This window comes from Salmo salar, chromosome 19 (assembly GCF_965601325.2).
Source record: "Salmo salar chromosome 19, fSalSal1, whole genome shotgun sequence".
In the NCBI taxonomy this organism is placed as follows: Eukaryota; Metazoa; Chordata; class Actinopteri; order Salmoniformes; family Salmonidae; genus Salmo; species Salmo salar.
Genome location: NC_138309.1, coordinates 26,060,594 through 26,132,682, shown reverse-complemented (window position 1 = coordinate 26,132,682; position 72,089 = coordinate 26,060,594). Strand labels below are relative to the sequence as shown.

The following is a 72,089-nucleotide window of genomic DNA, read 5'->3' as shown; positions in this document are numbered from 1 at the left end:
TTAATCCGGCATAGCCAAAGACACGACAACTGCTACAGTAAGTGTACTTTTTTATTGGAAGGATTCTTTCTCGGTGATAAGAGCCATTTGTTTTGAAAGCTGTATCACAAGTGAAAATTTGACATTTTGAAAGTTAAAATACAGCATTGGGATTGGAGTTCACTTGAGGTAGTCGTGGGCAAAGCTAATGGCAGAAAACTGTAGGGAGAAGGCCGGATGCCGCCTAGGGCATTTTGAGAGCTTGGATAGGGACGTCCCAAGGATCCCAGATAGCGCTGACCGTAGTTGGAAGCACGGGCATGTTTGCTATACGTTGTGTTCTTGCCTGTTTTATCTTTTAATCCTTGTTTTATCCTTTTAGCTCTGTACCTGATTTTAACCTGTCATTGTATTTATCTATTTATTGACAAATTCTCAATTTTCGGTGTATTTTTTTTAAAAACGTGTTCAAAGTAGAAAAAGAATAAATGGTCATAAAACCTATTATTTGTTCATTTGATTAGTGCTCTTCTGCAATCATTTATTCTGTAATCTTTATGTAAGGCAAGGTTACATTTAACACTTTACACAGTAAACTTGGAAAAACTTTTCAGACCCTAAATAATCCAAGTATTTTTTTAATCTACGAAACGGACATGAATATGCATAGTTAGATCGCTTTCTTCACTAATCCCTACTCAGAAACCATTCTCTCTATGTATTCTAGTGAGTCTGAGAAAATATACATTAAAAGTGCACCATATTTAAAGGGATTGCTTTAGATAAATGTACTAAAATGTACTGAAACCCTTATCGAATGAAAACTCCATGAGAAAATCTGTTGGCCAACAAGTAGGAGGGTTCGGTGGATGAATAAAATGTATTCAGTGCACACAAGGGAGCTACACCCAAAGAGTACAATGTGTGCCTACATACGGTAATTCTGAACACCAAATACTGGTAAGTGCTTAAATCAAAATGTGTATAAAAGGCATAGATTTCCGAAGTCTGAATTGGCCCCCATTTGAACATTCTCTCTGCGTGGTGTTTTGGTAAATTCATGTTACGTATTCGGCCGTTGTATGAACGATGCATCTTTAAAACACTTGTAATGTATTGCTATCAGGAAACCGGGCCCTGGGTGGGAAAGGTACAGAAGCAGAACTAAGGGCAGGGGTCAGGGGTCAGGGGACACCAAACCGAGCAGGTAGGGGTTGACTTCAGACAGCCTGATGCTAGATAGAGGGGATCAAGACTCCTCATGCAGTGGGGATGAAGCAGAAAAAAAGAAAGATGGAGTTATTAATGGCAGCAGGGCTAAAAATCAAGTACATATTACACATCATACCTAGCACATACGCTATGACAGCACAGCTCACAGGAACAAAGGCAGAACAGTAACTCAACTAAAATGACAATGTAGTAGAGTAAATGCTGTTGAGGGAGCCAATGGTTCTTCCTAGAACCCTCTATGAATGGTTCCACCAGCCTTATTAGCCTTTAAAATGTTATTATTTATGACAATATATTACATATATCATAAGGCCTTTCTTGGAAGGCATAGTTATACCCTAACACAGTGGTGTTGGGAATCTCCTGGTTTACAGGGCTTGTAAATTACATTATGCTGGCTTGCAAAGTTAGGATATCCAAAAAGTGGAATTGTTAATCACCCGCAACCTGCATTCAGAATGACTGTCAGGGTAGGGAAGATTGAATACTGAGACTACCTGAATCTAAACTGGAACAACCATCTCAGCAACAGGTGCAATAAATCCAACAGATTGGATTAGTTTAGAAAACGGTATGTTATTTATCTTTGTGTAGCTTAAAATGTATTAATCAATCAATGTACATACAAAAACACAAATATTACAAAATAACCCTTTCTTCCAAAAACAGTTCTTACGATGTTAAAGATTTTAAGTAGAACCATTAGCCCTTGAAAGAACCCACCTTCCAAAAAGGGTTCTTATGATCAAAATGGTTCTTGGTAGAACCCTACCCCTCTGCAAAGAACCCTTTTGGTGTGTGTCCTTCTTCCTACCTTCGCAAGCCTTCTCCTTCTTACCTGTGTGAAGCCAACGCAGCCTCTAAAGGCACAAGTAGCTCACTACAGTACATATCAACACAGGAAAATAAGTCTTCAAGATGCTCTTCCTTCCTCCCTGGCTTCTTTCTTCCTCTTCGTGTGCCTTTCGTCTTTCCTACCTGCATGTCCTTAGTGAAGCCGATGCAGGGAACAAGTAGCTCACTACACAGGGAAGAAAGGTTTGAAGATGCTCTAGATGGCCCCGAGGCCATCTCAGCTGTTACTTTAATTAACGTGTTATCCCCTGAGTTTTACCCAGTGCATCTTTTCCTCTATTAATGAATTAAATCACTCCTCCTTTCTCCCTGCGCGGCCGTCCTCCTGCCTAACCTGAGAGACACCAATGCAGTTGCTAAGGCTGCAATTAGCTTATTATACATCAACACAGGGAGGGAGGTCTCCAATATATGCTTCCTTCCTCCCTGCGCATGCGTCCTTCTTCTTACATGCGTGTGCTTCTTCTTTCCTAACTGTGTGACCTGAGTGAAGCCAATGTATTTGCTAAAGCCGCAATTAGCTCACTACGCATCAACAAATATGCTCCCTGCGTGTGTCCTCCTTCCTCTCAGAGGATTCCTCATGAAACAAGTACCAGGACATTTTAGCCAAAAACCTGGTTGCCTCTGGCAGGAGGCTGACACTTGGCTGCAAGTGGATCTTCCAGCAAGACAATAACCCCAAGTACTAGTCAAAGGGTTAATTGACCACAGACTTGAACCCCAAACCTGTGGTTTGAATTGAAGAGAGCAGTCCATAAGCGCAAATGAAGGATATCACAGATCTGGAAAGATTCTGTATGGAAGAATGGTCATTTTTATAATTTTTTACCTTTACCTTTTTAGAGATATTTTAAATGACTTGTTAAACAAAATATCTGTCTCTGAGCAATTGCATTAGTATAAAATAATTTCCCAATTTTGGGGAGCACACAATATAGCTCAATATTTGTATTATATATTTTATACTGTATTTTTTTATCATCTTTATCAAGGTAACAAATAATTATGGACCTGACTGTATTTGACTGTAGGTAGTAAGGAATCAAGTTATTATTGAGATTACATTTCCACTGCAACATTTTGTTCTAAAATGCACACAATGCGACCTGTAATGGATATGGAGAGTGTGTGATTTTTCTTTTGGACATGACACACACATTCTCAAACAACAAAGCAGATATGTCACATACAATAGGCCTACAATACATTACATTACTACAGCATAAGAGGAAAGATATTAAACCATACAATGTTAAAAGGGCTGAGTCACACATTTTCTAGATATTGCACAGAAGGCCTATGCCTACGCAATAGATCGAGGCACAAATAATAGTCTCAGCAGACATTCCTGTCTGGGGCCGAGGTTACATAAATAACAAACAGAGTCGAATTGCTGCAAAGAAACCACTACTAAAGGACACCAATAATAAGAAGAGACTTGCTTGGGCCAAGAAACACGAGCAATGGACATTAGACCGGTGGAAATCTGTCATTTGCTCCGATGAGTCTAAATATAAGATTTTTGGTTCTAACCGCCGGGCCTTTGTGAGACGGATGATCACCACCTGTGTGGTTCACACCGTGAAGCATGGAGGAGGTGTGATGGTGGTTTGCTGGTGACACTTAACCAGCATGGCTACCACAGCATTCTGCAGCGATACGCCATCCCATCTGGTTTGCTCTTAGTGGGACTATCATTTATTTTTCAACAGGACAATGACCCAAAACACACCTCCAGGCTGTATAAGGCTATTTGACCAGAAGTATTCCATACGTGTTATTTCATAGTTTTGATGTCTTCACTATTATTCTACCATGTAGAAATTGTACAAATAAAAGTAAACCCTTGAATGAGTAGGTGTGTCCAAACTTTTGACTAGTACTGTGTGTGTGTGTGTGTGTGTGTGTGTGTGTGTGTGTGTGTGTGTGTGTGTGTGTGTGTGTGTGTGTGTGTGTGTGTGTGTGTGTGTGTGTGTGTGTGTGTGTGTGTGTGTGTGTGTGTGTGTGTGTGTGTGTGTGTGTGTGTATATGTATATATAACATTGGTTGGAAGATTTTTGTATAATAGTTTAAAGTGGAACATTCTAAGTTCTGAATCAGCTCATAAACCATGTTCCATGGAATCGGGAAAATCAAAAATCTAATCTAACTATTTTGCAATCTTTATGGCACAGCTGTCAATGTTTTGGTCCTGAAATGAAACTGGTACACATTTTTATTTATCACAAATATTTTCTTTAACCAATTTTGGTGTCACAACTTCCGCCGAAGTCGGCTCCTCTCCTTGTTCGGGCAGCGTTCGGCGGTCGACGTCACCGGCTTTCTAGCCATCGCCACTGTTCCTCTGTTCCCCCCCCCCCCCATGTCTTTGTGTGAAATTGTTTTTGTTACATGTTCCTGTGTACGTGCCAGGCTGGGTTTTTCCCGTTATTTCGTGGCTTTTCACGAGGGATGTTTATTGTACAACATTTGCTAATTTTTTTGTGACTGTTTCGCACTTTTACCTTTGGCTGGAGGTTTTGACGCAGTGGCGTCTGTCTATTTTATTGCCTCTGCCTTAATAAAGTGTGCGCCTGTTCACAACTCTCTGCTCTCCTGCACCTGACTTCTCCACCAGTAGCGCACACCTTGACATTTGGTCTTTAATGCAGAACGAACAGACAAGTTCTTACTTTTCCCCCTTCCACTTGCCTCTTCCATTTTTTGCAGTATTGCTGCAATTAGATGGTTGTAATTTTGGGTAGAGCAGACATTTCCATATATTTTTGTTAGCTGCATGTGTGACATAGTGTAACTTCACCAGTCCTATTTATGTTATAATTTACAAAGATTATGCCGTTTTTTTTTATATATCCTAAATGAATGTGTTTTTTTTTATCAATTAGTATAGTTGAGCTTAACCATGTTATTTGTTTTGTCTTTTCTGGTGGATTAAACTAAAATTGCAACCAACCTTCTATGGCTTGTTTTAAAAATAGCGATATTTGGGAAATTATTTCATTTTCAAATAACCAAAAGTGAGAGGTTGTAATCTGAATAAAGGAAAAAGGCCAGTATTGAACAAGGGGTCAGACATTCTTACTAACCTGCTGGAGAACCAGTTAACATTTAAGTATAACTTTTGTATGACTTTAGTGAGAGATCTAATGCTTTAATATTTAATTTCTGCCCTCCGAATTCATATTCATTATAGAAGCTGGCCCGTTTAATTTTGTCTGTCTTACCATTCCAAATAAAATTGAATATTTTTGGCTCATTTAATTTAAAAAACAAGTCACTAGGTGTAGGCAAGGCCATAAGAAAATAGGTCAACTGGGATATGACTAAAGAGTTAATAAGGGTGATTTTACCACAAATACACAGGTAATTCGCTTTCTATGGTAGCAAGATCTTATCTATTTTTGTTAACTTTCTATTAAAATGTATTGTAGTGAGATAATTTCTTTATTTTGATACATGAATACCGAGTATGTCCACTTCACCGTCGGACCACTTTATTGGTAAACTAGACGGTAATGTAAAAGTTGTATTCTTTTGTGATCCAGTCTGAGGTCCTGAGCTCTCTGTAGCAGGTTTTCATCAAGGATTTCTAAAAACCTGTTTTCACTTTGTCATTATGGGGTATTGTGTGTAGATTGCTGAGGATACAGTTTTTCATCCATTTTAGAATAAGGCTGTAACGTGACAAAAAGTGGAAAAAGTCAAGGGCTCGGAAGACTTTCCGAAGGCACTGTACATATAAATTCCAATTGTACTTTATCAAAAGCCGTTGACATGCCTACTCATGCTTTCCCACTCCAGCGCTTGACTTTGCCGGTTTACTAACCACTAGTTACTACTCCAGTGCACCCTGTATTTCACCCATCAGATGGGATTCCCCACCACCAAGAGGACCAAGGTTGCAAAGGTTATTTCCCTGCTGACCGGCTGGGCATTGGAGTGGGCTACGGCTGTCTGGGAGAGAGGATAGGAGGAGCTGGGTTCCTATGAGAGGCTCATGGCTCTGTTCAGGGTGGTCTTCGATCATCCAACGGAAAGCAGAGAGGGGGGTGAACGCCTACTCCAACTACGTCAGGAAGGCCAGACCGCTGCGGAGTATGCCCTCACTTTTCAGACAGTGGCAGCATCCAGCTGATGGAATGAGCCGGCACTCCGCACCCTATTCAGAAGAGGACTGCGCAAAGAGATCCAGATGGAGTTGGCACGCAGAGACGACACCCTCTCCTCGCGATAACCTTATTCGGGAGTGTTGGCACTCCAATTGCCTCTCTCCCTCCTCCTTTGACTGTTCTGAGACAGAGCCTGAACCCATGGAATTAGGGAACACATGCCTCTGTGGCTCTGTCCCTAATGCGGTCAGGAGGGGCACCAGCTTCAACGGTGTTCGGTACATTCCAACCCGGGGTCCACGAGAGCAGGGGGACGGCCACTTTATCATCCTGAGGGGTAGAGGCACGGTCGCTCCTTCTTCACGACTGTGCGTTTGTGTTTGGACCATTTTAAGTCATTAATGATTTGGACACCGAGGAACTTGAAGCTGTCTACCTGGTCCACTGCTGCCCCGTCGATGTGGATGGGCACGTACTCGCCCCCCATTTCCTGTAGTCCACGATCAGCTTCTCGGTCTTGCTGACGCTGAGGGAGAGGTTGTTGCTTCGGCACCACACTGTCAGGTCACAGACCTCCTCCCTGTAGGCTGTCTCATCATTGCCGGTGATCAGGCCTACCACCGCCCTGTTGTCAGCGACCTTGATAATGGATTCTTGCGTGGTTACACAGTCATGGGTGAACAGGGAGTCCAGGAGGGGACTAAGCACACACCCCTGTGGGGCCCCTGTGTTAAGGGTAAGCGTGGTGGAGGGGATGTTGCTTACCCTCACCACCTGGGGTTGGCCCGTCAGAAAGTCCGAGATCCAGTTGGAGAGGGAGGTGTTCAGACCCAGAGTCCTAAACTTGGCGATGAGCTTGGAGGGGATAATGGTGTTGAACGCTGAGTTCTAGTCAATGAACAGCATTCTCAAATAGGTATTCCTCTTATCTAGGTGGTTAAGGGCAGTGTGGAGAGCAATTGAGATTGCGTCATCTATGGATCTGTTGGAGCGGTATGCAAACTGGAGTGTGTCTAGGGTGGCTGGGATGGTGGAGTTAATGTGTGCCATAACCAGCCTCTCAAATCACTTCATGATTACAGAAGTGAGTGCTACAGGGCGGTAATCATAGTGGCCTGAAGCCTTAGAGTTCTTAGGAAAAGGGATGATTGTGATCATCTTAAAACATGTGGGGATTACAGACTGGGGCAAGGAGACGTTGAAAATTACCGTGCATATGCCTGCCAGCTGTTCTGCGCATGCTCTGAGAATGCGTCCATGAATACCGTCGGGCCTGCGGCCTTGCGGGTGTTGACTTCATTAAAGACCCTTCTCACGTTGGCCTCAGTGTGTGAGATCACCCAGTCCTCTGGGTCAGTGACGGCCCTCACACTTGGCTCGCTGTTCTTGTTGTCAAAGCGTGCATAAAATGCATTGCAACCAAGTTCTATTTTAGCGCCTGGCAACTCAGATGCTCATTGACGCGCATGAGCAGATTGGATGAAATAATTGAATAACATGTATGTGTACAGTTATTTTGCAAAGCTTGCGTAAATAACGTGGACGGAGTGGTCAGCATGTGAGAGTGTAGTGGGGAGGGGATGCGCCTTATTATCACTATCCACTTCCATATGGTGCTGAATGTTGGAACTACGAAATTCCGCTCTCGCAGGTGTCCATGGTTCTGAAATCTCCACTATTAGCTTAATTTGTGTGTGTGTGCGTGTGTGTGTGTGTGTGTGTGTGTGTGTGTGTGTGTGTGTGTGTGTGTGTGTGTGTGTGTGTGTGTGTGTGTGTGTGTGTGTGTGTGTGTGAGATTATGACCATTCTAACTGTAGAAACAAGCATCCACCACCAGAGGGCGACTAAATATCAGTTTATCAATGGAAAAAAGGAATACACCCGATGATGACGTCTACTAGGCTACCACTGTAGTTGATGATCTTAAGATGATCATACTAGAACAAGGATTGCAACAAAAGACACTGAAGACCCTTATAGCTCATCAGACTACACTGATATTCCTATGCATCCATTTGCTTATGATATTTTGCATAATGAAGGATCCATTGGAAGTTAGGCTAGTGAGTGCCTGGTGAGTGCCCCCGGGTCTGGCACGAAAAAAGTTAAACTCATTGGCTCTCTAAAAATTCTGCTGACGTCAGCAAGGGAGAGAGAATTATTTTATTCTCCCTACTTTTTTCATTATGCAAACAATTTGTATGACTTCCTCACACACATGCATACATACACACGCAAACACACACACAGAGCTTTCCATGACACCTTCAAGTGAATCTGAAATGACTAGCTACCTACCTACACACACGTACACACCTACAAACAGTGTGCCCACGCATACACACACTACAGCTTATTGTGTGATACTCTACCTCAAGCGAGCAAAACCTCGAGACTTCCTTAGATATCGTGCACCAGCTGTTGTTTACATAAATGCATAGGCCCCCGCCCCATTTCTTACCAGTCTGCTGTTCTGTCCTGCCCATAGAGTGTATAACCCGCCAGCCGTATGTTCTTAATGTCGTCGTTCCGCCACGACTCTGTGAAACATAAGATATTACAGTTTTTAACCTGTTATGGCTAAGGGGCAGTATTTTCACGGCTTGTTAAAAAACGTACCCGATTTAATCTGGTTACTACTCCTGCCCAGTAACTAGAATATGCATATAATTATTGTCTTTGGATAGAAAACACTCCAAAGTTTCTAAAACTGTTTGAATGGTGTCTGTGAGTATAACAGAACTCAAATGGCAGGTCAAAACCTGAGAGATTCCTTTACAGGAAGTGGCCTGTCTGACCATTTCTTGAACTTCTTTGCCATCTCTATCTTTTACAAAGGATCTCTGCTCTAACGTGACACTTCCTACGTCTTCCATGGGCGCTCAGAGCCCGGGAAAAACCTGAATGTCATCATCCCAGCCCCAGGCTGAAACACATTATCGCCTTTCTCAAGTGGCCGATCAAGGGACTGTGGGCTTAGGCGCGTGCCCTGGCCGCCCCCGTCTTTGTGATTTTTCCTCTGTTTGCCGAAAAGGAGATTCCCGGTCAGAATATTATCGCTTTTTTACGAGATAAATTGCATAAAAATTTATTTTAAACAGCGGTTGACATGCTTCGAAGTACGGTAATGGAATATTTAGACATTTTTTGTCACGAATTGCGCCATGCGCACGACCCTGATTTACCATTTCGGATAGTTTCTGGAACGCACGAACAAAACGCCGCTATTCGGATATAACGATGGATTATTTGGGACCAAACCAACATTTGTTATTGAAGTAGCAGTCCTGGGAGTGCATTCTGACGAAGACAACAAAGGTAATAACATTTTTGTTATAGTAAATCTGATTTTGGTGAAGGCTAAACTTGCCGGGTGTCTAAATAGCTAGCCCGTGATGGCTGGGCTATGTACTTAGAATATTGCAAAATGTGCTTTCACCAAAAAGCTATTTTAAAATCGGACATATCGAGTGCATAGAGGAGATCTGTATCTATAATTCTTAAAATAATTGTTATGCTTTTTGTGAACGTTTATCGTGAGTAATTTAGTAAATTGTTAGTAAATTCCCCGGAAGTTTGCGGGGGGGTATGCTAGTTCTGAACGTCACATGCTAATGTAAAAAGCTGTTTTTTGATATAAATATGAACTTGATTGAACAAAACATGCATGTATTGTATAACATAATGTCCTAGGTGTGTCATCTGATGAAGATCATCAAAGGTTAGTGCTGCATTTAGCTGTCTTCTGGGTTTTTGTGACATTATATGCTAGCTTGAAAAATGGGTGTCTGATTATTTATGGCTGGGTACTCTGCTGACATAATCTAATGTTTTGCTTTCGCTGTAAAGCCTTTTTGAAATCGGACAGTGTGGTTAGATAAAGGAGAGTCTTGTCTTTAAAATGCTGTGAAATACTCATATGTTTGAAAAATTGAAGTTTTTGTATTTTTGAGGAATTTGTAATTCGCGCCACGCCTATCATTGGATATTGGAGCAGGTGTTCCGCTAGCGGAACGTCTAGATGTAAGAGGTTAATGTCTCGTTGGTAGGATAAACGTGCTTTCAGTTCGTTCCATTTATTTTCCAGCGATTGAACATTAACTAGCAGGACGGAAGGCAAGGTCAGATTAGCCACTCATCACCTGATCCTTACAAGGCACCCTGATCTCTTTCCATGAAATCTCCATTTCCTTCTCGAGCGAATAACGGGATCTGGGCCTGGTCGAGTGTCTCTATTACATCCCTCCCGTCTGACTCATTGAAGAAGAACTCTTTGTCCAGTTTGAGGTGAGCAATCGCAGTTCTGATGTCCAGAAGCTCTTTTCGGTCATAAGAGACGGTAGCAGCAACATTATGTACAACACAAGTTACGAACAACACGAAAAAACAAACAAAACAAAACAAAAACAAACACAAAAGCATTGTTGGTTAAGAGCCGATAAGACGGCAGGCTTCCCCTCCGGCGCCATTCTTCTCCCTCATGATTCAAGTTGAGAAAATGCCAAGAGTGTGCAAAGCTGCCATCAAGGCAAAGGGTGGCTACAATGAAGAATCTCAAATATAAAATATATTTCTGTTTGTTTAACACTTTTTTTGGTTACTACATGATTCCACATGTGTTATTTCATAGTTTTGACATCTTCACTATTATTCTACAATGTAGAAAATATTCAAAGTAAAGAAAAATCCTGTGTGTCCAAACTTTCGCTGGTAATGTACATATAATTAGCTTAATGTTTTTTTAGATATAGGCCTATTGTAAAGCTGGCGCTATCAAGGAGCGGGATTCTAACCAGGAAGCTTATAAGAAATCCCGCTATGCCATCTGACGAACCATCAAACAGGAAAAGCATCAATACCGGACTAAGATCGAGTTGTTCACCTAATACCTTTTTTACACTATTGGTTAGGGCCTGTAAGTAAACATTTCACTGTTGTATTCAGCGCACGTGACATTCACAAGGCCGCAGGGCCAGACGTATTACCAGGATGTGTACAGCGAGCATGTGCCGACCAACTGGCAAGTGTCTTCTCTGACATTTTCAACCTCTCCCTGTCCGAGTCTGTAATACCAACATGTTGTGCCAAAGAACACTAAGGTAACCTAAATGACTACCGACCCGTAGCACTCACGTCTGTAGCCATGAAGTGCTTTGAAAGGCTGGTCATGGCTCACATCAACACCATCATCCCAGAAACCCTAGACCCACTCCAATTTTCCTACCACCTCAACAGATCCACAGATGAAGCAATCTCTATTGCACTCCACACTGCCCTTTCCCACCTGGACAAAAGGAACATCTATGTGAGAATGCTATTCACTGACTACAGCTCAGTGTTCAACACCATAGTGCCCTCAAAGCTCATCAATAAGCTAAGGACCCTGGGACTAAACACCTCCCTCTGCAACTGGATCCTGGACTTCCTGACGAGCCACCCCCAGGTGGTAAGTGTAGGTAACAACACATCCGCCATTCTGTTCCTCAACACATGGGACCCTCAGGGGTGATTGCTCAGTCCCCTCCTGTACTCCCTGTTCACTCATGACTGCACAGCTAGGCACGACTCCAACACCATCATTAAATTTGCCAAGGAAACAACAGTGGTAGGCCTGATCATCGACAACGATGAAACAGCCTATAGGGAGGAGGTCAGAGACCTGGCCATGTGGTGCCAGGACAACAACCTCTCTCTCAACGTGATCAAGACAAAGGAGATGATTGTGGACTACAGGAAAAAGAAGACGGAGCACGCCCCCATTATCATCGACAGGGCTGCAGTGGAGCAGGTTGACAGCTTCAAGTTCACCAACAAACTAACATGGTCCAATCACACCAAGACAGTCATCTTGTCAAAGACTCCAGCCACCCTAGTCATAGACTGTTCTCTCTGCTACCGCATGTTAAGCGGTACCGGAGCGCCAAGTCTAGGTCCAAGAGGCTTCTAAACAGCTTCTACCCCCAAGCCATAAGACTACTGAACATCTAGTCAAATGGCTACCCAGACTATTTGCAGTGCCCCCCCCCCCCCCCCCCCCCCCGCCTCTTTACACCATTGCTACTCTCTGTTGTCATCTATGCATCGTCATTTTAATAACTCTACCTACATGTACATACTACCTCAACTAATCGGTGCCCCCGCACATTGACTCTGTATTGGTACCCCCCTGTTTATAGTCTCGCTATTGTTATTTTACTTAGGCTCTTTAATTACTTGTTACTTTTATCCCTTGTTCTTATCTGCATTTTTTTTTAACTGCACTGTTGGTTAGGGGCTCGTAAGTAAGCATTTCACTGTAACCTGTTGTATACAGCGCATGTGACTTATACAATTTGAATTGATTTGATCACCATCTTTATTGCAAAACCAAATACAGGTACAAACATAACTTTAAGCTACATATTATTTTGACAGAGGTAATGAACTGTCCATTGATCAGCACAGCAATTGATAAAATAGCACCATGTTTGAAACGCAAGTGGTTCTGAGTTTACGTCAATATTACACAGGGAGGCTAACAGTTTCTGAATTCAGGAATGCAGACAGGTTCTAGCTATCTGAGCTCCTGTGTCCAACACACCACCACCTGTTGGGCACCTGCAGTACTGACCAAAAAAGGATGTTATTTTGTTGCTGTTTTTTTCAATGACATGTATTGCTAAAATAAAGGTTTAAGGAAATACAAGCATGCACCACATTACTACAAGACAAACCACTCAATCAAGCCTAATGGTCTTGTAAGTATAAAAGCAAAGCTTGCGTCCATTAAAAAAAAACATGAAAATGTAGTGCAATGGGATAATGTCTTACTGTGGTGTGTGAAAAATCCAATACTTTATGTGGTACAAATCACATTATTGTGGAAGAATGTCCTCTAAGAGTATGAATTAGGCTGTTTGAGAAGGTTTGAATCATAAGCAACCCGCCTACAGTACAATACAAACATACACTCTTCGAAAAAAAAATGGTTCCAAAAGGGTTCTTCAGCTGTCCCCATAGGAGAACCCTTTTTGGTTCCAGGTATAGCCTTTTTTGGTTCCACAGAACCCTCTCTGGAAACGGTTCTACTTGAACCCAAAAGGTTCTACCTGGAACCAAAAGGGTTCTTCAAAGGGTTCTCCTATGGGGACAGCAGAATAACCCTACTAGGTTCTAGACAGCACTTTTTTTTCTAAGAGTGTAGCTACTCTAGTAGGTCAAAGCTGTGTGCTGGTAAACCTTGGTAGAGCATGGGTGGAATAGGCATTGTGGTGCTCATGTGAATTTCCTTTATTTTTTGGCTTCAGACCAATGCTTATTCCCACTTAAAACACACACACATATATATATATATATATATATTTATATATTTTAACAGCTTAATGTTGATGCGTACTCCTATCATCAATTCAGCCATACTCAAGTATCTGTACATTGTGTCACAGTCAAAAAGTGTGTGTACTCTTATTGGGCCCTTATCTCTGTGAAGGTTGTCAGATTCTTTCTCCAATATGTGTGAAGAACATACTGCACTTTTAACAAGTATCAGTACATTGTATCACAGTAAAACAGATGTCACTATTAAATTGGTGTCCTTGTAGGGAGTGTGAACTGTCTGAGGATAACAGTGTTGCTTCCATGTCTTTCCTTGGCCCAATCTGGGCTTGAACCAGTGACTCTCTGAACACATTGACACAAAGTAGTGTTACCACAGGTCTTTCAGAGCAAGAGAAACAACAACTTTAGGTCTCAGAGTGGATGACATCACCGTTAGTGCACTGCTAACTAGCTATCCATTTCATATACACACACAAATGAAATCACCAATGTTCCGGACACCTGCGAGGTTAAACTGTCTCCAAGAAAGCAGTGTTTCTTGTGGGAGTCAGTACTTGCTAAATGTCACGGTTGCTCCGCTATAAATGTACCTTAATATTATATAATGTTTATATAATGTGGCAGGACTTGTGTTATTATCACACCTAATTAATTTAAAAAATATATATTTTAAGTGAAATATTACCTTGTTTCTAAAGCCATAAAAGATTGGAATTTCTAAATGAAATTTTACCTATGCAGGATCATACACCATCTACAGCATCAAAATATGTTCCAAAATCTGTCAACTACCTTGTCCATTTCCCATCTAGGGAGTAGACCTATGTATTAGTCTAGGTCACATGTATTAGTCTCGGTCACCCTCTACAACCATTGTGATTATTATTATCTGCCCCTGCTGGTCATCTATGAATGTTTGAACATCTTGGCCATGTTCTGTTATAATCTCCACACGGCACTGCCAGAAGAGGACTGGCCACCCGTCAGAGCCTGGTTCATCTCTAGGTTTCTTCCTAGGTTCTGGCCTTTCTAGGGAGTTTTCCCTAGCCACCGTGCCTCTACATCTGCATTGCTTACTGTTTGGGGTTTTAGGCTGGGTTTCTGTACAGCACTTTGTGACATCGGCTGATGTAAAAAGGGCTTCATAAATAAATGTGACTGATTGATTGATGTAGGGTAAAGGAGCAGTTTCACTGACACATATTACACCTAGTCGTGGGCTAGAAAGAAGTGGAATGGGATGAGTGGAATGGGATGATGTTTTACATGAAAAAACACTTTTACATGACCAAGTACATTAATGGAGTAAACCTTTTCTAAGAGTATGTATTAGGCTGTTTGAGACAAGGTTTGAATCCTAATCAACTCATTCAATGTGAGTACATCTGTTGTTGAAGTACAGTATATCAATACGTTCACAGTAATCTAGCAGGTGTCAAGCTGCATATGCTGAAAAGCCTTGTTAGTGCATAGGTCAAATAAGATTGAAAATGTTCCCTCTATTTTCGACGTCAAACAAAGATAATATTTAACTTCGTTTTTTTTTTGTATTAATAGATTATAAATATTTTTATTGACTCTGAGTCTCAATGGGAAAATGAGCCGTGACGGCCATCGCTTTCAGAGAGTCAACAACACAAGATGTTTGTGGAATCTCAACGAAGGTCATGCTGAGTAGTTTGTGAGAGTCATGTCAAAGCCCTGTCAGCAGCCAGTGACCTACTGAGAAAGGTTCTGAGTGACCCAACTGGGATGCTTTGTGCTCAATCTGGATTATAGGAAGTGTTCAAATGAGGAAATTCAACTAGCCGCAGAAAGTGCACTGTCATGTTTGAATATCTGACATTTAGAGAAGAAGAGGTCAAACAAATCAGTGTCTGCTGCTCTAAATGAGTTCAGTATACATAAAGATATAATAATGGCAAGTGTATTATGAATGGTTGCTCTTGTGTTCTTGTGTATTAAGTTGCTACACTAAAGTTTTCAGTACAGTTGGCCTACTTTGAAGTAATAAGCCACTGCAGAGTACCCTGTTAACTTTCTTCCCTGTATACTTCCCAAGAAGTATAGAAAGAGTAGAGTAGAAACAAAAAATATATTTATTTATTAAAAGAAGATGAAAGACTATTCTCTAATTAGAAGTTCTTCAACTTGTGTATGTTGAGCCATTTTTATATTCAACATCACTATGTCAAGGGAAATATAGTATTCTTTCTATCAAAGATATCATCATATATTTCAGGATGTTGTGTATACCTGGAAATAAATGATAATTAATGTAAACATAACAGTTTTCAAAACATAACTTTTCCAAAATAAGGGGTCACTTGGCACAACTTTAAATCAAATCAAATGTTATTTGTCACATGCGCCGAATACAACAGGTGTAGACCTTACCGTGAACTGCTTTATGAGCCCTGAACAAACAATGCAGAGTAAGAAAAAAAACTTTGCTAAATAAACAAATGGAAAAATAGTAACACAATAAAATAATAATACGAGGCTATAATACAATTGGTACCGGTACCGAGTCAATGTGCAGGAGTCAATGTGCTTGAGGTAATATGCACATGTAGGTAGGGGTAAAGGGACTAATAAACAGAGAGTAGCAGCAGCGTATGTGAAGAATGTAAAGGTGTGTGTGTGTGTGTGTGTGTGTGTGTGTGTGTGTGTGTGTGTGTGTGTGTGTGTGTGTGTGTGTGTGTGTGTGTGTGTGTGTGTGTGTGTGTGTGTGTGTGTTTGGTGTCGATATGCGTGTGTGTGTGTGTGTTTTGTGTGTCCGTGTGTATTGGAGTGTTAGTGTACAGTAGTATATGTGAGTGTGTGGTTAGAGTCCAGTGAGTTTACATCGAGCCTGTGCAAGAGAGTCAGTGCAATTTTTGAATGCATAAATAAATAAGGGGGTCAATGCAAATAGTCTAAGTAGCCAACTGTTCAGCAGTCTTATGGCTTGGGTGTAGAAGCTGGATACTTTTGGGCACAGACTTGGCGCTCTGGTACTGCTTGCCGTGCGGTAGCAGACAGGACAGAGTATGACTTGGGTGGCTGGAGTCTTTGACAATTTTTAGGGCCTTCCTCTGACACCGCCTGGTATAAAGGTCCTGGATGGCAGGAAGCTTGTCCAAAATAAGTGGTCTCTTGTTACTACTTACCCTGGGTATGGGGTAAATCTGTCATAGGGACAGGGAAGTTGAGTCGCCTTGTGGTAAGTGGTTGATTGTGTCCTGTGACAGTGGGTGATAGTGCAGCTAGGTCAACGTTTAATTAATGGAATGGGGGTGTGGTATACTGTATATCTTAAATGCATGCCTACGTTTAGATATAGATATCTCTGTTCAATATCACTTACCGATCAATTTTATGAAAAGTTGCCTGGGACAGGGATGTTGTTTCGATGTTCCAATTCATAGGCAAGCTATCAGCATTTGAAGCTACTAAACCCATGAAACTGGTCGCAAGATTCTTTATATGTTTAGCAAGCTCAGACGCTATGTCATCAGAGAAGACCTTGTGTGCCTCTGCTACCCTATCATAGCCTCTCATTCACACAGGTCATGTTAAAAAAATTGTACCCTTGCTGCTGCTCAAATTGATTTCTTCCCTTCTCTCACTTCCTTGGCTACTCTCTCAAGAACCCCTGCTTGTTTTACATTTGTGTACACGGGCATGATGACGTCTACTCTGTAACAAGAAAAATGCTTGAGTTCGTATGCATGACACATTGCAAAAATACTATGCATATTGTGCATAAAACTGATACAATTTAATCATAATTTGTATTGGGTATGGTGGCCGTTGGCTCAACTTACCCCAAGGCAAACATTTTGACTATATTAACCATGAAATGATCACCTCTTCCTAAATATTTCCTAGAAACAAGGGGTGGCTAAACTAACCCTTTGGCTGAAGTTACCCCTTACGGAAAAAACACGTGATCTTATATGAAGTTAATGTGATAAGATGTGACAACATGTAAAAGCACATGATCTCATGTGAAATAAGTGTGACAACATGGGGATGCAACATTTCAACATGTGATACCGTAAAACTACACATGACAAAATTTGAAATTTTATCACGTGAAAGTTCAAATTCGATTTTCACATGTGAAAGTGCAAATTCGATATTCACATGTGAACAGTCACATGAAAATGCTATTTCACATGTGAGAGTTAGGTTCAATTCTGTTTTGTTTTTCACATGAAAGCTTTCCACACGTGAATCTGCAATTCACATGTGAGGTGAAAACATATATTCTCCTCACATGTGAAAAGGTAGTGTTAAAAAGGGAACTGCCTCCTCGAAGCAACTTTTCTGGATATAAATGGCATATGTGGCAACGACATGAGTCAGAAACAATTATTCGGGTGTCAAAATTGACTACAGATAATAAATAGGATAATTTTGGACATAACGTCAGTCTCGTCCAAAGCAAAATTTGGAAGTGAGTGCGTCACGACAGGTATGGATGAGTTGGGTACGGATTATTTACATTGCCAATATGTCCAATTGCCCAGAGACATCAAGGTGTGGTCCACCCCAGCTGCCATGTGGTGTTAATTAAGTTAAACTGTTCAGTAGTGCCGTGGGAACCCCCCTACCATATCAGGAGCAGAAGGCTGAGGCAGTACGTGGCTAGGCACCAGTCCCACTTCAGGTTGGTCACATTTTATCTGGTTATAGGTCAAAATACTATCACTTGTCTGTCCTGGATTTTACCTAACAACCATTGATACTGTTATCAGTGCTGTGTGTATCAACACCACCTTGTGTTTCTACAGATGGAGGACAGGAGAGATGGTTTGTCATGGAATCCCCTGAATAAAAGACAAGTTGATACAGATGTCTGAACTGGAAGAGACCTTACACTCAGTATTAACATTAAACAAGACAGATCTGTAACTTTTCATCGTCTTTAGTTATTATTGAATTGAATGTTATGGGAGAGACCCTGTGTATTCTTCAAATATGTCAGGGAACTGTCTTGTATGGGACACTATACAAGGGGATGATGACTAGCATGTACCACCAGAAAAAAATGCTTATAGGTCCAGTATCTGTGTCGGCTCTGAATAACTATAGAAGATGAAAGACAAGAGACAAGTGGCTTTGGTTAGACAGACAGAACCTCACCCATAGAGCTGTACATGTCAGTGTGTGGTTAGACAGACAGAACCTCACCCAGAGAGCTGTACATGTCAGTGTGTGGTTAAACACTGGAACCTCACCCAGAGAGCTGTAAATGTCAGTGTGTGGTTAGACAGACAGAACCTCACCCAGAGAGTTGTACATGTCAGTGTGTGGTTAGACACTGGAACCTCACCCAGAGAGCTGTACATGTCAGTGTGTGGTTAGACAGACAGAACCTCACCCATAGAGCTGTATATGTCAGTGTGTGGTTAGACAGACAGAACCTCACCCAGAGAGCTGTACATGTCAGTGTGTGGTTAGACAGACAGAACCTCACCCAGAGAGCTGTAAATGTCAGTGTGTGGTTAGACAGACAGAACCTCCCCCAGAGAGCTGTACATGTCGGTGTGTGGTTAGACAGACAGAACCTCACCCAGAGAGCTGTACATGTCAGTTCAGTGTGTGGTTAGACAGACAGAACCTCACCCAGAGAGCTGTACATGTCAGTGTGTGGTTAGACACTGGAACCTCACCCAGAGAGCTGTACATGTCAGTTCAGTGTGTGGTTAGACAGACAGAACCTCACCCAGAGAGCTGTACATGTCAGTGTGTGGTTAGACAGACAGAACCTCACCCAGAGATCTGTACATGTCAGTGTGTGGTTAGACAGACAGAACCTCACCCATAGAGCTGTGCATGTCAGTTCAGTGTGTGGTTAGATAGACAGAACCTCACCCAGAGAGCTGTGCATGTCAGTGTGTGGTTAGACAGACAGAACCTCACCCAGAGAGCTGTACATGTCAGTGTGTGGTTAGACAGACAGAACCTCACCCAGAGAGCTGTACATGTCAGTGTGTGGTTAGACAGACAGAACCTCACCCAGAGAGCTGTACATGTCAGTGTGTGGTTAGACAGACAGAACCTCACCCAGAGAGCTGTACATGTCAGTGTGTGGTTAGACAGACAGAACCTCACCCAGAGAGCTGTACATGTCAGTGTGTGGTTAAATAGAATCTCACCCAGAGAGCTGTACATGTCAGTGTGTGGTTAGACAGACAGAACCTCACCCAGAGAGCTGTACATGTCAGTGTGTGGTTAGACAGACAAAACCTCACCCAGAGAGCTGTACATGTCAGTGTGTGGTTAGACAGACAGGACCTCACCCAGAGAACTGTACATGTCAGTGTGAAGTTAGACAGACAGAACCTCATCCAGAGAGCTGTACATGTCAGTGTGTGGTTAAACAGAACCTCACCCAGAGAGCTGTACATGTCAGTGTGTGGTTAGACAGACAGAACCTAACCCAGGGAGCTGTACATGTCAGTGTGTGGTTAGATAGACATAATCTCACCCAGAGAGATGTACATGTCAGTGTGTGGTTAGATAAACATAATCTCACCCAGAGAGATGTACATGTTAGTTCAGTATGTGGTTAGACAGACAGAACCTCACCCAGAGAGCTGTACATGTCAGTGTGTGGTTAGACAGACAGAACCTCACCCAGGGAGCTGTACATGTCAGTGTGTGGTTAGATAGACATAATCTCACCCAGAGAGATGTACATGTCAGTGTGTGGTTAGATAGACATAATCTCACCCAGAGAGCTGTACATGTCAGTGTGTGGTTAGATAGACAGAACCTCACCCAGAGAGCTGTACATGTCAGTGTGTGGTTAGACAGACAGAACCTCACCCAGAGAGCTGTACATGTCAGTGTGTGGTTAGACATTACCTCACCCAGAGAGCTGTACATGTCAGTGTGTGGTTAGACAGACAGAACCTCACCCAGAGAGCTGTACATGTCAGTGTGTGGTTAGACAGACAGAACCTCACCAAGAGAGCTAAAACATGTCAGTGTGTGTTTAGACAGACATAATCTCTCACAGAGAGCTGTACATGTCAGTGTGTGGTTAGACAGACAGAACCTCACCCAGAGAGCTGTACATGTCAGTGTGTGGTTAGACAGACAGAACCTCACCCAGAGAGCTGTACATGGCAGTGTGTGGTTAGATAGACGTAACCTCACACAGAGAGCTGTACATGTCAGTGTGTGGTTAGACAGACAGAACCTCACCCAGAGAGCTGTACATGTCAGTGTGTGGTTAAACAGAACCTCACCCAGAGAGCTGTACATGTCAGTGTGTGGTTAGACAGAACCTCACCCAGAGAGCTGTACATGTCAGTGTGTGGTGAGACAGCCAGAAACTCACCCAGAGAACTGTACATGTCAGTGTGTGGTTAGACAGACAGAACCTCACCCAGAGAGCTGTACATGTCAGTGTGTGGTTAAACAGAACCTCACACAGAGAGCTGTACATGTCAGTGTGTGGTTAGACAGACAGAACCTCACCCAGAGAGCTGTACATGTCAGTGTGTGGTTTGACAGACAGAACCTCACCCAGAGAGCTGTACATGTCAGTGTGTGGTTAGATAGACATAACCTCACCCAGAGAGCTGTACAAGTCAGTGTGTGGTTAAACATAACCTCACCCAGAGAGCTGTACATGTCATGTCAGTGTGTGGTTAGACAGACAACTCATACAGATCACTTTGAACCAATATCACACCCTTCATTATGACATTTCCCAGCATGCTCTATTGCTTTGTTTCAATATCTATGTTTGTGCATTTACATTGATTCATTGAATAATCTTATGCTACACAAAGATAGATACAATTCATTTTTATAATCTAATCCAATCTTTTAGTTGAATTTTTTGCACCAGTTACTGAAATGTTACTTCCATTTTAAATGCCTTAGGTTTAAATAGTCTCCTCATCACTTGACTTCGTCTCTAACAACACCCGTGCCAATATATCCTCCAAACATTGGTTTCTCGGGCATTATCACTTAAGAAGGCCTATGTTGTTGTTGTTTTGGTCCTGTATGATGGTGATGAATACAGATTTCCCCCTTAGAGCTTAATAATTGGTAACACTTTATTTCAATAGTGCCAAATAGATGGTTTGTAGATGTTTAGTAGGTGTTCAACTAATTGTCAATATTTCAACTAACTATCCACTAACCCTAACCTTAACCCTGCTATCTCTAACCCTAAACCTAGCCATAACTGGAGCAAGCTGTTGTATATCAGTTGCATTTGGTAGTTTGAGGATCTGTAGATCATCTTGATGGGACTATCCAAATAAAGTGTAACCTAATAAGGTTTATTCAGTTCAATTCATGTCCTTTGTGACCTCCAGTACTATTGATAAATAATGTATATTTTAAGTGAAAAAAAATCTTATGAAAGACAGCATTATGATTTCAAAACAGTTTTCATTAAGGTTAGAACAACCTCATCTCAAAAATCTCCTGTCAGCAACTTTTTTCTTTGACTTCCCCTAAATGACACAGGATGAGAGTGGGCACTGACAGGGGCAGGTTTTGGAAGGGGAACTCTATGGTCTATATAAACACATGGGCGACATTCACTTGACATCTGTTGGCGTGACTCTTCCTCCAACTGCATCTCTACCTGAGATTTTGAAGGTGAGTAGGAATTCTCTTCTTAATATTTTGTGGGTCGGTTTCCTGGACACAGATTAAGTCTAGTTCTGGACAAAAAATATATGTCAAAGGAAATTCCCCATTAAGCATGCTTTTTAGTCAAGGACTATGCTTATTTGTTGTCAGGGAAACGGGCCCTATTTTGTGACTGAAATGTGCTTGTAAATCTAATTTGCGACCAAAGATGCATGGCTGGATATATCAATATTTGCCATTCACGATATTGACATGCTGTGTTCAAGCTCTCCATTTCCTTAACAGTTCCTTAACACTTTACATAAAGTTTTATGTTACAAAGGATGTATAAAGGATTCATAAAGAGCTTATAAATGATTAAGCCTTTTTTAACGATCTAACAATGTTTAATAAATATAGCAAACAGTTAAAGCACATTTATTTATTTCCTGAATACTGAGCCTATGCCACTCTGGCTGGCAATAATAACATTATAATCAGTATCACTGCAGGCTGGATTGGAACGAAGACACGGAACTTCACATGTTCCGTTCACACTGTGTTAAGTGCTGGTTTTCTTAAACCGATACTACAGTATCAGAAGATTACGTGCACCTGCATGCTAAAATAAACTTGATTGCAACGAAAAACCCACATGAATAAACCAGTGATTTAGCTGATCTTACGTTGATACCAGACAGCTGCAACGTTCCTTGTCTATGCTCTCTATTCCCGCCTCCAATGAAATATCAACCTATCAGAAGCATCGAAAACCGTAAGGCTGATGAACGTCAAATACTTATTATAAGAATATAGGAGTAGTAGGACTATACTTTATTCAAACATTTCATCTTAAATGGCAAAATAATATATGTGTTCCATTTGAAATAACTTTATTAGCCTATATTTTCATTTGAGAAAAATTGTAGATTATATAACTCATCACTATTACTTGATTTAGTTACACATTTCAAATGTTTAAAGTGCAGGCATATTTCCCCCGTCTTAATAAGAAACTACTGTACTTTTTAAAGACAAACTGTAATTAATGGATTAGATAACTTGGAAATGACATGTGGGGTAAATTACCACAGTAAATGTACCATGGTAAATGAGGAAAAACATTATTTGAGTTGTATGGAACAATTGTCAAATAGATAAATCGCCCTTAGCCTGTTAAAAAAATAGGATTCATTTGTTCTGATGATAGTACTCACCAGAGGACTAAATAGTCTTGAAAAATGTTGCCATTTTTGTGAGTTGCCCACAACACGCTCATCCAACATATCACTACTTTACTCAACAATTATCAACATTTTTCTCTCTAAATTATAGATCTAACTTCATTGGAATATATATAGAACTTAATTTTTATTTTTTAACAATTTGATCAACTTACCACAAAATCATTCTGTTGAAATATCTCAAAAACATGTTGTTGTTATTGAGCAAGAGCAGTTGCAGCCAGGGAAGGTGTTGAGTAAATAATATGGTGACATCTGACACCGAAATAAGTTGGTGGTCTTAATTTTAGGGGGGGGGACTGTCCTCCCACTACAACTTGTGAAAATTTACAGTTTATTAGGCTACAGATGAAATAAATGATGATCTTGCTGTTGTGTCCATAATAATCTCATCATGTAGGCTTTACCCGCACTGTATCTACAAGCTGTTGACTAGAACACACGTGCCAAGGCCAGAGTGGGCACATTTGCTATATAAGGCAACATTTTTCATGACAAAACCAACAGTAGAGTTGAAAATGTGATAAATGGGAATTTAAGCCCTCAAGTAATTTTTTTTTGTACACTACATCAGCATGCTAAGTCTTTTATCTGCAACACGTCAATTTGATGGAAATATACCATGTGGGAAATTGCGCATATGGATTTTATGCGGATTTTAGAATATTCCTATGAAAATCTGTTACCAATTGGATGGAAACCTAGCTGTTGATAACAATCAAATCAGTGATGTATCATGTTAGCTCATGAATATTGATGTGCTTGTACCAGTGGTTCCAGATTATTGTCCATCCTGAAATATTTCAATGTGTTTTGACAAATTCTTGTGTATATATATATATATTGTTTTTTCCATGACTTATGCCATGTTAATATGATATCTAAATATGAGAGTGACTAACACAATCAATGGGGGCCCCCTAGAGGTCAGGTACTCTGGGCACAGCCTGGTCGGTAATTTGGCCAGGATAACTACAAATTTACCTAGCAGTAGACTAATATACCAATCTAAAACATTTTAACTGACATGGGTTAATTGATGCACTACCAAGTTTTGAAATTGCACCTTGTGAATTCTGCTATTCTAACTCTCAACAGTAAAGTTCCTGTGAGTAAGCACTTCACTGTTAGTCTACACCTGTTGTTTACGAAGCATGGGACGAATAAAATTCGATTTGATTTGTAGTTGAGATCCCGACTGATTTTCGATTTGTTAATTTCGAAAACATTTCAGAGGTCCTGGGTGCGGCCCTGGTTGCAATATGTTATGCAGTTATCATAGATACAAGCATTTTCTGCTTGTAAATACAGTACATATCTCCTTGACCACTTTTTTTTATCTACAGAACAGCGAAAACGGTTGACCCCTGCTTTCAACATGTCTTCCTCTGCACACTGTTCCGGGTCCAAGTTCCTTGGGCGCCTGAAAAGCCCCATCTGTAGCTCCAATGCTGAGCAAGATGACCACCAACTTCCCAAGTTTGAGCACTTTGGGGAGGCTGTGGAAATTCCCCATGGCCCCTCCAGTGATGGTACAAGATAAATAGAATAAGTGTTGGGAGTATGTGTTTGTGTGTGCGTGCGTGTGTGCAAGTGTGCGAGAGAGAAAAAAAAGAGAGAGAACTAGGTTCATTCTCTGTAGTCAGTAAGTAAGTAATTCATCATACACAAAAAAATGTGCATCACCATTTCTTACCCCAGTCCTTGGCAAACTATGATAAATGAGATCAACACACATTACACAGCAAATTCTTCAGTGTTAAAAAAAAAGAGTAATTAACACTAAGAGTGTTAAATCAACACTGATACCAGAGTCTGTGGATCCATACTGACACCGAAAAGTGTTAAATTAAGAAACTGCTTAGTGTAAAGTCTTATTCAAATATTTCCCAGAGTGCCTTGCCTTCCGAGTAAACTGTAGAGTTACCACCCATGACAGCATTTTTTATTTTTTATTTAACCTTTATTTAGCTAGGCAAGTCAGTTAAGAACAAATTCTTATTTACAATGACAGCCTACTCCCACCCAACCCTAACCTGGATGACGCTGGGCCAATTGTGCGCCGCCCTATGGGATTCCCAATCATGGCCAGTTGTGATACAGCCTGGAATCAAACCAGGGTCTGTAGTGATGCCTCTAGCACTGAGATGCAGCACCACTCGGGAGGCAGATAGATGTTTAGTGACAGATGGATGGTTGTTGCATTCATCCACCAAGTGAGATCCTAAGCAAATATTTTACGATAACTATATATATATATATATATATAAGCAATACAATACCATTATGTATTTCAAAAGGCTTTATTTTGAGCGCCTAGTTTTATCCTAATACAGGGCCCTGAAACTCATAACCATGCACATCATTATCATATTTGCCAGCATGCTCTATTGCAGGTAGACATTTTTAATTGTTTGTTTCAGAATCTATGTTTGTGCATGATTGATTGATTAATTCATTAATCTTATGCTACTGAAATATAAATTACAAACATTTTCTAAAGTAATCCAATATGTTACTTGGAATTATTGCACCCATTACTGAAATGGTTGTTCCATTTTAGATGGTTTAGGTAGTCTTTTAAAAATGTCTTGTCAATTCTTCATGTCATTCTGAATACTGGTTGCGGATGATACACATTTGAAGAGTTGGATAACCACACACTGTCTGAATTCCAGTAGGAATTACACATAACCTTATACATTAGCATAATGTGACTTGCATATCTGATATGGCCAGTAAACTAGTGATGTTACGTTTGATACTGGCGCTCCGGAGCATGCGTCGAAATCGCAAAACAGTTACCTTAGAAGCAGTTTGCCGATGCCTGTATCATTTTAGCAGAAAAATGTGATCAATGACGTCTGAAGCTTTGTTTTGTCGAACAACCACCTGACATGGCTACAGTGAGCATGCGCTACGGCGCCACTAGCCTACACTGTGTTGATGAAACCATCTAGTAATGAACGTATTTTTGACACAATTGGCTGGAAAGCCTCAATGCTTCAAGAAGCTTTGTTTCCCCATCACTACTGTAAACCATGAGTTTCAGATTTAGATTTGTTCCTAAAGGGGTACAAACACTTGTCACTGTAGTGGTACACTGTAAAGTCATCCTTTGTACCACCTTTAGTTAAAACTGCATTATTGTATCCCAGTCCATACCTCAGGCCACACCAGGCCTGCAAGTAGGTTTTCAAAATTAGTTTTTGAAGGATTTGGGATTTTCTGTTTCCAGGAAACTTCCAACCAGGGTTTCTGGAAAACCTGGGAGTTTTGGGAAAGTTACCAGAATTTTGCAACCCTTCCTGAAAGTCACATTATGCTGGCTAGCAAAGTGATGTATAAGCAACAGTTAGATCTTTTTATTCACCTACAACCTACATTTAGAATGAGTGCCAGATTTAGGAACATTGTGTGGAGGCTGCCTAAAACATTTAAACTGCAACAAACATTTCTGTAACGAGTGCAAAGAAAATCAAATTAATCGTTATGATTACTTTAGAAAACTGTATGCTATTTATCTTTAGCATAAGATTAATCAATTAATCAATGAACATGCACAAATGTAGATATTAAAACAAACAATAAAAAAAAAATCTACCTGCAATAGAGGATGCTGGGAAATTATTGATGACTTCCCAAACTCAGTCCTAGGGAGCCCAAGGGGTGCACGTTTAGTTATTTGCCTTAGCACTACCCAGCTGATTCAAATAATGAATCATCATCATCATCATGCTTTGATTATTTGAATCATGTGTGGTGCTGAGGCAAAAACCAAAACGTGCACCCCTTGAGGTCCCTAGGACCGAGTTTGGGAAATGCTGCCATAGCGTTTGCGCAAGGTAGTCTTTTTGTCTTCTACCGAAACTAATACCAAACCAATCAGGTGGTTGTTCGACAAAACAAAGCTGTGGACTTCATTAATCATATGCTTCTGATAAAGTGACAGACGGCACACTGCTTCGAAGTAAACTGCTTAGCGATTTTGACACTTGCCTCTGAGCTTCGGTATCAAACGTAACATCAATAGCTTTATTAGGGTAAAACTAAGCCCTCAAAAAGGTGCTAAGTAGAACCATACAGGGTTCTTCGATTTGTCCCCATCGGGTGACCCTTTTTTGTGCTGGATTGAATACGTTGTAGAGGGTTCTATCTAGAACTTCAAAGAACCCCCCGTAGATGGTTCTACCTTGAACCCTCTATGAAGGGTTCTACCAATAACCATTTTATCATGTAAAGGTTCTTCCTAATACCGTCTTCCTCAATCACCTAAACTGGAACAACCATCTCAGTAACGGGTGAAATACATCCAATTACTACCAGATTGGATTAGTTTAGAAAACTGTATGTAATTTATTTTTGTGTAGCATAAAATGTATCAGCCAATCAACGTGTATGCAATAACACTTTATAGTAAAACAAACAATTTTGAAAATATTCCTGCAAATGAGCATGCTGGTTAATATCATATATGGTTCAATGTAGAATCCTTCTGGCCTTCCAAAGAACCCTTCCTTCCAAAAACTTTTCTTAGGATGTTAAAGGGTCTTGGTAGAACCCTATCCCTCCGCAAAGAACCCTTTTAGAACCCTTTCTTCTACGTGTAGGACATAAATTGGATGGATGCAACAATCATGTCTCTGTCACTAACAAATACAGTCATGGGTGTTAAATCTACAATTTACGTGAAAAGCAAGGCTGTCTGGAAAATGTTTGAATAAGGCTTTACACTAAGCAGTGTATTAATTTAACACTGTTCTGGTGTCTATACGTCCACAGACTCAACTGTTTCAGTTTTGATTGAACACTCAGTGTTAATTTCTTCTTTTTTTACCACTGGAGAATTTGCTGTATAGGCCCACAGGTTTGTGGTGTGCCAACTCTGCTCGGCCGAGGTGGTCCCATTTTGACTTCACACTCAGACCTGACACCCTGAAAAGCACCCTTTTTACCCAACAAATTTAATCCAAAATATTTAACATTTGTTACCTGGTTATTTAAACATCATTATTTAGCTTGTAATCTCCTTATTTGCAGCCACCCTGGAATGTGTGAGAGTGGACATGATGCAAAATGAGAACAAGAGCGACCACCACTGTCACTTGTACGAAGGCAAAAACAACATTCTCATCGTCCGTAGGGCTCAAGAGTTTCAGATGACCCTCCAGTTCAACCAGCCCGTAAATCCCAGTGACAAATTCCAGATTGAGTTTTACATTGGTAAGAAGATTTTACATATTTCCACCAATGTACTGTAAATTCCTTTTAGCTGGATAAAATGAAATTACATGCATTGCTTGACTTCACTGACGGTGATATATGAAAAACAGTATTCACCATTTGGTAATAGTTTTAATGGGAGGGGTTGGTGTGATAGAGGCGAAGTTGCATCTCAATACTAAAATTCTTCCTCTCCTAGTCTCCTCTCTGTCATTTGTGTTTAGCCTCTGTAGCCAATCAGAAACACTAATTAATAAAAGTGCCAAGTTGAAAGAAAAACAGATTATTGACATATTCCCATCTAAACAGCTGTAACATCTGTTGATAGTAACCTTGGGGTGCCTCCCGATTCTCCAGACTTCTCCCCAAGTGTGCACTTGCACTTGCACACTTCCCATCATGAATTTAGGGAGTTTCCGCTATTGTTGAATCCATGAAAGAGAGTGTGCAAGTGCACACTTCGGAAGAAGGGTGTAGAATAGGGATGTGTCCAGGGTCTCTTTCACACATTATACTGAATGCTTACATCATACTCACAGGGGAATTGATCAAAAGAGTTGCCGCTCTATGTGCTCGATTCAATCCATATTGCGGAAGTTAGCGTGATTGAAATGTAATGGTAATTTCTGATTGAGATGGCAACGTTTACTGTGAATGCAGTCTACACAAATGCAGGAACATTGCCTTTAAATTTAAATCATATTATACCACGGATCATCCGCGATACGGATTGTATCGAGCCCTAGGCCCTTTAGTTTCAGCTACAAAACTGCAATATGTCAACTAAGTACAAACAAAAAGAGAACGACAGCAAAATTACTGCTTAAGAAGTATGACACCATTTTTTTAAATCTTCAAACGACTTACTTTTCACTTATGCCTTGAAAAGGCTTTTATGCTCAATATATTTTTTATCTCCCCGAATGTGGTGTTATCCTCTTACATCTGCTGTGAAATTCTTAGTTTACTGTGTTCAAAAGGTTTTGAGAATAGGGCATAAAAAAACTAAGCAGAGAGCACAATATTACACAAAATATCCTTTAGCCTACATCTATTGTATTTGAGAGAGTGGGTGCGTGGTAATTGTGAGGCACTTCTAAAATAATGGTGCAAATGGACATGCATCATCCTTGTTGAAATTATGAAAGTGTTCTGAAGATACAGTATGTGAATTGAAATATGTGCAGCTACAACAGCGTACTACTAGTAGCCCAGTAATCCATCTGCAGTTAATGGTTTGCAGTCGTGTAAAGTAACTAAGTAAAAAATACTTTGAAGTACTACTTAAGTACTTTTTTTTTCGAGTAGCGGTTCTTTACTATTTATATTTTTGACATCTTTTTACTTTTACTCCACTACATTCCTAAAGAAAATAAGTACTTTTTACTCCATATATTTTCCCTGACAGCCAAAATTACTCGTTACATTTCGAATGCTCAGGCGGGACAGAAATATGATCAATTTCACACACCTATCAATGTAACTTGTTGTCATCCCTACTGCCTCGAATCTGATGGACTCACTAAACACAAATACTGCATTTGTACATGATGTGTGAGAGCTGGAGGTGTGCCCCTAGTTGTCCATAGATTTTTTTTTAACTAGAAAATCCTGACTTCTAGTTTGTTTAATGGAAGGAATTTGATGTAAAGCATTTATTTTTACCCAAGTATGACAATTTAGTACTTTTTCCACTACTGATGGTTTGTTGCATTCCATATCACCTTTATTGCAGTCGCGCTGCACAGACTCCCGCCAAAAGTATCTTCTGTAATGTTGTGATATTGAGCAGACCTTGACTTGTGTTGGTTGATGTGTTGTTAACGCAACAGTTTTTTTGGTAGCACTTTATTTTACAGTACAGAAAATTACCAGGTATTTATCAAATAAATGTCATGGTAACACAGTAATTGCACAGTAATAACTTATGATTTACATGCTTTGTTTCTTCAATACTCATTTAAACAGTAGCTACTTGGTACCATTTGTTACCAACTGAGGTTAATTATTTGTAGAATGTACCAGAAAATATTGATTGTTACCACATAACGTCATATTGAATACTAAGCTAGTACCATTGGAAACATGAGTGTCTACATGTGTTGATGTTCCCCTGTCATGTCACCGTCTCCCTCAGGTATTGATACCAACGTGTTCAATGGCACAAAGATCATCGTCGCCTTTGACGGCTCACAAACTGGGAATTGGACCGGCCGCATGATACAGGAACAAGGGGATGAGTGCGTGGTGGGCATCACCCCTTCTGCGGATGCCATCATCGGAAAGTACTACACGAACGTGGCGGTCATCAGTGACAATGGAATCTCAAGGACACAAAAGGACTCTGGAACAGACTTCTACCTGCTGTTCAACGCCTGGGCGTCCAGTGAGTGGAATCTTTGTGGATTTTTGTTTGTCTTCTGAGGACTGCTTAAGATAAGATAAAACATATGCATTATACACCCCTTATGGGGAAAAACTAATGATTTCACATGTGGAAAATCACATGAATTAACTTGTGACATTCAATGTTAAATCATGTGAAATTGTGTTTTTGGAACACTTAACGTGATGATATTTCACATGAAGTTTCACATGTGGATTTTTACGTGATCCCATAACCTTTCACATGTGGATTCAAATTTTCAAGTTAATATTTTACATGAGATTTCACAGGTGATGCCTCTGCAAACAAAAATGTGTCATTAGGATGAATACACAAACAGTGCTTTTAACATACCATGTAAATAATTGACACTTTCACATATATGATTACATTGTGTATGTTTATACGGTAATTATTATTCAACATATCCTCACCTGGGATATGAACTCGCAACCTCTTAGTTGAAGGCATTCTAATATTCCTGCTACGCCACCACGTCTGTGTCAATGGCTGATTTAACCTGTATTCCAACAATTTGGACTTAAGTAAATGAAATCTCACTTTTGTTAAATATACACTCAAGATAAAATATATTTACAATAATAATATGCCCCACCAACATAAGACAACTACACAGAAAACCCCTCACATCATCAATAATCAGAGAATATGTAATCAGAGATGTATTATAGGTAATGAAAGTGTAGAGGAACGCTACAGTAAAGACTTTGCAGCGCAGCAGATTGATCAGCGTACCCCAAATCCATTGGTTGTGAGTTGAAATCCCAGGTGGGGTCATATTGAAAAGTCAGTACTAAGTGATCATGTCAAATGGAATCATATTATCATTGATTAGTGTAAAAAGTATTTATTTTAGCTGAACATCGTAACATGAAACCCCCATATCGTTTCATTCCCCTATTATATTTTACGTGTGAAATCACATTTTTCACGTGAGGAAAAAAAAATGTCACATGTTGAGCTGAAATTTTCACATGTAAAAAAAAAGACACCATATGTGAAATTGAAAATGAAAACACTGCACCACCTAGAGTTCACATTAACACCGCTTTTTCACGTGTGGAAAATAAAAACATTTCACGTCACCTGAATTGAAGATTCTAACTCTCACATGTGGAATTGCATTTCTTACATGTAAACAACTTTCAGTTGAAAATAAAATTAGCATTTTCGCATGTTGAAATTTGCATCACCATGTTGTTACATTTATTTCATTCATATATATATCTATATATATATATATATCATGATATCATGTTTTCATATATGTAGTTTGTCATCACATGTTGCTTTTACATGTGACCACAAGTTATCACATTAACTTAACATAAGATCACATGCAATCACATGAGAAACACATGTTATCAAGTGTAATTCATGTTGGTTTTTCTGTAAGGGACATCATTAAAATGAACACTGACTAAATAAGTGTCAGACTGCTATGGGACTGCCGTTTGGAGGATTCGGAGAGTGTTACATCGGCTACTGTATATAAAAGCTAAGGCTTGGACACAAGCATTAAATGATAAACATAAATTCTCATCCTAACATTCGTCCCACTCCCACTGAGAAATGTTGTTTCATAAATTGAAAAAAAATACACTATACTTGTTTAGGAACAAAACATTTGGGGAACAATTCAATGTTTCATTCATTGATTCATGATAAAATCTGACAGTCATGAGATACTGTAGCCTACATGAAAAGCATGTTTTGATTACCAAAAGAAAAACATGGAGTTACTTTTCTTTTTGTTAAAGCTCCACAGTTAAATGCAAAATTCTACTGACAAAATACAAAATGTCAATAGTCGATACACCAGTGTAAATTAACATTCAGTCAATATTTACTCTTTTAATTTTTTTTCTTCACCAAACCATCAAAATCCACGAGGATCAGGCGCGGTCTACAGTCATATGGGAAACGCATCACCAAGGCCTCCTTCGGTTTCACATTCATTCAAAAGTCACTCACACAAACAGTAGCCGGTAGCATAGTTCTCCCAATCAGCTCCATCCATCCCATATGGATAACCAGCCGGTCGGAGAGCAGAGTTCTCCCACTCGAGCGTGCCTCCATGCAGCCAAGTAGTTAGAATTGTTGTCGCATCCAAGTTGTGGAATCCACCGCTTGAAACCGTCCAGAATGGCGGGAGAAGCCCCATTCCCATCACGTCCACAAAGCAAAATACAGGTTCCACAGACGTTAAAAACACTCAAAAACACAGCTGCCACCAATGTAATGTGCCATTAGGAGGCTTCAGATAGTGGAACATCAGCTGTGTGAACGCTAAGACTTGGACACCAGACAGCATACGGAGCTCAATAGGACGTGACTTCCTTCCAGGACATGCGACCACGGTCAAAATTAGTTCACCTGACACAAATGAATTTATAGACACAGGTCAGGCATTAGTAATCAATGAAGAACATCCAATTCTCATCCTTACAATTCTTACAAGTCACATCTAAAGTAACAGATGACCAGATTCTGGTAATGAGGCTGCAATTTATTTCTGATTTCTTTAGATGATGAAGTGTACATGCCCAATGAGGAAGACAGGCAGGAGTATGTGATGAATGAAAATGGCTGCATATACCAGGAGGAATCAGGTGGTGGAAGGCAATGGTATTATGGTCAGGTACATTAAAAGACTACACACACATGCCCCATGCACGCACACACACTTATCAAATACCTTAATATACTGTATACTCTACACACACATTTACAATTGTGTCATTATTGTTCCTTTTTTGAGGCTGGAGGCTATATTTCTCTCTTGTAGTTTGTGGAAGGGATTCTTGATATCTGTTTCCAAATCTTGGATGACTCACACATGCCTCTAGTAAACAGAGGCGATGCTGCCAACATCTGCAGGATAGGCTCTGCAATGGTGAGTGATATTTGCAGATAACATAAGCACACTACACAATTTCCAAAATGAACCCTAGTATAAGCACTAAGAAGAGCCAAGTGCTTTTCACAACCACAAGACATACCAAGCATTTAACCTGAACTTCAGTCTACATCCACAGAATGTGATTTGCAGTAGATACTATATATATTGTCACGCCTGCTCCAGCTCCCCCTCCCTGGCGCTCGAAGGCGCCAGGCTCCCCAGCATTACACACTCCTGCCATCATCATTACGCACACCTGCCTCCCCCCTGTCACGCGCATCAGTGATTATTGGACTCACCTAGACTCAATCACCTGTGTCATTATCTCCTCTATATCTGTCTGTTCCCCACTTCAGGATTAATGTTCGTTTGCCTTTGCATACCTGGTTCTGACGTTGTCTCTGTCCTGTTTGATGTCTGTTCCTTATTAAATGTTCAACTCCCCGTACCTGCTTCTAATCTCCAGCGTCGGTCCTTACACATATACAGTACATATTGAATGAGATATTGCCTCACTAGATTATTTTTATATAATATTTCAGGAAAAAGTGCACAAAATAAGTGTATATTTGTGTCTACATTCAACTGGTAAAAGTTGATTGTGATATGAATAAAGGAAAAAATTACCCTGGTACCTGGCCTTAATTAAACACTTTTATCAACTTACTCTGAACATTTCATTTCAAACTAACCTAGCCTTATGCCTGGTGCACTAATCTCTTTGTGGTTTTTTGTCTATATATTTTTCCATTCTTTGTGGAACCAGATGAACTCCCAGGATGACCGCGGAGTCTTGGTGGGCAACTGGAGCGAGGACTTCTCCAATGGCACTGCACCAACCTTCTGGATTGGCAGTGACCAGATCCTGCTCCAGTACGCCAGCAAAGGCCCCGTCAGCTACGCCCAGTGCTGGGTCTACGCCGGGACGCTCAACACCTGTGAGTGCCTGATCAAATTCCCTTTTCATTTTCAAATTCAGTCAACTTTATTATGCCCACCCCACAAAATAGGTCATGTGCCTTCCAATTTACCTGTGATTTGCACTGAGGGATTGATGGGCAATAGAAAACAGGCCCATCCAGTTATAAACTGCAGTTTTCAACTGAGAAAAGGTTGCCTTTTTTATTAAACATTTTTAGTGGGTAGATCAGCTTTAATATTGCAGATGGATTGTGGCTTCCGTAAATATAATTGTCTGCATCATTTCCAATCTCCAATATATATCTTTTAAAATATATTTTCCTTTATAATTTTCCCTTAACCCTACCACCCTCCCCTAATTGGAGTAAACTAATGGACAACAACACTTAGGCTTCTACTTCCAGCTTATACATTGTCACGTCCTGACCATAGAAAGATGTTATTTTCTATGGTAGAGTAGGTCAGGGTGTGACAGGTTTTTTCTTCTTCTATGTTTTCTATTTCTATTTTAGGTTCTAGTTTTGTATTTCTATGTTGGTTGGTTTTCGATGATCTCCAGTTAGAGGCAGCTGGTCCTCGTTGTCTCCAATTGGAGATCATACTTAAGTAGTTTTTTTTTTCCACCTGGGTTTGTGGAAGATTATATTTGAGTCAGTGTATGTTTCACCTCTGCGTCAGGGTTTGTTGCTTTTGTCATTCAGTTTATTTATATGTACTGCATAGTTTCACGGGGTAAATAAAATGTGGACCGACACACACGCTGCACTTTGGTCTGCTTCTCCTTTCGACAACCGTGACATATATATACATTTTACGGAGACAGTATATTTTAAAATAGTTATCTTTTGTTTGTTTTTAATCCCAACCTTCAGTAACCCTCCCATCTATTTCTGAAGACCATCCAGTTTTGATTTCTAATTGCCAAATATTTTTCAACTGTGCTGTGATGTTTCACAAAAGTTCTGAACCTTTCTATTCTTGTAGTTTCTACAGATTGTAAATTTAAAAAAAACATTTTGGGTAAGAGTATTATTGATGGATTGACTATGGCTTTCTAAATCACCCAGCAGTTATATTTACAGATTTAGCAATAATTCTTCAGCCATTCCTGAATCTGCGACCAAAAACAAGGTAAACATGAACAGTACCAAAACAAATTACCTAATTATTCTGTATCTTTGCAGCAAAATATGCAGATCTGGGATGGTTGTATCCCCCATATATACAGTATAACATTCTATTGGTTGCAAGAATTTGTATAGTAATTTAAATAGAAAAACTCTAAGTTTAGAATCCAGCATTGTTTTGTGTATCAGTTCATAATCCATGTGCCATGGAATCGGTATATCAAATCTCTTTTCAACGATTTTGCGATCTATATGGCACAGTTCTAAATGAAATTGATATACATTTTTAATTATCACAATTTTCTTTAACCAATTCAGGTCTTTAACCCCTGTGCGGCCTCGGGACGGACATCCAGCGAAAAATCATATCCCCATTAGCATAACAAAATGTAATAATTTTTTTTTTCTCAATTTTTTTCCAAATTATATCGTTTTATAGATACACCTCTCCTGAATCGAACCACGTTGTCCGATTTCAAAAAGGCTTTACAGCAAAAGCAAAACATTAGATTATGTTAGAGGAGTATATCGTAAAAGTAGCCACATAGCCATTTTCTGACCAACCACATGCATCACAAATAACCAAAAAATAGCTAAATGCAGCACTAACCTTTGACAATCTTCATCAGATGACACACCTAGGACATCATGTTACACAATACATGCATTCTTTTGTTCGATAAAGTTCATATTTATATATAAAAACAGCATTTTACATCGGTGCGTAACGTTGACTAACTATTTTCCCTCAAATGCATCCGATGAAACAGCGCTACAATTTACTAAATTACTATTCGAAAACATTTTTAAAATGTAATATTGTCATTCTAAGATTTATAGATGAATATCTCTTGAAAGCACCTGTAATGCCAGATTTAAAAATAACTTTACTGGGTAATCATACTTTGCGATGAAAGGGGATGCGATACTCTGAAAAATAGGCTGACGTTACAGGTCAGCGCCATCTTGGAACAATCGCATATCACATCTAGTCTTGTATACTATTGTCAATAATCCCTTACCTTTGGTTGTCTTCATCAGAAAGCACTTCCAGGAATCCCAGGTCCACAACAAATTTATTTTCGTTAGAAAAAATTACTCCTTTATGTTCCAAGAGCTTGTTCTTGTTAGCACATCTGAAGGCTGATCCAAATGCTCCGTCGGCCGCGGGACAGCTATTTCGAGAAAATGCATTTTTTTTCCATTTAGGTTCGTTCAAACATGTCAAATGTTGTATAACATAAATCTTCAGGGCCTTTTTCAACAAGAGAGCCAATAAGATTCAAGGAGGATGATTGCATTGTCTTTCAAAACGTTTCGAAAGGGGAGGGAAGCCAGGGCCGCCAGCGTCATAATGGTGATGGCCCTCCTCATGTGACCAATTTCAACAGCGTCTCATTCATTCAGTTTTAACAGTAGGAGACTCAAACCACTTTGTAAACACTGGGGACATCTAGTGGAAGCAATAGGAAGTGCTCAATGAACCATAGCTCACGGTGTGATTAATAGGCAACATGATGAAGTTGAGTTCGCAATTCAGAATTCCACTTCCTGTTTCGATCTGTCTCGGGGTTTTGACTGCCATATGAGTTCTGTTATACTCACAGACACCATTCAAACAGTTTTAAAAACTTTAGGGTGTTTTCTATCCACAAGTAGTAATTATATGCATATCCTAGCTTCTGAGTTTGAGTAGTAGGCCGTTTAAAATGGGCACGAATTTTTTTCAAAATGCGCTGTGGCGCCCCCTATCCTAGGCGACCGTCAAGAGGAGGGCCAACAGACAAGTTCCTTACTTTCGCCCCCTTCCAATTGCCTCATCCATTTTTGCGGTAATGCTGCAATTAGTTAATTTTTTTAGAAGAGCAGGCATTTCCATGTTTTTGTTCGCTGCATTGTGTGACAACTCCACCAGTCCTATTTATGATATTATTAACAAAGTTTATACAGTTTCTAAACAATTTTTCAATTCTTTTAAAAACCAATTAGCATATTTGAATTTAACCATAATATTTGTACTGTCTTTTCTGGTGGATTAAACTGAAATTGCTACCAACTTTCTATGATTTGTTAAAAAAAATAGCAATATTTTGGAGATTCACTTTCAGTTATTTGAAAATGAAATAGAGGTTGTAATCTGAATAAAGGGAAAAAGGCCATTCTTGAACACGGGGAGAGACATTCTTACTCATCTGCGAGAGAACCAGTATGGATTTAAGTATACTGTAAATTTTGTATGACTGAAGCCTTTAGTGAGAGGTCTAAAGCTTTAATATTGAATAATATCTGCCCTCTGAATTCATATTCATTATAAACTCAGCAAAAACGTGTCCCTTTTTCAAAGATAATTCGTAAAAATCCCAAAAACTAAACAGGTCTTCATTGTAAAGGGTTTAAACACCGTTTCCCATGCTTGTTCAATGAACCATAAAGAATTAATGAACATGCACCTGTGGAACGGTCATTAAGCCACTAACAACGTACAGACGGTAGGAAATTAAGGTCACAGTTAAGAAAACTTAGGACACTAAAGAGGCCTTTCTACTGACTCTGAAACACACCAAAAGAAAGATGCCCAGGGTCCCTGCTCATCTGTGTGAACGTGCCTTAGGTATGCTGCAAGGAGGTATGAGGACTGCAGATGTGGCCAGGGCAATAAATTGCAATGTCCGTACTGTGAGACGCCTAAGACAGCGCTACAGGGAGACAGGACGGACAGCTGATCATCCTCATAGTGGCAGACGACGTGTAACAACACCTGCACAGAATCGGTACATCCGAACATCACACCTGCGGGACAGGTACAGGATGGCAACAACAACTGCCCGAGTTACACCAGGAACGCACAATCCCTCCATCAGTGCTCAGACTGTCCGCAATAGGCTGAGAGAGGCTGGACTGAGGGCTTGTAGGCCTGTTGTAAGGCAGGTCCTCACCAGACATCACCGGCAACAACGTCGCCTATGAGCACAAACTCACCGTCGCTGGACCAGACAGGACTGGCAAAAAGTGCTCTTCACTGACGAGTCGCGGTTTTGTCTCACCAGGGGTGATGGTCGGATTCGCGTTTATCGTCGAAGTAATGAGCGTTACACCGAGGCCTGTACTCTGGAGCGGGATCGATTTGGAGGTGGAGGGTCACAGCGTCTTCGAACTGAGATTGTTGTCATTGCAGGCAATCTCAATGCTGTGCGTTACAGGGAAGACATCCTCCTCCCTCATGTGGTACCCTTCCTGCAGGCTAATCCTGACATGACCCTCCAGCATGACAATGCCACCAGCCATATTGCTCGTTCTTTGTGTGATTTCCTGCAAGACAGGAATGTCAGTGTTCTGCCATGGCCAGCGAAGAGCCCGGATCTCAATCCCATTGAGCACATCTGGGACCTATTGGATTGGAGGGTGAGGGCTAAGGCCATTCCCCCCAGAAATGTCTGGGAACTTGCAGGTGCCTTGGTGGAAGAGTGGGGTAATATCTCACAGCCAGAACTGGAAAATCTGGTGCAGTCCATGAGGAGGAGATGCACTGCAGTACTTAATGCAGCTGGTGGCCACACCAGATACTGAATGTTACTTTTGATTTTGACCCCCCTTTGTTCAGGGACACATTATTCAATTTCTGCTAGTCACACGTCTGTGGAACATGTTCAGTTTATGTCTCTGTTGTTGAATCTTGTTATATTCATACAAATATTTACATATGTTAAGTTTTCTGAAAATAAACGCAGTTGACAGTGAGAGGACGTTTCTTCATTTGCTGAGTTTATAAATAGGCCTTTTTAATTTTGTCTGGCTTGCCATATAATTGAAATAACAAGTCACTGGGTGAAGGCAAGGCCATAAGCAAATAGGTAAACTAGCATATGACGAAAGAGTTAATCGGGGTGATTTTTCCACAAATAGACAGGTCTTTTAATTTCCATGGTAGAAAGATCTTATCTATTTCTGCTAACTTTCCATTAAGATGTATTGGTAAACTACACAGTAATGTAAAAGTAAAACATTTTTGTGATCCAATAAGTAATATAGTACACTAATCATAATTTTATTGTAATCCAGAGAGGTTAGGAAAATTATCTAGATCCTCTATGAGAATCAGCGTACAATGACATCTTCGTTTTTAAGCCCTGGATATCTAGCCCCTTGATATTATTGTTATATCTGATTTTAATAGCTAACATTTCGATGGCCATAACAAATAGATATGCCGATAGTGGACAATCTTGTTTTATTCCATTTGACGGTTTAATACTTTCTGAGAAGTAGACATTATTTCAAATTTTACAGCTAGGGTTACAATTCATAACTTTAACCCATTGTATAAGAGATTCTCCAAAATTGAAATATTCCAGGCATTTATATATAAATTCCGGTCATACTTTATCAAAAGCCTTTTCAAAGTCAGCTATGAATACCAGGCCTGGTTTCCCAGATTTTTCATAGTGTTCTATTGTTTCCAGTACTTGTGTTATATTATCTCCAATGTATCATCCATGTAAAAAAGCTGTCTGATTAGGATGAATAATATCCAGCAATATTTTTTTTTATTCTGTGTGCTTCACATTTTGCTAATATTTTTCATTAGTGTAAGGGTCCTCCAATTTTTTTAATGGACTGGATCTTTATATATTTACCACTTGGGTTCTGCCTCAGTAATAATGAAATCAGACCTTCTTGTTGAGTATCTGATAATTTACCAGTTTCATAGGAGTGATAAAAACATGCTAATGAACAGTCCTCTGAGTACGGTACATCAAAAAAAGGTTTGGTATGCCGTCCAGCCCTGGGGTTTTCCTGGACTTTAGGCTTTAATTGCACCAAGAAGTTCCTCCTCTGTAATTTGGCCTTCACATGAGTCTTTCTGTACAGCTGTTAATTTGACATTATTAATAGAAAACAAAACGTTGGTTAGTGGAGAATGAGGAGACTGAAATGGATGCTTAAAGTACTTTGCCTCCTCATTCAAAATATTTTTTAGTGAATCATGAGGGACTGTTATTTGTAACAAGTTTGAGTACCGTAAATTCCGGACTATAAGCCGCAACTTTTTTCCCAGGCTTTGAACCTCGCGGCTTAAACAATGACGTGGCTAATAAATGGATTTTTCCCGCTTTCAATTTTTTTTTCTCCAAGAAACACATTCTGCGACGTGCTCAGTTTTTGGCGGCATGAAGCTTTCATTAGACCAATGAAATTGCCAAACATGTTAATAAGGTCAAACAACTTTTTTGTTTACTGTTTAGATTAAATCGAGCGCTCTCAAACTTCCCATCATTCTGATTACGGTTGTAATTTTGTCACCCTCATCATGGCAAAGACACGGAGAAATGCATATGATGCAGCTTTGAAGTTGAAGGCGATTGATCTGGCTGTTGGAAAAGGAAATAGAGCTGCTGCACAGGAGCTTGGTCTTAATGAGTCGATGATAAGACGTTGTAAACAGCAGCATGAGGAATTGACTCAGTGCAAAAAGACAACTAAAGCTTACTGCAAATTTTGCATTTTTTGTTACAAGCCGTGTTTCGTTAAAGCCTATTTATTTTTGTTACAATCCGTGTTTCGTTAAAGCCTATTTATTTTTGTTACAAGCCGTGTTTCGTTAAATCCTGTGTAAAGTTAATTTGTTTCAATGTACCGGTAGGCACCTGCGGCTTATAGACATGTGCGGCTTATTTATGTTCAAAATGATTTTATTTTTTTTATTCAGTGGGTGCGGCTTATATTCAGGTGCGCTTAATAGTCTGGAAATTACGGTAAATTATTTTTGGTAGCATTTCTATGTTGATGAAAATAAATTATTTGGTGCATTTTTCCCTCATATTCCATCCAGTTTGCTTATTTTTTTTATAATATATTACACTTGATCTTTCTTGAATAACCTCCTCCATTTCTTTTTGTTTTTCCTCAAACATATTCTGTGCCTCTATGGGAAAGTTTTTATTGCTATTTATCTGTCCCTCTATTTCATTATTTTGACCTAAATTGCTTTTGTTTTAAAGATGAGTATTGAATTGTATGGTTTCTAAAGGCACATAGATGAATATAACAGAAAGGGTATTTTCTCCAAAAGATTTGAGGGAGTGCGCACATGCTGCTATTCTTTGTTGAGCACTTAACAAAGAAACAGATACTTCTAGTTGCTTCATTTAGTTATTCATGCAACTTTAGTTGTGATACAAATGATAGGCTATATGTTTTGATTTTTAATACATATAAGGCTGCATGATGCGCCTCTAATAATGATTTGAAAAAAGTTGCATCAAAGGCATGAGCTCTGCTTAGTTTTTTGAGAGGGTTGTACACACTTCATCAATGGAACTCTTTTGGTTTAATTAATATATTGCATTCGGAGCCCGCTGGTGTAACTGCTAAACTGCTTTCTGACTGTACACTGTACTGCATGATTGTTGCAGGTTTACTAATGTGTTAGTTCTATTAGTTCAGGTTGACTATGACGTGACAACTACAGTATGCCGGCTGTGTGTAGCAGTTAGCGATTGTGATTTAGTTTGGCTTGGAAAGGTTTTTTCGCCTGGTCACAGACAGCTGATGTGTTGTGCACCGGGGTCCACAAGGGAAGGGAAAAGGTGAGAGGAGGAGAGCGTGTAGATAGTTACGAGAAAAAATGATATACGGTTGAAGTCGGAAGTTTACATACACCGTAGCCAAATACATTTAAACTCAGTTTTTCACAATTCCTGACATTTAATCCTAGTAAAAATTCCTTGTATAAGGTCAGTTAGGATCACCACTTTATTTTAAGAATGTGAAATGTCAGAATAATAGTAGAGAGAATGATTTAATTTCAGCTTTTATTTCTTTCCATCACATTTCCAGTGGGTCAGAAGTTAAAATGCACTCAATTAGTATTTGGTAGCATTGCCTTTAAATTGTTTAACTTGGGTAAAATGTTTTGGTTAGTCATCCACAAGCTTCCCACAATAAGTTGGGTGAATTTTGGCCCTTCCTCCTGACAGAGCTGGTGAAACTGAGTCAGGTTTGTAGGCCTCCTTGCTCGCACACGCTTTTTCAGTTCTGCCCACAAATTTTCTAAAGGATTGAGGTCAGGGCTTTGTGATGGCCACTCCAATACCTTGACTTTGTTGTCCTTAAGCCATTTTGCCACAACTTTGGAAGTATGCTTGGGGTCATTGTCCATTTGGAATACCCATTTGTGACCTAGCTTTAACTTCCTGACTGATGTCTTGAGATGTTGCTTCAATATATCCAGATAATTTTTCTTCCTCGTGAAGCCATCTATTTTGTGAAGTGCACCAGTCCCTCCTCCCTCCCTGCAAAGCACCCCCACAACATGATGCTGCCACCCCCGTGCTTCACGGTTTGGATGGTATTCTTCGGCTTGCAAGCCTCCCCCTTTTTCATCCAAACATAACGATGGTCATTATGGCCAAACAGTTCTATTTTTGTTTCATCAGACCAGAGGACATTTCTCCAAAAAGTACGATCTTTGTCTACATCCACAGATACACCTCCAGTTGACTCAAAATATGTCAATTAGCCTATCAGAAGCTTCTAAAGCCATGACATCATTTTCTGGAATTTTCCAAGCTGTTTAAAGGCACAATCAACTTAGTGTATGTACACTTCTGACCCACTGGAATTGTGATACAGTGAATTATAAGTGAAATAATCTGTGTGTAAACAATTGTTGGAAAAATTGCTTGTGTCGTGCACAAAGTAAATGTCCTTACCGACTTGCCAAAACTATAGTTTGTTAAAAATACATTTGTGGAGTGGTTGAAAAACGAGTTTTAATGACTCCAACCTAAGTGTATGTAAACTTCCAACTTCAACTGTATACAACAAGCAAAGTGATCATGCTGTTTTTATGTGGCTGCTATGAAAGTGAACTGTTTGCGTGTGATAAGAGGTGTATTCATTCCGGCGATTCTGTTGAAAAACATTTCTTAAACTGAAGGAAACAGAACAAAACAGGGAAAAACATATTACACCCTAGATCAGCTAGATGCTGAGTGTGCAAGGCGGTATTGAATGTGTCACAGCCTCTCACCTTGATTACTCAAAATCCTCCCGACCTGTGCACCTACGTTGCAAACTTTCATTCATAGGCTAGGTTGTAGGAACCTCATGATGGGTACAGGGAACATTTTTGTATCATGTAGTAGCCTAATCCTACCGCTGTTACATTGAGCTTGGTGAATGGAATATGAGTGACAGTCATCCAGTATGCTGTAATAAAAATAAGGCCATGCTCATCAAAAACAAAATTATGCTAAGCCATAGCTCAATACACAAATCCCGGTTTTCTGACTAGTCTGGAGCATAGGCCACTTTCTAGGTATGGAGGAGATGTAGAAAATGTGTAATTAAGGTGACTAGTACTATTGACAGAAAAAAATAGGTAACCGTTTCCTCAGACAAGGCCCGCTGCTGTGCAAATAAAACACACTTCTGAAAGTTATATCCGTACATCTACTCTAATCAATTGATTGAATACATTTAATGTATTAGTTAAACATTTATTAATGTTAACGATTGCATTTTAATTAATATATGCTTATTTTGAAGTGTTGCCTAGCCTCTTTAATGGTGTCCCCTCCCCTGCCCCAGTCCTGCGGTGTCTGGGCATCCCTGCCAGGGTGATCACCAACTTCAACTCCGCCCACGACAACTCAGGGAACATAATCACGGATCTCGTCTTCAACTCAGTGGGAAATCAGCTTGAACTGAACGAGCGCCTTACCAGAGACTCAATCTGGTAGTTATATTTCTGCATATCAATTTGTATTGTATGAAACTGAAATCCCAGGACGTAGGTTTCGATATTTCTGTCTTTCACTGTATGTACTGTAAAAACAGTTTAGTCACAACATGGTGTGGGGGGGGGGGAACATTTTTGTGCAGGATCCCAGATAGTATATCTGAGTGGTGAAGGATGACAGATTGTGTACCTGAGCAGTGCAGGATGCCAGACAGTGTACCTGAGTGGTGAAGGATGACAGATTGTGTACCTGAGCAGTGCAGGATGCCAGACAGTGTACCCGAGTGGTGAAGGATGACAGATTGTGTACCTGAGCAGTGCAGGATGCCAGATAGTGTTCCTGATGGATGCAGGATGCCAGATAGTGTTCCTGACGGGTGCAGGATGCCAGATAATGTCAATAGAGAGGTGTGCATTGTCTCCACAGGAACTACCACTGCTGGAACGAGGCTTACTTGTCCAGACTTGACCTCCCTGCAGACCAGGACTTGGGTGGCTGGCAGGTTGTGGATTCCACCCCCCAGGAAACCAGTGATGGTAAGAGAGAAATTAGGATAATGGGAGAGACCTAATTTTCACTTCTGTATACAAATTTTGTATGCTTAGAATGGGATTCAAAATTGCATAATCAAATTCATGAAAACGCAGCCATTTAAGATACAGTGTGTTCCATGATAATTTGCACCCTTGATAACCGCTAGGCTAAATAAATACAAATACTTAGCTATATTGTATGCAATACAATTGCTCAGCAAAATAGATTTTGTTTAACAAGTAATACAAAACAATCTAAAAAAGATAGGGGTCAAAATTATAGGCAACCCTGTTTTCAATACTCCAGCACCCTCCCATTGCGAGGATAACGCCACCGAGCCTTTTTCTTCAATGTTTTATGAGATTGGAGAACAAACACGTTGGGAGTGAAATTAGACCACCGTTCCTCCATAAATAGTCTCTCCAGATCCTTGATATCTTTATTCTGTGCTTATGGACTGCCCTCTTCAGTTCAAACCACAGGTTGATTTTGTACTCAATTAACCATTTGTTTGTGGATTTGATTAGTGCTTGGGGTTATTGTCTTGCTGGAAGATCCACTTGCGGCCAAGTGTTAGCCTCATGGCAGAAGCAACCAGGTTTTTGGATAAAATATCCTGGTACTTGGTAAAGTCCATGATGCCATTAACCTTAAAGGCCCCAGGACCAGTGGAAGCAAAATAGTCCCAAAACATCAAAAGTCCACCACCTTATTTTACCATAGGTATGAGCTTCTTTTATGCATATGCTTCTGTTTTTCAACACCAAGCCCACCACTGGTGTGCGTGGCCAAAGAGCTTCATTTTCATGTCATCTGACCATAGCACTGGTGTCATAAGCATCGTTGAAGGGGGACCAAAACGCAGCGGGTAAAGTGCTCATCTTCTTATTTTATTAAAGAAAAACACTTAATCAAAATAAACAAACGACAAAAACATTCCAGTAAGGTGCACAGACTACACTAGAAACAACCACCCACAAACACAAGAGAAAACAAACCCAACTAAATATGGCCTCCAATTAGAGACAACGACAGCCAGCTTCCTCTAATTGGAGGTCATTGCCAAAACCCAACATAGAAATAGAAAACTAGATAAACACATAGAAATAGATAACATAGAACATAAACCAAAAACCCCGAAACACACAAAACAAACATCCCCTGCCACGCCCTGACCAAACTACAATAACAAATAACTCCTTTTACTGGTCAGGACGTGACAACTGGTTCCAATCCATGTGCCAATGCCATTTATGAAACTCTAGGTGGTGCTACTGTATGGTCAGATGACATGAAAATAGAGCTCGTTTTTTCTCTTTCTCTGAGCAATTGTATTAGTATAATATATATATATTTTTAAACAATATACAGTAGCTCAGTATTTGCATTAGAATAATTTATTTTATGCAGTATTTTTGCTCATCTTTATCAAGGGTGCCAATAATTATGGACCCCACTGTATAATTTTCCACATTTGCATTTTTTCATCTAAAATGAATGTTCTTTGGCCCTTTCTATGTTTATGGCTGTTCTCATACTTTTAAAACATTTACTTTAGATGTGCTTTAGAATGTGTTTTGTTGCAAAACAAGATATCCAACACACTTGTTGCATACCAAAACACGCTATGTCCAGAGCCATGTGTTTAGAGTTGGGACATTGAGGTTTCTGCATTATACATAGCCTTCACATAACACTACAATATTCTATGGCAGCCATGTTAGCTCCCGAATGAGCATTATGTAATAGTCCCAGTTCTTGTTGTTTCTCTCTAATGATTTTTAATCTTAAAAGATTAAACACATTTTGTACGTCTTCACCATATCTGTGATTATTTCAGCAGATGTTATTATTTCCTAAAGTGTTATTGAATGTACGCTTGTTTATTCCATGTGTAACTCTGTGTTGTTGTTTGTGTCGCACTGCTTTGCTTTATCTTGGCCAGGTCGAAGTAGTAAATGAGAACTTGTTCTCAACTAGCTTACCTCGTTAAATAAAGGTGAAATAAAATACATTGAAAAAATGATTATGAAAGATTGCACAAAAACAGTGGATAACTGTTTAATCCCCCTGAATCCAACAATGTAGTTGAAATAATAGTGATGTTAAATGTTTTGGGGAAACATGTTGGTTTGTTATTGAGAACACTGGACAAAATAGTAGAGTGCAGGCCTACATAATGTCATTTATATTCAAGAAAGTGTCTGAATGTAGCTGTTAAACACAGGCTATAGACTTGAAAAAAACTGAAGCAGAAACAAAAACCAGGAAATCAGTTACCAGTCTAATAGTATTGAAATTGACAGCATCGCTAGTCCTTTGCCCATGCTTTGACCAGGGGCCCATTCTGGTAGTTGACGACGAGGCAGGTGTAGAGCTGGTTGATGCTTCCAGTGATGGTGAGAGGGATGACAGTGTCAAACAGCTTGTGCTCCTTCTCTCTGCAAATCAGCTGCTACACAGGGACCATCAGCCGAGATGTATTGCGTCTCCCTGACTTCTGCTGCTGGCGTCTGTGCTCTCTTTCAGAGGAAAGCTGGTCTGTAGACATTACAGGGCACACAGTCATCCAAAAGGAAACCTTTGTCCACCATTATGGCCATCGCTGGTTTCAGCAGAGAAACAATGTCAGACTGCTTCAGGATCTCCTTCTCATAGACAGAGCCTCCATATAGGGCTGAAACAAAGACATGTCTTAAGAAGACATCCGCCAGCGCACAGTCCGCTGGCGGATGTTGAATCTGTGGGCCAGATCCCTCTACTTCAGACCTAGTGAAAGATGAGTCATGAAAAGGAAAAACTTGTCTGTGGGCTGTAGGGATTGTGACTGATGGAAAAAGGGATTTAGATGCATTACTATGCAAAATTATAACTCAAATTATCAGCCCTACAGATTGCAGATAAATATGATAATACGGAATTACAGCATCGCCTCTGCTAGAGACATTTGTGAGTCATCAGTGTCCAAAAAATGAGTCTCCGTCAAAGGATTTGGGTTATCCAGCAGGACAACAACCCAAAACACACATCAGAAAGCATCCAGGAATGGTTCAATAAGAAAAGCTGGACTATTTGGGAGTGGCCAGTGTTGAGTCCAGATCTGAATCCCATCAAAAAGCTATGGCGAGAATTGAAAACAGCAGTTGGTGGAAGGCATCCCTAAAATATTGCAGAATTGGAGCAGTTTGCAGCAGTTTTAGGGATCCAATAAAAGGTGCAGCAAGCTCATTGATGTCCACAGGAAGCATTTGTTGGCAGTTATCTGGCCAAAGCCTCTGCAACCAGATATTAGCTCTTGGGTGATAATAATTTTGTCCATGTCATTTCACCAAATAGTTTTTTCAATTTAAACTCATTTTAGAAGAAATTGGGAATTATTTTTAAAAAGTGCAAGGGTGCCAATATATTAGGCCACAATTATACAGGCAATTCTTAAAATTAATAAAATGGCTCTGAAAAGCATTGATTGCATCTTGAAAATGTAGCACTGCTCTGATAATTAATACAATCCGCTTCCAATTGCATTGCTGTATTCTCCAAAAATGCTAGCCAATATATTCTAGACAATGCTAAATAACCAGCTAACAAAATATTAAAACAGTTTGGATGAAATAACAGCACCCTAGGGAAGTCGAAAATAAGCAAACATTTTTGAAACGTGAACTATCCTTTTAAAAGTCAAACAGACAGGGTCATGGATTGTTGATATTGTTTTTGCAGGATATTTCCGCTGTGGACCATGCTCTATCAAAGCCATCAAGGAAGGAATGCTCGGCTATCAATTTGATGGCCCATTTGTGTTTGCTGAGGTAAACCAATACATCTTCTATATGCTTGACCAGTAACACTTTGTTTAATGTTCAGCCATAATGCCTTCATCTTCACTCTATGCCATTATGAAGCATAACACAGTTATGCTTTATAACTTGCAATACATTTTATCTAATTAAAATCAATCATAATATTCACATTTATCTCTTTCTTTTAACCTCAGGTGAATAGCGACGTTTACAAATACACGCTAAATACACAAACTGGGAAAACTGAGTTACTAAGCGTAGACAAAACTTATGTCGGCAAGAAACTCGTGACGAAGTCCATTGGTGGAAACAATTATGAGCCAATGGACATTACAGAGACGTACAAATACCCAGAAGGTATGTGGCACCTGGACAATGGAGTAGGCTGGCAAGGGTGCAACTGCTCGTTTAAAGTTTGTTATGGGCAGTTTGCAAAGTGTCTCATGAAACTAATGCAACAAGAATGAAGTATAGAAATGACTTTGCTATTACTGCTTTTCAAATTACTTCAAATATAAACGCAACATGCAACAATTTCAATGATTTTACTGAGTTACAGTTCATGTAATCCTTCTAACCCTCCCCCCCAAAAAGGATATAGATGTACTATTGTAAAGTGGTTGTTCCACTGGATATCATAAGGTGTTTGCACCAATTTGTGAGTCGCTCTGGATAAGAGCGTCTGCTAAATGACGTAAATGTAAATGTAAATGATGTAAGGAAATCAGTAAATTGAAATAAATGTATTAGGCCTTAATCTATTGATTTCAATTTACTGGGCAAGAGCGCAGCCATGGGGAGCCAGGCCCAGCCAATCAGAATACGTTTTTCCCCACAAAAGGGCTTTATTACAGACAGAAATACTCCTCAGTTTCATCAGCTGCCAGGGTGGCTGGCCTCAGAAGAAGCCGGATGTGGAGGTCCTGGGCTGTGGAGGTCCTGGGCTGTACAGTATATACAGTATATTACTATAGGTGAAATACAATTGCCAATGAGTTTCATATCAGTCCCATGGTTGTTTTTTTAAGGAGTGGGGCAGTCCCACTCCTCTCGTATTTTTTTGTCTGTTGTATTTGATAGAGAGAGAAAAGAAAGAAGAGAATTGCTAAAATAGCAGTGGGCCGGATTCAAACCCTTGCTGCAGCGATACATGTGTTCCGAAGATCACTAGACCACCCTAGGCCACCAGTCCCATGTTAACTCTATTCCCCTCCAACTCCCCACACACACACAGGCAGTAGTAAAGATGAAGAGACCATGAAGAATGCCGAGAGAACCTACAAGTCGCATATGCAATATGATGACGAGCAGGGTGTAGAGATGACGCTGGAGATCCCGCAGGAGCGTGTGAAGAGTGGCCAGAACTTCCAGATGGCTGTGGTCTTCAGGAACCTGAGTGAAGACATACGCACCATCCATGGCCTCCTGGTCGGCTCCACAATCTACTACACCAACATCCAAAGGGCTCAGTTCAAGCAGGAGACCTTTGATGTCACTCTGAACCCAATGGAGAGTGAGTAGAAACCAGGGTGACACTTTACATACATACTGTACTGTATGTCTTTTTGGGCTTGTCTCCATGTATCACAACTTTGTATGATAGTCCTGCAAAGCTTTCAGACCCCTCCTCTGAAATTAAATCCTCAACTGCTAATAGAAAATGCTTTGCAGTCCTTTTACAGCTTCATGGCACCGTCCTGTTTGAGCAGGTATGTGTTGTATTGTAAGAGATTGTGAGGTAACGATGGGATACTCTCTAGTACTTACCTCAAAAGACTTTACAGGTAACAAATGGTACCAAATGGTAAGCAACAGTGAATCCCAAATAATCCAAATATTAATAATCAGGTAATAATTATAAAAGTTATGTTCTGCCAAACATACACTCCTGTTGTTGATTGACTTTGTTTCGTTGTCAAAACTCTGTCTCCCTAAAACCAACAGCGTCGAGGGTACAGGTGGTCGTGCTAGCCCAGAACTATGTGCCCCAGCTGGGTTGCCAATCCAACCTCCGCTTTGTGGTGACGGCCAAGAGCTTGGAGAACAACCAGGACATGATGGCCATACAGATAGTGAACCTGAAAGGCCCCGACCTGGCCTTTGCGGTGGGTCTGGAAGTTTCATTAGTCCTCTTTAATAGGATGTATTTCCTTCCTCCCTTAAAGGGATAGTTCACCCAAATAAAACATTTCATCTTGGTTTCTTTACCCTGTCAGCAGTAATTTGGTGACAGTGACCAGGTACACAAAACCAAATCATGGATTGCTCTCTTACGTTGTCCATAGACTGCTGACATGGTAAGGAAAACTGTCATTTTTTAATTTGAGGGAACTATCCTTTAAAGTGTTCCGTAACAGTATATGTGAAACATATTTAGTTTTTCCCCAAGAGCTAATGTAGTAGTGTACCCAATTAAAGCCTTATTTGTGCTGCTGGAGTGCTGCATCTCTCCTCGCCTTTGATCAAGCAGCCATTCCGAAAAACATTCATGCTCCCAACGCAGGGGAGTTGATAATCCCTAGATTATTATCATTTCTTATATCACCATAGATTTCTGTGAATGGACTATCTCTATTTGAACAGATGAGTGGACCAGCGAAGGTGAACCAGAAGGTATTTGTCAAGGTGGAGTTCACCAACCCGTTCCCATTCAGCCTGCGTGACGTGAGGATGGCCATGCAAGGGCCTAATTTCATCTCATACCGGGAAAGGTTGTACAGGTAAGAGGATTTACAACTCCAAGACCTCACATCATGATGTTCACACTTACATTAGTCTCACATTCACAAAAACAGATCCAATGTAGTTTGTTTAGTATGCCAATCTGTGTGTGTGTGTGTGTGTGTGTGTGTGTGTGTGTGTGTGTGTGTGTGTGTGTGTGTGTGTGTGTGTGTGTGTGTGTGTGTGTGTGTGTGTGTGTGTGTGTGTGTGTGTTTGTTTGTAGTGTGATCGCTCCCGGTGCCTCCATCACCTGGATGGAGTCCTGTGTCCCTACGAGGTCTGGGAATACAATGATCTATGCTGTCCTGGACTGCTCGGTCCTTGGGAATGTGCAAGGCAATTGGGCCATCGTCGTCCAGGCCTGAGCATTGCCCAGGAAGCCCTTCCCACCTGCTAATCGCCTGCCATCGACCGGAGAACCATGGACGAATAGAGGCTCTTGTGTAGATTTGAAAGAATTTGATCGCTGGATAAGCAATTCCATCTAGCCTATGAGAGGGTGAGGGCGAGCAAATAACATACCCCTTACAGAAAAAACACATGATTCACAGGTGAAATTTCCTCCTTTGAAATCATGTGAAACCATGTTTTTTTCGAACACTGAAGTTTACATGTGTATTTTACATGTGATCACAACCTTTCACGTGAATATTTTTCAAATGAGATTCCACAGATGATGCCCTGCAAACAAAATTGAGTCGTTAGGATACACACAAACAGTGCTTTTAACATACAGTGTTTTCAACATACATATTTGACATGCATGATTACATTGTGTATGTTTATTTATGCAGTAATTATTATTCAACATGTCCACAGCTGGGTTTTAAACTCACAAACTCTTGGTTCACGGCATCCCGACCTTCCTGCTACACCATCAAGTCGGTGTCAATTACAAATTGAACCTGTATTCCTACACTTTGGGTTTAAGTCAAATAAATATGAGCTTTGTTAAAAATACACGATTATAAAAAACTATTATATTTATCATAGTGATTCAGGAGTAACATTAAAACAGAGTAATATCCTCCACAAACAGTAGACAACTATTCAGAAAACAATACTTATTCTGAAATAACTGTATGAAATCTATGGTGAGAGAATAATCAGATTAACTAAAATAGAAGTGCAGATGGCACTCTTTTGCTAAGTGCAGACATGTATTATAGGTAATGAATGTGTATAGGAATGCTATAGACTTTGATGGGCAGCAGAAAGATCAGCGTAAACCAGAAGTTGTAAATTCTAATCCCAGGTGGGGTCATATTGAAAAGTCACTACTAAGTGATCATGTCAAAAATAATCATGTTATCATTGATGAAATATTTGGTGCACTATTTTAGCTGAATAGTGTACCATTCACTTTAAAACCCACATATCATTTGATTCCCTTACACAATAAGACATGCAAAATCGCATTTTGACATATGAAATATATTTTTTCACATGTTGAGCTGAAATGTTCACATTTTCACAAAAGAAAAATCACAAAAAAAGAGACTTGAGGTCAGTTGTTCACATATGAAACCACAAGTTCACATGTATTCAATTTAAAGTTCACATGTTAACACCACCTTTTCACATATGAGGAGAATAACATGTTTTCACCTCACATGTGGAATTTATTTTTCATGTGTGAAAACGTTCACATAGGAAAATATAACTCTCAAATGTGTAGTTTCATGGTATCATACGTAGACATTTTGCATCCCCATGTTGTCACATTTATTTCACGAGATCATGTTTTCACATGTGTAGTTTCATGTTATCAGATGTTGCTTTTACATGTTGTCACATGTTCTCATGTTAATTTCACATAAGATCACATGTGAAACAGATGTTATCACATGTGAAATGTATGTGATTTTTCTGTAAGGGATTGCTTACACCGATAAGATTTTTTACAGAAATGCCTAGGGCTAGGGGCTAGGAGTGGATTTGGAATTGGGCAGAAGAGGCAGGGCCAAACCGCAATAAGTTTATCTTATTATTTCTTCTGCATCGCCAAATATCAATCAAATCAATGAATTTTCAGGCATTGGTGAGACTTAAAGTTGAAGGGCACCTACATAAGGACTTCATCACACATTCATTAGCCATAAATGCCACATTCATGATCAGTAGAACTGCAAGCTGACTTTATTTAACTTGGCAAGTTAGTTAAGGACGCATTTTTATTTACACTGACGGCCTACCCCGGCCAAACCCGGACGACGCTGGGCCAATTGTGCGCCGCCCTATGGGACTCCCAATCACGGCCAGATGTGGTACAGTCTGGATACGAACCAGAGACTGTAGTGACGCCTCTTGCACTGAGATGCAGTGCCTTAGACCGCTGTGACTTCCTTGATATGTCACAGTATCATCACTTGCATGTCAACTCTAAACATCCTGTGTAAACTTGCAGTTGTTGACATAGTTTTTTCATAAAAATTAACCCTTCACTAGTGTTACAAAAGACTCTCATGGACGAAAATCATTAAAAAAGTTATGATTCACATGAATATGATGGATAGAGTTTTTTATGCATTCTAATTAGATTACATTTATATCTCAGGGATTACATTTGGTTTTGAGTCAGCCGACTCAGACTCAGATTCGGTTTCTGTTATTTTCGATCTTACAAACCTTTGCTGACTGTAAATTTCTCATACAATCATGACCTTCAATCTAATCAACGGTCCAGTGTTATCTGCAGTAGATTTTAATCAAGCAGAAAAGGTACTGCATTTAAAGAAGCTATGCGTGTTTGGGAAACAACGTGAAAAATGTTTCTTTAGACTGGGATTTTGGTTGCCAAAACGTTGCACATCACCCACCTATTATCCTTATATAAATAATTTAATTGTATAACGTAAAAAAAGAAAAAATCACAATGTAAAAGCCATATATGGGCACCATTCCTCAGTTATTTTGTTTGATAGTATTTTGTATAACCAGTAATATTGGAAGACCATCATTTTTGGCTTTGCATCAAACTAAATCTTTTAATTCACTGCCATTAACTGTTTATAACATTTCAGCTGTTCACTGCTTTTGATTAACAATAAAATCATTTCCAAAATCAATACTGTTGTCACACCATTATATTTTTTTGCATCATTTAAAACATTTCCAGATGGAGTGGGATAAAGTTAACAGGCCACCCTTAACTGCCAATATCATTGTTATGTTCACTGGTCCCATTTCATAAAAAAATTCTAAAACACCTTACAAACAAACCTTTTCATTACCAAAAGAAAAAACAACCTTGCACATAGTGCTAAAAAACATTCAGACCCTAACTAGACACAGGTTCCATATTAACCACTGTACATGAATTTGAGGAAGAACAAAAAATGTAACTATTCATTCAAATAAGTGCAATAATAACTGACTTTTACTTCAGTCTTAAATCAGTAACATTATAGCAGGCTGGGATGAGATCCTATTAGACAGTGTTCATCAGTCTCTGATGTTCCAGGAACAGGTTTTATATCGATGGTTCCAGGTGATACCTTTATTTTACCAGGGAAGACATATTGAGACCTAGATCTCTGTTTCAAATGTGCTCTGCAAACCACAACACAAATTGACACATTATACACAAAATATAAATACAGTGCATTCTGAAAGTATTCAGACCCCTTCACTTTTTAGACATTTTGTTATTCTAAAAAGGATTAAAGACATTTTCTCCTCATCAATCTACACACAATACCCCATAACGACAAAGTGAAAACAGGTTTATATACATTTTGGGAAATGTATAAAAATAAATTAACAGAAATACTTTATATACATGCAGTTGAAGTCGGAAGTTTACATACACTTACGTTGGAGTCATTAAAACTTGTTTTTCAACCACTCCACAAATTTCTTGTTAACAATCTATAGTTTGGGCAAATTGGTTAGGGCATGTACTTTGTGCATGACACAAGTCATTTTTCCAACAATTGTTTACAGACAGATTATTTCACTTATAATTCACTGTATCACAATTCCAGTGGGTCAGAAGTTTACATGCACTAAATTGACTGTGCCTTTAAACAGCTTGAAAAATTGCTGAAAAAGATGTCATGGATTTAGAAGCTTCTGATAGGCTAATTGACATCATTTGAATCAATTGGAGGTGTACCTGTGGATGTATTTCAAGGCCTACCTTAAAACTCAGTCCCTCCTTGCTTGACATCATGGAAAAATCTAAAGAAATCAGCCAAGACCTCAGAAAAACAATTGTAGACCCCCACAAGTCTGGTTCATCCTTGGGAGCAATTTCCAAATGCCTAAAGGTACCACGTTCATCTGTCCAAACAATAGTACGCAAGTATAAACACCATGGGACCACGCAGCCGTCATACCGCTCAGGAAGGAAACACGTTCTGTCTCCTAGAGATGAATGTAATTTGGTGCGAAAATTGCAAATCAATCCCAGAACAACAACAAAGGACCTTGTGAAGATGTTGGAGAAAACAGGTACAAAAGTATCTATACCCACAGTAAAACGAGTCCTGTATCGACAAAACCTGAAATGCCGCTCAGCAAGGAAGAAGCGACTGCTCCAAAACCGCCATAAAAAGCCAGATTACGGTTTGCAACTGCACATGGGGACAAAAATCATACTTTTTGGATAAATGTCCTCTGGTCTGATGAAACAAAAAATATAACTGTTTGTCCATAATGACCATTGTTACGTTTGGAGGAAAAAAGGGGAGGCTTGCAAGCCGAATAACACCATCCCAGCCGTGAAGCACGGGGGTGGCAGCATCATGTTGTAAGACATCAAGACATCAGTCGGGAAGTTAAAGCTTGGATGCAAATGGGTCTTCCAAATGGACAATGACCCCAAGCATACTTCCAAAGTTGTGGCAAAATTATTTTACCTCACTAGGGTAGGGGGCACTATTTTCACCTCCGGATGAAAAGCGTGCCCAAAGTAAACTGCCTGCTACTCAGGCCCAGAAGCTAGGATATGTATGTAATTGGTAGATCTGGATAGAAAACACTCTAAAGTGTCCAGAGCTGTTAAAATAATGTCTGTGAGTATAACAAAACTGATATGGAAGGCAAAAACCTGAGGAAAATCCATCCAGGAAGTGGGATCTTTTATGTTTGTAGTTTTCAATTGACTGCCTATACAGATTACATTGATTTAGGACTCAAATTGCACTTCCTATGGCTTCCACTAGATGTCAACAGTCTTTAGAAATTGTTTCAGGCTTGTATTCTGAAAAATGAGGGAGTAAGACCACTCTGAATGAGTGGACACTGCAGTGTCCCAGAGGTTTTTCATGTGCACGACCGAGAGTGCGCCTTTCTTGATTTCCTTTTATATTGACCAAGCTTTTGTCCGGTTAAAATATTATTGATTATTATGACTAAAAACAACCTGAGGATTGATTATAAACATCGTTTAACTTGTTTCTACGAACTTTACTGATACTTTACGGATTTTTCGTTTGCCTGTTGTGACTGCCTTTGAGCCTTTGGATTACTGAACAAAACGCTCGAACAAAACGGTTTTTGGATATAAAGAGGGACTTTATTGAACAAAACAAATCTTTATTGAGTAAATGGGAGTCTTGTGAGTGTAACCATATGAAGATCATCAAAGGTAAGTGATTAATTTTATCGCTATTTCTGACTTGTGTAACTCCTCTACTTGGCTGGTAACTGTTTGTAATGATTTGTCTGCTGGGCGCTTTTCTCAGATAATCGCATGGTATGCTTTCGCCGTAAAGCCTTTTTGAGCTCAGGTGCATTGAGCTCAGGTGCATCCTGTTTCCATTGATCATCCTTGAGATTCTTCCACAACTTGATTGGAGAACACCTGAATTAAATCATATTTATTGGACATGACTTGAAAAGGCACACACCTGTCTATAGTGGATGTCAGAGCAAAAACCAAGCCATGAGGTTGAATAAATTGTCCATAGAGTTCCAAGACAGGATTGTGTGGAATGCACAGATCTGGGGAAGGGTACCAAAACATTTCTGGAGCATTGAAGGTCCCCAAAAACACAGTGGCCTCCATCATTCTTAAATTGAAGAAGTTTGGACCCACCAAGACTCTTCCTAGAGCTGGCTGCCCGGCCAAACTACAAGCTTGGTACACCTGAGCAATCGGTGGAGAAAGGCCATGGACAGGGAGGTGACCTAGAACCCAATGGTCACTCTGAAAGAGCTCCAGAGTTAATCTGTGGAGATGGGAGATCCCTCCAGAAGGACAACCATCTCAGCACCACCACCAATCAGGCCTTTATGGTAGAGTGGCCAGACGGAAGCCGATCCTCAGTAAAAGGCACATGACAGCCCTACTTGAGGTTTGCTAAAAGGCGCCTAAAGACTCTCAGACCATGGAAACAAGATTCTCTGGTCTGATGAAATCAAGATTGAACTCTTTGGCCTGAATGCCAAGCATTACATCTGGAGGAAACATGGCACCATCCCTACGGGGAAGCATACTGGTGGCAGCATCATGCTGTGAAGATGTTTTTCAGTTGCAGGGACTGGGAGACTAGTCAGGATCAAGGCTAAGATGAAGGGAGCAAATTGCAGAGTGATCCTTGGTGAAATCCGTTTCTAGAGCCCCGCGACCTTAGACTGGGGCGAAGGTTCACCTTCTAACAGGATAATGACCCTAAACACATAGCCAAGACAACACAGGAGTCTCTGAATGTCCTTGAGTGGCTCAGTCAGAGCCTGGACTTGAACCCAATCAAACATCTCTGGAGAGACCTGAAAATAGCTGTGCAGCAACGTTCCCCATCCAACCTGACTGAGCTTGAAAGGATCTGCAGAGAAGAATGGGAGAAACTCCCCAAATACAGGTGTGCCAAGCTTCTAGGGTCATACCCAAGAAGACTCAAGGCTGTAATCATTGCCAAAGATTCTTCAACAAAGAGGGGGCGGCAGGTAGCCTAGTGGTTAGAGCGTTGGGCCTGTAATCGAAAGGTTGCTCGATCGAATCCCCGAGCTGACAAGGTAAAAATCTATCGTTCTACCCCTGAACAAGGCCCTCATTGTAAATAAGATTTTGTTCTTAATTAACTTACTTGCCTAGATAAATAAAGGTTAAAAAAATAAAAACAAAGTACTGAGTAAATGGTCTGAAAACTTATGCAAAATGTGATATTACAGTTTTATTTTTAAATATAAATTAGCAACATTAATTAGCAACATCTAAAAACCTGTTCTTGCTTTGTCATTATGGGCTATTGTGTGTAGATTGTTGAGAAAAAAAATACAATTGAATAATGTTTCGAATAAGGCTGGAACGTAACAAAATGTGGATAAAGTTAACCTCTCCAGCGTCCCGTCCCGTCTGCGGGATCAAAATCCAGGGAAAACTCCTAGCGACATTAGCATAACGAAATGTAATATTTTTTTTTTCAAATATAGGTCTGTCTCATATCGTTTTATAGATACACCTCTCCTGAATCGACCCACGTCGTCCGATTTCAAAAAGGTTTTACAGGAAAAGCAAATCATTAGATTATGTTAGAGGAGTCCATCGTAAAAGCAGCAACATAGCCATTTTCCGACCAACCACATGCATCACAAATAACCAAAAAACAGCTAAATGCAGCACTAACCTTTTACAAACTTCATCAGCTGACACACCTAGGACATCATGTTACACAATGCATGCATTCTTTTGTTCAATAAAGTTCATATTTATATATGAAAACAGCATTTTACATCGGCGTCTGACGTTGACTAACTATTTTCCCGTCAAATGCATCCAGGGAAACAGTGCTACAATTTACTGAATTACTATTCGAAAACATTTTTAAAATGCAATATTGTCATTCTAAGATTTATAGATGAATATCTCTTGAAAGCACCTGTCATACCAGATTTAAAAATAACTTTACTGGGTAATCATACTTTGCGAGAAAATGAGCTAGTAAACCGAGCTCGGCGCCATCTTGGAACAATCGCATATCACATCTAATCTTGTATAATATTGTCAATAATCGCTTACCTTTAGTTGTCTTCATCAGAAAGCACTTCCAGGAATCCCAGGTCCACAACAGATGTATTTTCGGTCGAAAAAGTCCATCCTTTATGTTCCATTAGCTTGCTGTTGTTAGCAGCTGAATGCTGTATCCAAATGCTCTGCCGGTCGCGGGACAGCCGTTTCGAAATATTATTTTTTTTCCCATTTAGGTTCGTTCAAACATGTCAAACGTTGTATAACATAAATCTTCAGGGCCTGTTTCAACAAGAGAGCCAATAAGATTTGAGGGGGACGATTGTATTGTGTTTCAAAACGTTTCCAAAGGTGGGGGTAGACAGGGCCGCCGGCGTCATAATGGTGATGGCCCTCCCCCTGTGACCAATTTCCAACGCGTCTCATTCACTGAGTTTCGACAGTAGAAGGCTCAAAACACTTTGTAAAGACTGGCGACATCTTGTGGAAGCAATAGGAAGTGCTCAATGAACGATAGCTCACGGTGTGATTAATAGGCAACGACGTGAAGTTGAGTCCACAATTCAGAATTCCACTTCCTGTTTCAATCGGTCTCGGGGTTTTGACTGCCATATGAGTTCTGTTATACTCACAGACACCATTCAAACAGTTTTAGAAACTTTAGGGTGTTTTCTATCCACAGGTATTAATTATATGCATATCCTAGCTTCTGAGTTTGATTAGTAGGCCGTTGAAAATGGGCACAAATTTTTTCCAAAATGCGCTGTGGCGCCCCCTATCCTAGTGTAACGTTTAAGTAGTGAAGAGAAGGGAAAGGGGGATACCTAGCCAGTTGTACAACTGAATGCCTTCAACTGAAACCCAACCCCTCTGATTAATCGACCTCCATGTCTTCGGCGCCCGGGAACAGTGGGTTAACTAACTGCCTTGCTCAGGGGCAGAACGACAGATTTTAACCTTGTCAGCTTGGGGATTCGATCCAGCATCCTTGAATTTTAGGACCGCTTTAAGTATCCCATTTTTGATAAAATATTGAATTTGGACTTTTACTACTATAGCCCATAAAACACACTGAATAACATATTCATAAATGGCAAAAATAGACAGTCCCAAAATAAATCATAAGGAATAAGGTTTTGAAGTGTCTCTCCGATATCTAGGAGATATAAGAAAGCCCAGTATTTTTTTGAAAACGTTTTACACATATTGAACCACTGTTTTTGGGTACAGTAGGCACAAAATTACCTCGATGCTTCCATTCATTTTTTAACCTCTCTTGGGGAGGTGGTACGCTAGCCTCCCACCCACGGGACACACTTTTCAACAGCCAGTGAAAAATCAGAGCGCCAAATTCAAAACAACAAAATGTCATAATTCAAAGTTCTCAAACATACGACTATTTTACACCATTTTAAAGGTACACTTCTCCTTAATGTAACCACATTGTCCGATTTCAAAAAGGCTTTACGGCGAAAGCATAAAGTTAGATTATGTTAGGACAGGTACAACACAAAAAAAAAACACACAGCCATTTTCCAAGCAGGAGAGGGGTCACAAATACCAGAAGTTCAGCTAGAATAAAGCACTAACCTTTGACGATCTTCATCAGATGACACTCCTAGGACTCAATGTTAGACAATACATGTATGTTTTGTTCGATAAAGTTCATATTTATATCCAAAAACAGCATTTTACATTGGCGCGTGATGTTCAGAAAATATTTTGCCTCCAATACTGCCGGTGAATCAGCACAACAATTTACAAAAATACTCATCATAAACGTTGATAAAATATTAAACTGTTATTCAAAGAATTTTAGATAACCATCTCCTTTATGCAACCACTGTGTGTAACGGCGTTGGTAGTTGTGTTGTTAGGAATGAGGCGCAGCAAGCAACGAGCACAGGGAATGTTGTTTTTTAATAACACTTTGAAGGAAGAAAACAAAGTTCCCAAACACAGGGGAATAAATACAAGGTGCGACAATGCCAAGCCGACACGAACAAGACAGTCGATAACAACAATTAATCCCGCACAACAAGGAGCGGGCCAGCTAAACTAAATAGCCCCTCTAATGGCTAATTGACCACAGGTGTCTAAAATAAAAAAAGGGAAAAGCAAAAGGGAATCGGTGGCAGCTAATAGGCCGGTGACGACGACCGCCGAGCGCCACCCGAGCAGGAGGGGGCGCCACCGTCGGTGGGAATCGTGACAGTACCCCCCTCCTGACGCGCGGCTCCCGCAGCGCGCCGACACCGGCCTCGAGGTTGTCCCGGAGGGCGAGGCGCAGGGCGATCCGGACGGAGGTGGTGGAAATCCCTCAACATAGATGGGTCCAGGACGTCCTCCGCCGGCACCCAGCACCTCTCCTCCGGGCCGTACCCCTCCCAGTCCACGAGGTACTGCAGGCCCCTCGCCCGGCGTCTCGAGTCCAGAATGGCCCGTATGCTGTACGCCGGGGACCCCCCGATGTCCAGAGGGGGCGGAGGGACCTCCAGCACCTCATCTTCGTGAAGGGGACCAGCTACCACCGGCCTGAGGAGAGACACATGAAACGAGGGGTTAATACGGTAATAGGAAGGGAGTTGCAACCGATAACACACCTCATTTATCCTCCTCAGGACTTTGAAGGGCCCCACACACTGCGGCCCCAGCTTCCGACAGGGCACGCGGAGGGGCAGGTTCCGGGTCGAGAGCCAGACCCTGTCTCCCGGTGCGAACACAGGCGCCTCACTGCGGTGGCGGTCAGCACTCCTCTTCTGCCGCGCACTGGCCTCCTTTAGTGAGTCCTGGACGGCTCTCCAGGTCTCCTTGGAGTGCTGGACCCAGTCCTCCACCGCAGGAGCCTTGGTCTGGCTCCGGTGCCATGGTGCCAGGACCGGCTGGTAACCTAACACACACTGAAAGGGTGATATGTTAGTAGAGGAGTGGCGAAGTGAGTTCTGGGCTAATACAGCCCAGGGAATATACCTCGCCCACTCCCCTGGCCGGTCCTGGCAATACGACCTCAGGAACCTGCCCACCTCCTGGTTCACCCTCTCCGCCTGCCCATTGCTCTCGGGGTGATAACCGGAGGTCAAACTGACCAAGACCCCCAGCCGCTCCATAAACGCTCTCCAGACTCTGGATGTGAACTGGGAACCTCGATCAGAGACAATGTCCTCCGGCACCCCGTAGTGCCGGAAGACGTGGGAAATAGGGCCTCTGCAGTCTGCAGGGCCGTAGGGAGACCGGGCAATGGGAGGAGACGGCAGGACTTAGAGAACCGATCCACAACCACCAGAATTGCCGTGTTCCCCTGAGAGGGGGGAAGATCTGTCAAGAAGTCGATGGACAGGTGCGACCATGGTCGTTGTGGAACGGGGAGGGGCTGTAACTTCCCTCTCGGTAGATGTCTAGGAGCCTTACTCTGGGCACACACCGAACAGGAAGAGACATAGGACCTCACGTCCTTAGCCAAGGTGGGCCACCAGTACTTCCCCCTTAGACTCCGCACTGTCCTCGCCTCACCAGGATGACCCGCAGTAGGTAGCGTGTGCGCCCACCGAATCAAATGATCACGAACACCGAGCGGCACATACATGCGCCCCACGGGCACCTGCGCAGGCGCAGGTTCCAACACCAATGCCCGCTCGATGTCCGCGTCCACCTCCCATACCACTGGTGCCACCAGCCTAGACGCTGGAATGATGGGAGTTGGATCGATGGGCCGGTCCTCCGTGTCATAGAGATGGGACAGCGCGTTGGCCTTAGTATTCAGGGAACCCGGTCTATAGGAGATGGTAAACCTAAACCGTGCGAAGAACATGGCCCACCTCGCCTGACGTGGATTCAGTCTCCTCGCTGCCCAAATGTACTCCAGGTTTCGGTGGTCGGTCCAGATGAGAAAGGGGTGTTTAGCCCCCTCAAGCCAGTGCCGCCACACCCTCAGAGCTTTGACCACCGCTAGCAACTCCATGTCCCCCACATCGTAGTTACACTCCGCCGAACTGAGCTTCTTCGAAAAGAAAGCGCAGGGGCGGAGTTTCGATGGCGTACCCGAGCGCTGTGATAGCACGGCACCCACCCCAGCCTCGGATGCGTCCACCTCCACTACGAACGCTAAAGACGGGTCCGGATGCGCCAACACGGGTGCGTCGGTGAACAGCGTCTTCAACTTCTTGAAGGCTCCGTCTGGCTCCGTCGACCATCGCAAACGCACCGGCCCCCCCTTCAGCAGTGATGTAATGGGAGCCGCTACCTGGCCAAAACCCCGGATAAACCTCCGGTAGTAATTGGCAAAGCCTAAGAACCGCTGCACCTCCTTCACCGTGGTTGGAGTCGGCCAATTACGCACGGCCTTAACGCGGTCACACTCCATCACCACCCCCGTGGTGGAAATGCGATAACCCAGAAAGGAGACGGCTCGTTTGGAAAACTCACACTTCTCAGCCTTAACGTATAGGTCATGCTCCAGCAGTCTACCAAGCACCTTGCGCACCAGGGACATATGCGCGGAGCGGGTGGCGGAATATATCAGAATGTCAACGATATAGACAATCACGCCCTGCCCGTGCAGGTCCCTGAGAATTTCGTCAACAAAGGATTGAAAGACGGCTGGAGCATTTTTCAACCCATATGGCATGACAAGGTACTCATAATGGCCTGATGTGGTACTAAAGGCGGTTTTCCACTCGTCTCCCTTCTTGATACGCACCAGATTATATGCGCTCCTGAGATCCAGTTTTGTGAAGAACTGTGCTCCGTGAAATGATTCCATCGCCGTAGCGATGAGAGGTAGTGGGTAACTAAACCCCACCGTGATAGCGTTTAGACCTCGGTAATCAATGCACGGACGCAGACCTCCCTCCTTTTTCTTCACAAAAAAGAAACTCGAGGAAGCGGGTGAGATGGAGGGCCGAATGTACCCCTGTCCCAGGGATTCCATGACATATGTCTCCATAGCCGCCGTCTCCTCCTGTGACAAGGGGTACACGTGACTCCTGGGAAGCGCAGCGTTAACCTGGAGATCTATCGCATAATCCTCCTGTCGATGAGGTGGTAATTTAGTCCCCCTTTTTTTACAAAAAGCGATCGCCAAATCGGCGTATTCAGGGGGAAGGCGCACGATGGACACCTGGTCTGGACTTTTCACCGACGTGGCACCTATGGAAACTCCTAGACACCTCCCTGAACACTCCTCTGACCACCCCTGGAGAACCCCCTGTTTCCACGAAATACGGGGATTGTGACCAGCCAGCCAGGGGACCCCCAGCACCACCGGAAACGCAGGCGAATCAATAAGGAAAAAACGAATGCGTTCCATATGATTCCCCTGCGTTACCATGTCCAGTGGCACCGTAGACTCCCTGACTAGCCCTGATCCTAATGGTCGGCTATCTAGGGAGTGCACGGGGAAAGGGGAATCTATCGGCACCCGCAGAATGCCCAGCTTAATGGCAAGTCCACGGTCCATAAAATTCCCAGCTGCACCTGAATCGACTAGCGCCCTATGCTGGGATGAGGGAACATTTTTTGTAAACAAAACAGGTAAAAACACGTGACCAACAGGGGGTTCTGGGTGAATCTGGTGCTGACTCACCTGAGGTGACCGAGAAGTGTTCTGCCTGCCATCTCGACTCCCAGACTGGCTCCTCCAGCACCGGTCGGCCGTGTGTCCTCTCCGACCACAGCTGGTGCAGGAGGAGCCACCTCCTCCGGTGCCCCTTGGCACGGCCCCCCCTACCTCCATAGGGGTAGGGGCAGGGGTGCACGGGGGTGGAACGGGCAGGACCCTCTCCGAACGCCCGCAGGCAGCCAGCAAATTGTCCAGACGTATGGACATATCTATCAGCTCGTCCAGGGACAGAGCTGTGTCCCGACAGGCCAGCTCCCTGCGGACGTCCGCCCGGAGACTGCAGCGGTAGTGGTCTATGAAAGCCCTGTCGTTCCACCCCGCCCCAGCAGCCAAGGTCCTGAACTCCAGCGCGAAGTCCTGAGCACTCCTCGTCTCCTGCATGAGGTGGAACCGTGAACTTTGGGTAGTGGTCCCTCGCCGAGTCTGGACCGTTCCAGACCGCATTAGCCCACTCCAGAGCTCGGCCTGTCAGGAAGGAAACGAGGGCACTCACGCTCTCTTCCCCCGTGGGAGCAGGTCTGACGGTGGCCTGACGGTGACGCTGATTCCTTGCCTTTATTGGGGTGCGGGATTCTGTAACGGCGTTGGTAGTCGTGTTGTTAGGAATGAGGTGCAGGATTTATGTCCAAATACCTCCTTGATGTTAGCGCGTTCAGTAAGCGTAGAAAGCGCGCCCAAAAGTTCACAAAGAAAAGTAAAAATAAAGTTATATTTACGTTCGTTGAAACATGTCAAACGTTGTATAGCATCAATCTTTAGGGCCTTTTTAACCTCTTACATCTAGACGTTCCGCTAGCGGAACACCTGCTCCAATATCCAATGATAGGCGTGGCGCGAATTACAAATTCCTCAAAAATACAAAAACTTCAATTTTTCAAACATATGAGTATTTCACAGCATTTTAAAGACAAGACTCTCCTTTATCTAACCACACTGTCCGATTTCAAAAAGGCTTTACAGCGAAAGCAAAACATTAGATTATGTCAGCAGAGTACCCAGCCATAAATAATCAGACACCCATTTTTCAAGCTAGCATATAATGTCACAAAAACCCAGAAGACAGCTAAATGCAGCACTAACCTTTGATGATCTTCATCAGATGACACACCTAGGACATTATGTTATACAATACATGCATGTTTTGTTCAATCAAGTTCATATTTATATCAAAAACCAGCTTTTTACATTAGCATATGACGTTCAGAACTAGCATACCCCCCGCAAACTTCCGGGGAATTTGCTAACAATTTACTAAATTACTCACGATAAACGTTCACAAAAAGCATAACAATTATTTTAAGAATTATAGATACAGAACTCCTCTATGCACTTGATATGTCCGATTTTAAAATAGCTTTTTGGTGAAAGCACATTTTGCAATATTCTAAGTACATAGCCCAGCCATCACGAGCTAGCTATTTAGACACCCGGCAAGTTTAGCCTTCACCAAAATCAGATTTACTATTATAAAAGTTTGATTACCTTTTGTTGTCTTCGTCAGAATGCACTCCCAGGACTGCTACTTCAATAACAAATGTTGGTTTGGTCCAAAATAATCTATCGTTATATCCGAATAGCGGCGTTTTGTTCGTGCGTCCCAGACACTATCCAAAATGGTAAATCAGGGTCGTGCGCATGGCGCAATTCGTGACATAAAAATTCTAAATATTCCATTACCGTACTTCGAAGCATGTCAACCGCTGTTTAAAATCAATTTTTATGCAATTTATCTCGTAAAAAAGCGATAATATTCCGACCGGGAATCCCCTTTTCGGCAAACAGAGGAAAAATCACAAAGACGGGGGCGGCCAGGGCACGCGCCTAAGCCCACAGTCCCTTGATCGGCCACTTGAGAAAGGCGATAATGTGTTTCAGCCTGGGGCTGGGATGACGACATTCAGGTTTTTCCCGGGCTCTGAGCGCCCATGGAAGACGTAGGAAGTGTCACGTTAGAGCAGAGATCCTTTGTAAAAGATAGAGATGGCAAAGAAGTTCAAGAAATGGTCAGACAGGCCACTTCCTGTAAAGGAATCTCTCAGGTTTTGACCTGCCATTTGAGTTCTGTTATACTCACAGACACCATTCAAACAGTTTTAGAAACTTTGGAGTGTTTTCTATCCAAAGCCAATAATTATATGCATATTCTAGTTACTGGGCAGGAGTAGTAACTAGATTAAATCGGGTACATTTTTTATCCAGCTGTGAAAATACTGCCCCCTAGCCATAACAGGTTAACTTAAAACTTCAATAATATTCCAACCGGACGATTCCAATGTCTTGAAAAACGTTTTGGGACACAGCTACCTCATCACGTGAATGCGCGCCAATGAACTCATGTCCTTTTCTGAGTCACCAACTTCCAACTTCCTTTGTTTGCTCTCTGTTCACCATAGATGCCTCAAACAACTTTCTAAAGACTGTTGACATCTAGTGGAAGCCTTGGGAAGTGCAAAATGAACCCTAAGTCACTGTGTGTTGGATAGGCAATGACTTGAAAGGACTACAAGCACCAGATTTCCCACTTCCTGGTTAGATTTTTCTCAGATTCTTACCTGCCATATGAGTTCTGTTATACTCACAGACATCATTCAAACAGTTTTAGAAACTTCAGAGTTTTCTATCCAAATCTACTAATAATATGCATATTCTAGTTCCTGGGCCCGAGTAGTAGGTCGATTAATTTGGGTACGTTTTTCATCCGGCCGTGAAAATACTGCCCCCTACCCTAGAGAAGTTTTAATCCGGTACCGGTTACCTTCAGACGAGTCCCATGACACTTGTGGGGGTCATAGAGCAAAACAGAGACCACCATCGTGTTCGTAAGAGTCTCAAACGGTTCGGACGCTACAGACCTTTTTGTTAGAAGACCGCCTTTCAGGATGTCTCATGGTCTGACAAACACTGCTCTAGCTCTGCCACCTTTCACCGCAGATGCTGAAGTGAGACATCGACAAATGCGATGGATTGAGACGCATCCAATGCTTCCCTAGGTTAAACTGACCGATTTTGATGGGGGTCAATCGACTCTAGGGGATTAATAACCAAAGTTGAACCAAAACCTCCACATATTTACAAGCATGCTCTACTGCAGGTGGATTTTTTAAATTGTTTGTTTCAATATCTGTGTTTTCTCTCATTGTACATTGATTGATTAATTCATATTTTGCTACTAAAATATGAGCTAAATACCTTTTACTAAACTATCCCAAACCATGATTTTGACTTATTGCACCCGTAACTGATGTAGTTGTTTCAGTTTAGATGTTTAAGGTAGTCTCATATCCTAGTCTTCCCAACCCTGGCAGTCATTGTGAATGCAGGTTACAGTTGAATAAAAATTACAAATGTTGAATATCCCCACTCTGGTTGGATTCTAGTAGAAATTACACATCACTTTGCAAACCAGCATAATGTGACTTGCAGGCCTGATGTGGACTGTAAAGTATGAATTTCAGGCCACTGTATTAGGGTAAAACTAGACCTTAATTAAAAAGGTGTTATAAAATATTTATTGTCTTAATTGGGGAGGACGGACTCGTAACGGCTAGAGCAAAATGAGTGGAATGGTATCAAATACATCAAACACAAGGTTTTCATATGATTGAAGCCGTTCCATTTACTCCATTCCAGACATATGAGCCGTCCTCCCTCAGCAACCTCCACTAGGACCAATGCTTGTATTGTTTTTTAAATTTTTTCTTCACCTTTGTCTCCCCTTGTTTTATCTTCACCTTTGTCTCCCCAATTTTGTGATATCCAATTCGTAATTAGTCTTTTCCAATCGCTGCAACTCCTGTACAGACTCGGGAGAGGCGAAGGTCAAGAGCCATGCGTCCTCCGAAACACGACCCCGTCAAGCCGCACTGCTTCTTGACACACTGCTCACTTAACCTGGAGGCCAGCCGCACCAATGTGTCGGAGGAAACACAGTACAGCTGGCAACCGAAGTCAGCATGTGTGCGCCCGGCTGCCACAAGGAGTCGCTAGAGCGAGATGGGACAAGGATATCCCAGCTGACCAAACCCTCCCTAAACCCGGACAACTCTGGGCCAACTTCACATGAGATCACACACGATCACATGTTCACACATGAAATTCATGTGTTTTTTTTCGTAAGGGTACACTAGTCATTGGACAAAGGTGTCTTCTGTATGCAGAAGTTTTATTAAGAGCCCCGATGCTCAATCTGGACATTAACACATGTCACTTGCGGTATGGAAGCATAAGGACCTTGTCTTTCATATCAGTGAGAAATAATTTTCAAAAACCAAAGGTTCAATTGATACACACCTTGATAGGGTAGGTGTTCCCACACGGCCATATCTCCATGTAACAGCACTTCTTTACGGAAGACAGAGGTGACCACCTGTGCTAATTGGCTATTTAGCATGTTCCGAACACCTGTGTGTAAGCGTAACCCGGGAAATGTAGCGCAAGTGTAGTTTCTTCGGAAGGATGTGCTACACTGCTACAGTAAGTGTACTTTTTTATTGGAAGGATTCTTTCTCGGTGATAAGAGCCATTTGTTTTGAAAGCTGTATCACAAGTGAAAATGTGACGTTTTTGAAAGTTAAAATACAGCATCGGGATTGGAGTTCACTTGAGGTAGTCGTGGGCAAAGCTAATGGCTGAAAACTGTAGGGAGAAGGCCGGATGCCGCCAAGGGCATTTTGAGAGCTTGGATAGGGACGTCCCAAGGATCCCAGATAGCGCTGACCGTAGTTGGAAGCACGGGCATGTTTGCTATACGTGTTCTTGCCTGTTTTATCTTTTAATCCTTGTTTTATCCTTTTAGCTCTGTACCTGATTTTAACCTGTCATTGTATTTATCTATTTATTGACAAATTCTTCATTTTTTGTGTAATTTTTTTTTAAACGTGTTCAAAGTAGAAAAAGAATAAATGGTCATAAAACCTATTATTTGTTCATTTGATTAGTGCTCTTCTGCAATCATTTATTCTGTAATCTTTATGTAAGGCAAGGTTACATTTAACACTTTACACAGTAAACTTGGAAAAACTTTTCAGACCCTAAATAATCCAAGTATTTTTTTAATCTACGAAACGGACATGAATATGCATAGTTAGATCGCTTTCTTCACTAATCCCTACTCAGAAACCATTCTCTCTATGTATTCTAGTGAGTCTGAGAAAATATACATTAAAAGTGCACCATATTTAAAGGGTTTGCTTTAGATAAATGTACTGAAATGTACTGAAACCCTTATCGAATGAAAACTCCATGAGAAAATCTGTTGGCCAACAAGTAGGAGGGTTCGGTGGATGAATAAAATGTATTCAGTGCACACAAGGGAGCCACACCCAAAGAGTACATTGTGTGCCTACATACGGTAATTCTGAACACCAAATACTGGTAAGTGCTTAAATCAAAATGTGTATAAAAGGCATAGATATCCGAAGTCTGAATTGGCCCCCATTTGAACATTCTCTCTGCGTGGTGTTTTGGTAAATTCATGTTACGTATTCGGCCGTTGTATGAACGATGCATCTTTAAAACACTTGTAATGTATTGCTATCAGGAAACCGGGCCCTGGGTGGGAAAGGTACAGAAGTAGAACTAAGGGCAGGGGTCAGGGTCAGGGGTCAGGGGACACCAAACCGAGCAGGTAGGGGTTGACTTCAGACAGCCTGATGCTAGATAGAGGGGATCAAGACTCCTCATGCAGTGGGGATGAAGCAGAAAAAAAGAAAGATGGAGTTATTAATGGCAGCAGGGCTAAAAATCAAGTACATATTACACATCATACCTAGCACATACGCTATGACAGCACAGCTCACAGGAACAAAGGCAGAACAGTAACTCAACTAAAATGACAATGTAGTAGAGTAAATTCTGTTGAGGGAGCGAATGGTTCTTCCTAGAACCCTCTATGAATGGTTCCACCAGCCTTATTAGCCTTTAAAATGTTATTATTTATGACAATATATTACATATATCATAAGGCCTTTCTTGGAGGGCCTAGTTATACCCTAACACAGTGGTGTTGGGAATCTCCTGGTTTACAGGGCTTGTAAATTACATTATGCTGGCTTGCAAAGTGATGTGCAATTCCTATTAGAATCTAGTCAGAGTTAAGATATCCAACAAGTGGATATCTTGTTAATCACCCGCAACCTGCATTCAGAATGACTGCCAGGGTAGGGAAGATTGAATACTGAGACTACCTGAATCTAAACTGGAACAACCATCTCAGCAACAGGTGCAATAAATCCAACAGATTGGATTAGTTTAGAAAACGGTATGTTATTTATCTTTGTGTAGCTTAAAATGTATTAATCAATCAATGTACATACAAAACCAAAAATATTACAAAATAACCCTTTCTTCCAAAAACAGTTCTTACGATGTTAAAGATTTTAAGTAGAACCATTAGCCCTTGAAAGAACCCACCTTCCAAAAAGGGTTCTTATGATCAAAATGGTTCTTGGTAGAACCCTACCCCTCTGCAAAGAACCCTTTTGGTGTGTGTCCTTCTTCCTACCTTCGCAAGCCTCCTCCTTCTTACCTGTGTGAAGCCAACGCAGCCTCTAAGGGCACAAGTAGCTCACTACAGTACATATCAACACAGGAAAATAAGTCTTCAAGATGCTCTTCCTTCCTCCCTGGCTTCTTTCTTCCTCTTCGTGTGCCTTTCGTCTTTCCTACCTGCATGTCCTTAGTGAAGCCGATGCAGGGAACAAGTAGCTCACTACACAGGGAAGAAAGGTTTGAAGATGCTCTAGATGGCCCCGAGGCCATCTCAGCTGTTACTTTAATTAACGTGTTATCCCCTGAGTTTTACCCAGTGCATCGTTTCCTCTATTAATGAATTAAATCACTCCT

At 41.1% G+C, this 72,089-nt stretch overlaps 1 protein-coding gene across 1 annotated transcript; it reads left to right on the top strand.

Annotated features, from left to right (window-relative positions):
• The first annotated feature begins 24,713 nt into the window (after nucleotides 1–24,713).
• LOC106578576 (coagulation factor XIII A chain-like) lies at nucleotides 24,714–52,079 on the top strand. The gene is made up of 14 exons (XM_045702160.2): nucleotides 24,714–24,867; nucleotides 28,376–28,558; nucleotides 30,696–30,944; nucleotides 33,494–33,606; nucleotides 33,754–33,861; nucleotides 34,634–34,805; nucleotides 44,508–44,655; nucleotides 45,086–45,195; nucleotides 48,914–49,002; nucleotides 49,188–49,350; nucleotides 50,228–50,506; nucleotides 50,938–51,098; nucleotides 51,577–51,713; nucleotides 51,938–52,079. Exons 1-14 carry the CDS (start codon nucleotides 24,714–24,716, stop codon nucleotides 52,077–52,079), a joined length of 2,208 nt encoding a protein of 735 aa, XP_045558116.1.
• The last annotated feature ends 20,010 nt before the right edge of the window (nucleotides 52,080–72,089 follow it).

Excerpts from the sequence above, each read along its gene's own strand:
- LOC106578576 (XM_045702160.2), top strand. The coding sequence starts at position 24,714 with ATGTCTTCCTCTGCACACTGTTCCGGGTCCAAGTTCCTTGGGCGCCTG. Across the intron at positions 28,559-30,695 it reads CCAGATTGAGTTTTACATTG|GTATTGATACCAACGTGTTC; the intron begins GTAAGAAGATTT and ends CGTCTCCCTCAG. Across the intron at positions 34,806-44,507 it reads CGCCGGGACGCTCAACACCT|TCCTGCGGTGTCTGGGCATC; the intron begins GTGAGTGCCTGA and ends CCCCTGCCCCAG.